Source organism: Mixophyes fleayi, chromosome 11 (genome assembly GCF_038048845.1).
Source record: "Mixophyes fleayi isolate aMixFle1 chromosome 11, aMixFle1.hap1, whole genome shotgun sequence".
In the NCBI taxonomy this organism is placed as follows: Eukaryota; Metazoa; Chordata; class Amphibia; order Anura; family Limnodynastidae; genus Mixophyes; species Mixophyes fleayi.
Window position 1 is genome coordinate 40,746,162 of NC_134412.1, and position 58,546 is coordinate 40,804,707.

Consider the following 58,546-nt stretch of genomic DNA (forward strand, 5'->3'; position numbering starts at 1 on the left):
TTTTTCAAACCCGCAGCTTAGTAAATCTAGCCCTCAGAGTCAAAAGCCCTCAGCCTATTGCTATGGCCAGCTCTCACCTCCCAATGGCAAAAGACAGGTCTTTAACTATACTAAGTTTTTCAGCAGGTCTGTATTACTCAACCATATTAGGGAGATGTATCTTTTAGTAAAAATCAGCTATCACTTCAAAAGTATATCAATATATTAATAATACTAAGATTTAAACTAGTTCCGGGATAAACTAAATACATTTAGAGCTTCCCAGCAGTCATCTCCTATTGTCTCAATGGCACTGCATATTGTGTCCTCATGCATTTTCATATTTGCATGTCACCATGTTTCCATTGGCTAATTAGTGCACCAATGCAAAATGTAAATAAAAGACACCATTCGTTCACACCGCAAAATTTTATTAAAAAAAATAAAAAAAAAAAACACTCATACTTACCAACTCTGTCCTTCCTTCTTCTGTACGTTTCAGTCTTGTAAGCTTTTAATCCAAATTGAGTTATTGGAAAAAAAAAAAAAAATACCCCCAAAAAATATTCCAAATATTTTTGCAAAAAAATGTTGTCTGGCAGCTTGATCCCCAAAATCCGTCCGGAACATGCATGGCAACAAAAAAACAAAAACCTTGCTATTGAATATAGAAGCAACCCGCCACATAATTAGATTCTAACAGCCGGTAGGTCTATTTATAACCAGTGGCTTGCACCTGACAGCATAGGAAAGTGTCACCGACATTAGTATTTCAACTGCATGGATAGCAGGCAGGTGGCAGAAAGGTAGGCCACTGGCTATTGCTCCTCAATAGGTAGACATGGACCAACTAAACATGTAACCTCTATAAGTCCACATTTTACATATATCTGTATAATAAAATTAAATAATCTTTATGCCCGTGGGGGTTTGGAGTGAGCATTCATATTTGTTCTTTTTGTTAAGACATCTTTAGACATCTATATTATAAGGGCATTTTGCCATGCTAATTTCGAGAGAGGAGGCCTGGTGTTTGAGAGGCTACATATTAAAAAGCATTAGAGATATGAAGTTGCAATTTGTCAGGTCAATGGAGAACTATCTGTGGGTGCTACATGCAGTGAAAAGAGTTACATTTTGTTATAATCTGAGTTGAAAATCATTTATCTTACTTCCTGTTTTGCAAAAAAACAGTTTTTATTATTTTGGGGGGAAAGCGTAACTCAAATGTAATATGGTGTTTTAAGACTAGGGAGCAAATGTATCAAGCTGCGAGTTTCCGGCGGCTTTGAAAAGTGGAGATGTTGCCTATAGCAACCAGATTCTTGTTTTCATCTATTTAGTACACTCTACAAAATGATATCTGGAACAGCCGCGAGACACCATGCGCAATATTGTTTTACTGAAGTAACGCTGATTTCTATTCGCACCCCATAGAGGTGCGAGCAAAAATTTGCGTTACTTTTTACCGTAACACTCTTAGGAACATTGCGCGGACAATTGAATCTTCCCCCATAGAGTCTGATTGGTTGCTACAGGCAACAACTCCACTTTTGACACCCGTTGGAAACTTGCAGCTTGATACATTTACCCCTAGTTGTTTGATTTGTTAGAAAGCTACGCTTTCTGTAGAGGACTTTTGAGGGGTGAGATTTTTGAGAAAGATAGTTTTTTCAACAATTTGTCAACAATATGTCCCATTTTAAAGATAGGGAACTTAGTAGCAATGTGCATATCAAAAACAGGTGTATGCTGGGTGAAGTCAGAGTGGCTTCACAGGAGAGTAAAAATATGACTGACTTCTCTCACTTAAGAGTTTTTCTTTTGACAACTGGAAGATTTAGCCATATTTGACAGCTACAGGATGGTTGATTAGTGTTTTGGGGCTGAGGGGGGGGTACAATACCATTATTAACCATGGCACTACTCACATTTTAATCAGTCTGAGAGGTGCCAGAGGCGTTTGTTATATTATCCATAATTCAATTCCCATCTTCCATCCAGACATCACTTAATTTATTCACTGCACTGAGCGGGGAGCAGGAAATTTAATAGTGCTGTCAACAGTATGTAATGTGCAGTAGCAGTGCATATAGTCCTAATTATGCTGTATTCACTGTCCACACAAGACTCACATAGATAAAAAAAAAAAAATCAGTTATCTGTAAATCTATTCTCTGATGTGTATAAAAGTTTTATGGCACATCTCTTTGTCTGACATTGCTCTACACTGATGACCCTAAATAAAACATTTAACTGCAACTCACGTTTGTGATATCCCTTTCCACTAAGTGAAGTGTTGGAGCGAGACTGCTTATTCTGATGGGTAAACTGTACTCAATGTGGCAGGCAAAACATGCAAACCAACAGCACAGATTTTTCTGCTCTCCTCCGAGGAAAAGCACTTTTAAATAATGAATAACGGGATCCAGTGGGCTCTACATGATGTAATTCCTTATATTCCTTTTACATTAAAGTCAAACAAAACTACGGATCCCCTAGACCCGATCAACCGCTATTCTTGCTGGATTTTCTGGCTGGTACCTGGAGATGCCCCTGCTGAAGTCCTCACCTGAAATATTAAAGGGCTTCTGGAAAGCAGAAAGTGGACTGGATCACATACTTCTTCAACGTTCTTCTTGCACAACCCATTCGTGGACAAGGAAAGGAGCCTATCCCAGCCCCTTGATGTTTAGTTGGGTGACCCTGGAACAATGTACTTACTCCAGGCCATAACCTGTGGCACCCACTCTGGGGATGTACAATGGGGGCAGATAGCGCTTTAGGCAGAGTGGTACTGTAGCCTTTCAATTCTCTCTTCCCGAGTGCGGAAGTCTTTGGAGTAAGTGGAAGGGTAGGAGTTGCCGATAAATGCATGAATGAAGCTGAGGAGAACATCACTCTCCATATATGAACTAGTTTATTTAACATAAACTGAGATATTGCTTTATCTCTATCTAGTAACATTCTTTTGGGCTTGATATGAAAAGGAAAAGGGGAAAAAAAAGTATATGTCTTCATTACACTCCCCTGGTAAATATCCATCTGAGATCTCTGTATCCGTATAAACGCTTATTTATTCATTATTATTTTTCATATACCTCTGGATTTTTTGATCAAAAATATATATACACTCCTGTTTTATTTATTTATATTTAATTTTTTGTTTGTTTTTATTTTAACTTTTATGTATTGTGTTTTAAATACATGCTCTATATCTATTTTTTATATCCCTTGAGTATCCATTTGTATAAATTGTGAGACATGTATTTATATGTGTCCATTTGATACTGCTTAGAACCTTTTGGTAAATATAATGCTTTATATGCCTCTATTTTTGGAATAATAAGCTGCATATTTCTTAATCAATTATTTTGACATGTAAAACACACATATACATTCTCCATGTATTTATGTTTTATAACACTGTGCAAGGTTAGATAATGATATGAACTGTTTGTGCACCGTGGAATTTAGCTGAAGGAATAAACAGGTGTAGACTATTTTAATTAGCTGACAGCTGACTATATAAGATTCTCCCTGGGGTCATTCTGAATCCTATCTCTGATGAAGTTACCTGATTGTAATGAAACACGTAAGAAGCTTTCTAATATTTTCCTGTGACCACCATTATTTTCTAATGAAGTGATTGGTCATGTTTTAGATTTATATTCATATGCTAATAAATTATATTTGTTGAAATTCCACAGTGTTTCACCAGTTCATTATGATACCATTGTAATATTTTTTTGTGCTCCAATATTGCCAAAGATATCGGTGAGGCTGTGTCAATGATAGTAGTAGTGGCTGCAGGAACAACAATTGGATCCTATAGTCTATCTGCTAGTGTACAGCATATAAGTCCAAATGGACAAAGGTAAGTGTGACTGGGATCTTGGTATAATTTGGTGGATGCAGTGCATGAGATATTAACTTATTGGTGGGGTTAGGATGGGCGTTAATTTAATAGCATTTAATTAATTTAATAACATTTATAATTGTGGGGGCTATTTAAAGGTGGGATAGGACTAATAATTTAGTGCTCTGGAGGCTATTATTTGAATTCAGGAGCAGCTAGAATGTTGGTGGGAGAAACGCTTTGCAGGGACCTGTCAGAGCAGAGAATTTGTGGGAAGGATTTCTGTGATTTGTCAAGAGCGGATGTTATGTTAGGTTCTGATAGGAGAGTGGGCACTGGACTGGAGGGAGGAATGCTCTGTACTTTGTTGAGGGACAGACGATCTGCCTGGATCTACTACAGTCAATGTTCGTCACCAAACTATTATTGGATGGTTGAGGCAAGTTGCTCTTGGAGGATGTTTTGGTGCCATTCTTAAGTCATGGCTGTGTTCTGAGGCAAAATTGTGAGTGAGCACACTTCCTTGGTTGAGCAACCCCACACATGAATGGTCTCAGGATGCTTTACTGTTGGCATGACACAGGACTGATGGTAGCGCTCACCTTTTCTTCTCCGGACAAGCTTTTAGCCAGATGCCCCAAACAACCCGACGGGATTTATTCAGAGAAAATGACTTTACCCCAGTCCTCAGCAGTCCAATCCCTGTACTTATTGCAGAATGTCAGTCCCTGATCTTTTACTTGGAGAGAAGTGGCTTCTTTGCTGGCCTTCTTGACACCAGGCCATCCTCCAAAAGTCTTCATCTCACTGTGCATGCAGATACACTCACCTGCCTGTTGCCATTCCTGACCAAGCTCTGCACTGGTGGTGCCCCAATCCTGCAGCTGAATCAACTTTAGGAGATGGTCCTGGCGCTTGCTGGACGTTCTTGGGTGCCTTGAAGCCTTCTTCACAACTATTGAACCGCTCTCCTTGAAGCTCTTGATGATCCGATAAATGGTCGATTTAGGTGCAATCTTACTAGCAGCAATATCCTTGCCAGTGAAACCCTTTTTGTGCAAAACAATGATGACTGCATGTTTTTCCTTGCAGATAAACATGGTTAACAGAGGAAGAACAATAATTTCAAGCACCACCTTTTAAAGCTTCCAGTCTGTTATTCTAACTCAATCAGCATGACAGTGATCTCCAGCCTTGTCCTCGTCAACACTCTCACTTGTAATAACGAGATAATCACTGACCTAATGTGAGCTGGTCCTTTTTTGGCAGGGCCGAAATGCAGTGGAAATGTTGTTTTTGGAATAAAGTTCATTGTTATGGCAAAGAGGGACTTTGAAATGAATTGCAATTCATATAGTCACTTTTCATAACATTCTGGGAAATATGCAAATTGCCATCATAAAAACTGAGGCAGCAGACTTTGTGAAAAATATTTGTCATTCTCAAAATTTTTGCGCATGACTGTAGAAGCCTGTACTATCAAGAGTTAATAATTTCAATGATTTGATGTCACAATTCATAATAGCCACAGTACACCACAAATTAGCATAAAGTGCACTACTACTTACTGCAATTATTATGGCTTGTGAAATACCAAATCATTCAAATGAACTCTGATAGAACAGTACAGTGAAATTAATGTTTTTAATTGAATATTTTAATAAATTAATAATTTTCCTAAACCACACTCTTTTCTTTAAGGAATAACAATGGTAGTGGGAGAAGCCACACTTCCTACTGGATGTAAGTGCTGCCACTAGCTAGAGTCTATATGGACGATAGGGGGAGTTCACACCCTCTAAAGGTCATTAGAATGTTATAATAGGTTCTAAGGCGCATGAAGATGTATAATGGCAGGTATGTTACAGATAAATAAACTTTAATGTGATAGTTATCACTGTGACATCATAAATAAAAATTCTGGCCAGAATATTATTATCCTTCATTTGTTAGGTGCCACAAGAGTTCTGCAGCGCCATACACGCAAAAAATGTAGACTTTACAGGGCGAAACATTACTGAACAATAAACAAAAAATACCAAAACTTCATAAACTCCAGGCAGGCTAATGCAGTGAAGGTGGAGTAGAAGAACAGGTATGGAGACAGAAGGGAAGAGGGCCCTGCTCAAACGAGCTTACATTCTAAGGGATCATCATACAGAGTTAGGACATGCATAAGCATATCAGTATGGGCACACAAATACACGCACGCTGCAACTACAACACTGCTTCATCACCAGCCGACAAACACAGATCAGACTGCACATGCGCAGCCTTGGAAATTAGACGTCTCTAGCGGGACCCACGAGCGAGCCGCACCCCCCGCATTCGGAGAGGGAAGGAGTGCCCAGACTATAGGAAAGGAATGTCACTATTCTACAACATCTTTTCAAAAACGTGAGTTATTGGGAATATTTCCCACAACAACATCTGGACAAGTTTGATTTTAACAGCCTATGTATGGAACTATACATTATTGAACCCTTCTCAATTATCTTCATATGCTTTGCATCATCCACTGGACAGACCTACTTTTGCATAGATATAAATTGCATATCAGCACTTCATTTTTATGTGACTATTTTTTCTTGAGCTGCTTTAATTCACTACTCGCAACCCACATCCTACAGTATTACCAGCATCATAACTCTGTATATTATGGCCAGAATTTTTATTTATGTCAGTGATACCTATCACATTAAAGTTTATCAGTAACATACCTGCCATTATACATATTCATGCGCCCTAGAACCTATTAGAACATATTCTGTCACTCTTTTCTTTGCTACACAGGTTTCAAATTCCTGTTTACGAGAGCTGCTATTTAAATTTGCATTGTCTAGTGTAGTGGATATTATCATCCAGATTTTTTTTTATTGTATATCTAAAGCCCCCTGACTTCTTAATCACTGCACCGTTAGGGGGAAATGTCACACCGGGAGTATCATGGGTAGGCTGTACAAAACCCTTTTTAAATGTGCCTACTCCTCTGGTAAGATAAAATTGGTCTTTTAGTATTCAAAGATCTTAAAGCTGGATACGCTATCACTAGTGGACAATCATTCTTAATGACAGGAGAGGCACTGATTTGTCAGTATGTTAAAATGATGGGAAATACACCCTTTTTGTATCCAATAGATCATGAAGCGCTTTCAAAAATGACTCCCTGAGACTTTTTAAAACCTCATTAATTTATTTATGAATACAGAATACCACTCTCTAGCAATAAAAGAATCACAAGCTTTGCAAAAGTTTCATATTACATCCTTCTCATCACTCACTATTCCCTTAGCATGGAAGAACTAAGATTGTGGGAGACGTTTAAAAAGAGAGTGTGGAAACTTGTGGCACATAGTATGTTAGGCTAGTTATGGTTTTCCGATGTGTTATCTACGATTTTACGAATGACTGAAGGTCTGAGCATGTTTACACACCGACAGTTTATATTCAGATCTGTGCTCTTCATCTGGTCCTCTAATTGTTTAGATAATGACAGCACAATAGTCACTCATTCATTCCCGTCACACTGATTGAAACTGCCTTGTTATAGCTACCCATATGTCCTTACAAATTGCGTTCGGTTCTGTGAGGAAATTTTCAGTCTACGAACAAACTATTCCATCTACAGCTCTCTCTACATTTTCAATGATGGCATTTGCTAAGAAGGCAATGACTCTGAAAACTCTATGGAAATTGTGAGTGCATACACACTACATGATCGGAAGGTGATTGGAACGAGATTATTCGACAGTATGACCAACCAAATGAAACAACAATCGGCACTTTGGAACGATTGTCATTCATCGCATGATTGTATGCACTATATGGTCAAGCGGTCGTTTACCAGGTGATTGGCCCGATAATCGGCTGACAAACCTTTTGTGTGTACCTAGTCTAATTCAACATCAGTGGGATATGTGTATAATCTGGTCTTCAATTTCCCTTCCTCATCCAAAAATTTTAAAACTGCTTTCACGGAATTAAGTGCAAATAGGCGTCTTTAAGTTAATCTGATTAACACAATTCTTCTGTCTTTGTCATGTACTTGACTGTACTTTTGACATGTATGTAAGACCATAAACAAAATAAAAAGCATTAAAGAGGAAAGTTAACAAGAGTTTACCAATTCATAAACATTCAGACTAATTTTAGGTAAATTTTAGTTTAAGTTGTTGGAGAAACTTCACAGTACATGTGTTACACAGATTCTGGTAGTCTTAAGCAATGTCTGCAGAAACCAAAATTAATAAAATGACAAAGTCAACATATTTTACTCAATGCTACTTTGAGTAGGCTATGTCTGTATGAACCAGCAGAGAATAAATTATATTTGTGAATATGCAATTAAATATGTACTCCAGCAATTGTAGTCATGCCCATGGAAATATAAACTGGATCTGACCCATTACAATCCAAGAGTTTGGAAGTGCGCACCCAAAACAAATTTTTGCCCAACATTTCACATTGATCACTGTGAACTGAAAACTGCAAGCCAATCAAACAGGCATCCTAACTGCAAATAACTGCAAGCAGAAACACACCCCTCAAAATGACACTAATGTTTAGAACCTAAACCTGAATCTAAAATTTGGCACTACCAGATATGAAATTAAAAATATTAATATTTACTCAGGTGTTAAAAGTATGTACAAAAAGTGACATGGCAGCAATGAAACCTTCGCATATATAGCAAATATTGAGTTTTGGTGCCAAATTGTCTTCCAGAACTAGGTCAAGAGTAGATTTAGACTACCTACATCCACTAAAAGTAAAAATTGATGCGTCATCTCACATTTGCTTCTATACAAATCAAATTTGTTAGTTACTCACCACTTCCTTACTCACTGTAATAATTCTTCATAGGGGTTTAGCACATTTTAAATAACCCCAACTATATATTTATGAGATATGCTCAGTAAACTGCATGTTAATATACCTCATATGTGTTCTCTGAGGAAGCAAATGTGTGTGTCATATATATGTATATAGATATAAATTTATTTATGAATTTGAGACACACACTTCAAAACAAAATAAAAAAATCAGCATTACATTTCTATTAAGTGTCTGCATCATAACAAGGAAAATAATAGAGAAAAAAAAAAAAGACTCCAACAACTTGTGGAAAACATTCTATATTTACATGCAGTTCAAAATATTGACTAGCTAATCATTTATATAAAGTTAACAGTAAATAAAAAATTCTGTGTGTCAAGAATTGACATGTCCGCTCTGATGATGCTGAGATGACAGACTGCAATCAATATGCTTCGGCTGAACAGGAAATTGCAGCAAGAGTCAAAAGTAGTCTACATTAATAGACTTGGTCCATTAGCTTCTGTCAAGACAGATGGAAGATGAGACTAAGTACAAATTCTTAAACCGCAAAATCTTATGTTTATTTAAACCTAAACTGGAAATTTCTCACAAAATGTTAAGAGGCCTCTCATTCAATTAAAACCCAGAGAGATGCATGGGACATAACAGTCTAGCTATGCACTTGAGGTTCAATATTGACACACTTAAACCAGATTTTGTTTCCAATCCTTTTGTTCAGGTCAGGTTTGTGCATATTTACTCCTCCAGTAGTTAAGTTTCAGGTTTTTCCCAGGGGAAAACCTCAAACACTGCCCCACACCCAAAAGTTATCCTGACTGAAAGGAGAGCCGCAGTACAATAGAGGAGAGAAACTAGACCATGCTTTATCTGCTCAACTCATGAGCATATCAATTACAATGAGCACAGCGGTTTCTCTCCAGCACCAGCTTCCTTTTCTACTCCTAGCACTTCCTACCAGCTTGTAGTGCTGACTGATGAAAGACATAGTGAAAAGATGCTGCAAGGATAAATTAATTAGCATACTAGGCACTTTATAATATTGTTTCTCTCCCAAGTGTATGCAGTGCAAGGTGGAGCATATGATTTTTCTGTGTTTTGTTTTTTCTAAATTAGGTATTTAACATTTGCACTCTATCTCATGCCATTTATAATTTTCAGTTTCTCTTCAGAGTGTGACTTCAAAAAGATATTGAAGAGTTTAAATAAAAAGTGGACAGTACAGGGATGGGTTATGAGCTCTCTCTATACTGGCAGTTAAAAAAAACTCCCGATTGTATAATGGTCAAAAGTGCTTACTCCTTTATAGACAGAATACCTGCTACATATAAAGTGAATGGGGTTAGAGAAAAAGCACACTGACCAGATAAAGGATCCCTAGGGAATCATGTCTTTACATATAGCAGGAGGATGCTGACCACATCACATTTGAAACGGATAGTGTCATTCAGGCAGTGTGTTATCACTCTAAACGTAAGCACCCGACATGGGAGTCAGTATATACCAACATGTTAAATTTTCACTTTGTAGTCTGAATATTTATACTAGATTTACCACCCCATTAAAAGATCTTACTACTGATCTACTATTGCTTATGAAATACAGTTCTAATGCACTACAAAAAAGTTGTACTAGTCCTTGAAACAAATGTACAAAATTATTCTTTACATTAAATTCAGAGGTGATTTGCACCTTACAAGTAAACCAACTTACAGATATATCTTCTTTGTGTTTGTTTGCAGGACAGATCATACTTTTGGTAGAAATTATTTAATATGCAGTTTTTGAAAATAAATGTATTCAAATTGAAATACAAACTTTTTTTTCATTATTTAGTTAAAAAAGTATTTGTCTAACCAAAAGATATGCATTTTGCTTTATAGAGTTCAGTGTTTATAGCATAACTGGAAAATGACAAGGCCGGTATAAGAAACACGAATAGACTAACTACGTTTAGCAACACAATCCCGCAAAGGTCTAAGAATATTGGAGGTTATTTTGAAAAACTTGGTAGTGGGTTTATTCATTGGATATTTGTTCCATTAAAAACACAAAAAAAACAGCCTCCACTTTAGTCTAAACCCAATAGTGAAGTTTGTTTTTATTTTCAACAGGGAAAGTAAAGCATTCCAGGATGTGTCATTATGTGTCAGGTGATTTCTGCTTACAGAGAGGATTGATTGGAGCATTAGGCTGAAAATGCCATACATTCCCATAGCGACACAATACTTCAAAAAAGAAACTGATTTTTCTCTGTCACACAAGAATGCTTTGACTGGCGGAAGTGGTAGGAGGGGGGTAGGAGGGAGGGGGAAAAGACACATTTCATGCAGTTTTTACAAAGCATAAGCAAATGTGCAAATTGAATATTGTTTCCCAGTTGAGTGTATTTAGTCATTGAGTGTTTCTGGATGTGAAAAGGGAACATTCAAAATCACCTGTCTCACTCAGGGCATGGACATGCGATAAGATCCTAGAAGAAGAAGAAAAGAAAAAACGGTGAGCACTTTGCTTCTAAAACATTTCCCCTTCAAATCTACTTTCCAGATTCTATACTTTACTTGCAAAGGCCTATACTTGTCAGGGAACAAGAAACAAACAAAACATCATCTATATAAGTAGACACCAAGCTATTAATTTTGGAATAGTTTGTAAAAATAAACTTGCTTGTTTCCTAAATTCATTTGCCCCTGAAATGAAAACTGCAATTTTATTGAAAAGTGCAATCTCTCACACCCACTCCCAGCCCAAAGCATGTGCAACTGAGGGACACACACAAAGTGTCAGTAACCTTTTCCAAATTATGTAAACATGTATACTGTAATAAATGAGACAGTAACACATGTTTTGCCTCCCATTGATCCCTCAATTCCCTCTGTCCTTTAATGCTGGTCTATTTTCCTCTAAAGCAGTTTGAGTTGAGGCAACACTAGATGTGAAGTCCCATCAACGGCCTTTTACCTAAAACCCTTGCTTGAGCAATTGTGGTCACTGTTAATATAGAGCAAGACATACCATCAAATAGCAAATAAACCAGCAACATACTAAGCAACCCAACGAAAATAATTCATGCAAGCTACAAATTACAGCAATGCAAGTGCTACATAGCCAATTTAAGATAAACACTATGTTGCACATGATCGATCTAAAAATTATGAAACAAAACTCCCACACTGTATATGTGTTGGTTATTTTTAGTTCACTGGGGCTGCTCTTTACCTGCGTACTAGGTACCATTATATACCACATCGAATGGTAGACAGCCTACACTGTGATGACCTATTTTCAACTTCCCGTGTTGAAAATAGGTTTGCGACAGAGATAATTACACACACACACATTAGGATCTGACCCATTACAACATAGGAGCTTTGGAGTGCGCACCCAAAACACATTTTTGCCCAACATTTCAGTGATCACTGTGACCTAAAAACTGCAAGCCAAACAGGCATCCTTACCTACAAATAACTACAAGCAGGAACACCCCCCTCAAATGACACTGATGTTTAGAACCTAAACCTGAATCTAATATTTGGCACTACCAGATATGAATTTAAAAATATTAATATTTACTGAGGGGTTAAAAGTATGTACAAAAAGTGACATGGCAGCAATGAAGCCTTCGCATATATAGCAAATATTGAGTTTTGGTGCCAAATTGTTTTCCAGAACTAGGTCAAGAGTAGATGTAGACTACCTACATCCACTAAAAGTAAAAATGTGTCATCTCACATTTGCTTGTATACAATCAAATTTGTTACTCACTATTTGCTTACTTACTGTAATAATTCATAGGGCTTTAGAACATTTTAAATAATAATCCCAACTATATCTTTATGAGATATGCTCAGTAAACTGCATGTTACTATACCTCATATGTTGTGTTTTCTGAGGAAACAGTTTTGTATAGATTTTCTTCATTCACCTTCAATTCAAGTGGCTCATGAACCTTTTTTATGGAACAAAAATAAAACTATATTACACATTAAAACAGTGTCTGCATTTAATAATTATTTTAATCACTTAATCTTTCCTACATTTAATATTAAATATACAAAAAACTCCAATGTAGAAAGTATCATTTGTTTAGATATTTCAAAAAAGGAATCAACATGATTAACGTGTCAGTCAAGAAATTCCATGCTGTGGTGCTGTAATAAAAGAACTTATCCAAGTACACAAGAAACCTGTATGAAGTGCAAGCACCTGTTTCACAAAGCTAGGTAAATGCCATTTTTATTTTACAATATATATGTGCGATATGAAAAAGTATTGTTTGTATCATCAGTAAGAGGAGTCCTAAAGTGAATCAAATAAGAAAGCAAGGGTGTTCGTAAATGCTTGCATTATATTTTGCCTGATCATTGCAGACTCCAAAAGACTATTAACAACATCCATTCAGGATGCTCATAATTGCCTTTTTAGGAATCCATTTAACAAATTATGCTGTGGTATACCAATTTGGGGAAAAAAAAATACAGAAGACTCTTTATACAATGGGTCAAGCTAAGTACGATTTATAATCGAGACCAGTTTAGCATTTGTGCAATATGTACTATTTTAATATTATGAAGTTATGTAACGTTAGTCAATATATTCAGTTTTAAAAAGTAGTACAAACATTATACGTAACGAAAATAGAGATTACATAAAGTATTTCCTTTAGTCATACTCTTAATGGAAACAGGATTGCGCTGTATTAAAAGTAAATTCTCCAAAGTATCCAAAAGTTAACAGTTTTCTGACCAGTGACAGAGCTTTAAATGTGTAGACAGTGCTTATCCTGCAGTAATTTGTAGAATGCACCAAAGCATGGTACTGGCAGAGTAAGAGAAACAAATTTATGTCCATTCTTAAAATAACTGGTAGTTATTTTCGCACTACACTTCAAAGTCTTGATTAAACCACACAATAAAGTGATGACTTGTTTAAATTTACCTGTGGCTGCGATGTAGGTAAAACAGCTTCCTCATAGTCACAAAATGATTCAATATCATTCTGAAAAAAGGGATCTGCAGCTGATGATTTCATTTTGCTGTCAAGTATAGAGCAAAGGCATTGATGCAAAGAAGGCATATAGCCAACTATTGCCTTGAGTTTTACATGATTCAGAGATACCAGTTCAAATAGGTTTCTTTCAGACTCCTCAGTCCTATTATCCTTTTTAACCCACATTTTTCTGCGTGGATGCCACGTGTCATAATAATATTGAAATATTTCTGCTGGACAAATAGCTCTGAGGTCATTCAAATATCGGTCATAGACCTTAAGTGAGCATGTCTGTGAAAGAATATGGAGGAAGGTTTTAATCTGTGCTGCAACTGTAGTATCCAGGTGAGAGACTCGGCAGTAGATTAAATTTAGAACTATAGGCATACAATATCTTAAATTAGCATGTAGAAAATGAGTTGCCAAGTTAATAGGTTGTTGTACTTCAGGATTGACAGTTACAAGTTTAACCTTGTTCCTTAATGTGGGGTTAATTTCAACAAGCATGCCTGTAAGAAACTCAAATATGCCATCAACACCTTTTCTGGATATACAATAAGCACATGGGGTCCAACCTTCTTCTTCTCCAGTTACTTTGCAAAAGGTGGTATACAAATCAAAACTTTGACTAAATTCTGAAAACACATCAACAAACAGATACTCGGGAAAATTTTGAGCCATGGTTCTCATAGCAGATGTCATTAGAAATATTTTCTTCACATGTAGTTTGCCTTCCACAAATACTAGTTTGACCTTTGCTTCAGGGTCAGAAAAGAAGAGAGATTGTAACTCAGCAAGGACTTGAGTACGATCTTCAAAAGCACCAGAGCGAAAACGAAGGAGTCTTTTTAGGTCACTTGGTTCCAGGAATTTCTTAGATATGTTGTTTGCAACTTGTACTGGTAATCCTACCACAGGTGTTGGCTTGTATTTCTTCTCTGGTGGTGCATCACTGGTATCTTCTAAGACATGGGTATGCTGCAAATTGATTTGGGTGATGATAAGCTTATCTTTCTGGGGACCCAATGTCAGCTCAATGAACGCTGAACAGCCCTTCCTAAATAGATTTTAAAAAAAAAAAAAGACCCTTTAAAAAACATTATAAATAATATTTATATATTTTGGTAAATATATTTCTGATAAAATTCACATTGGGAATACAGTATATGAATGCTTACAAATAATTAAGGCACTGTGTGATCAACATGCGTTAAGAGGCCTGAGAAAAAAGTTACAGGGTAATAAGTAAGATACATTGACATTTGTTAAAACACAGTGAGATCCCCAACTTTCAAAATGTACATTCTAAAGTTTGAAAGAGAAGCTGTTATTTGTAGAGAGTTCTGTGAAAATTGTGTGTGTGAATTAGATATACACACACACATATACATACACAGTCATGGCCAAAAGTTTTGAGAATTACGCAAATATTATTTTTCACAAAGTCTGCTGCCTCAGTTTTTATGCTGGCAATTTGCATATACTCCATAATGTCATGAAGAGCGATCAGATGAATTGCAATTAATTTCAAAGTCCCTCTTTGCCATGACAATAAACTTTATCCCAAAAACATAATTTCTACTGCATTTTAGCCCTGCCACAAAAGAACCAGCCGACATCAGATCAGTGATTCTCTCGTTAACACAGGTAAGAGTGTTGACAAGAAAAAGGCTGGAGATCACTCTGTCATGCTGACTGAGTTATAACAGACTGGCAGCTTTAAAAGGAGGGCGGTGCTTGAAATAATTGTTCTTCCTCTGTTAACCATGGTTACCTGCAAGGAACAATGTGCAGTCATCATTGCGTTGCATAAAAAGGGCTTCACAGGCAAGGATATTGCTGCTAGTAAGATTGCACCTAAATCAACCATTTATCGGATCATCAAGAACTTCAAGGAGAGAGGTTCAATAGTTCTGAAGAAAGCTTTAACATTTATTTATATAGCGCCAGCAAATTCCGTAGCGCTTTACAATTGGGAACAAACATTAATAAAACAATACATACAGACAGAGAGGTAAGAGAACCTCTCGCAAGCTTACAATCTATGGATTCGTTTAGAGCAATAAGGGCAAACTGTTATATTTTTAGACTTCATTTACAAAATGTACAATGCTTACAGGTTATTAAAAACAACTAAGAGGACATGACATATAACAAACAAAACAGTTTAAAATAAAGGAATTAAATTCAGAGTATAAAACTTACAGATAAGTGGTATATTCTGGCCAAGGGAAATGGACGTGAAGATGGTCAGCTTATCAATAATTATTGATTTCCCAAAAGACTGACAATTTCTTCTAACTGGTCTCAGCTTTATAAAGACCTTTACACCTTATCCCACCTCCAAGGGGGTTGTGGTCTGTGACACATTTTGCAATCACCATTTGCATGTTGCCTGATTTACTACCCAATTCTACTATGTGACCTAACTTTTCTGTGGAGTGTCACACAGACCTAATTTTATTTTTTATAGATCCCCTATGAATTTACCCATCTATTGACTCCAACAGGCATAGGGTATTAGTCAAGCTTACATTCATTTCCTCAAATTCTCTGTGGCAGAATCCTTAAATCAACATATGAGCTGCCCTCCATCATGCTATTGAGTAATATGTGGTTGATCACTACTGTTGATTTTAAGTGATATTTTTGAGAACGGAATTATTTTTGTCTATATAAAAATATAGCCAGTCATCACATGGTCTCCTTGTGCCATACACCATGCAGAGTGATTCCTAAGTGTCTATTCAGGTGTCATAACTCCATCCTAGGCCAGGATATAGCTCACCCCATGAGGTCTTTGAAGCTGACACTGCTATTTTCTAACACCAGGATGTGCAGAGCCACAGAATAAACACATAACAGACCCTCTGACATCACATTTTACACTTTAGTAGCTCGAGTTATCACTGGATTAATTTGATATACCATATTTACACTGCAGTTATGATTAGGCCTTATTCCCCACCATTTATGTTATAGATTATAAGTTAATAACTGTAATTCTTCGATGATCACTACAGACCACATGCCAGGGCAAATTGCAGGTCTTCAAAAAGAAGGATCAACACTTTAAATATTGACTCTTTGTATAAATTTAATGTAGTTGTCAATAAAAGTCTTTGCCCCTTTTGGCCATGACTGACATATACATATACACACACACACACGGTGGTCCATAAGTGTGGAAACAAGCTTTAAAAGCAGAAATGATTAAGGAAATTGTGGCAGGGTCCATTTAGATCTTTTAATGGACTCTGGAACCGTGAGCGTTAATACGTGTCGCTGGAGGTGTTAAAGCACCGACACTAAGCGCCACATGAACTGTTATACATAAAAAAATTATTTTAGCAAATAAAAATGTATTTTAAAGTGTGTACTTGCAGCACTGGGAAGGTAGTACCCAGCATCGTAGCATATAAAGGGTTAAAGCTCGGCACCATTGAGTGCAAGAGTGTGTTTTAAATGGAAATATACGTGTAGGTGCTGCAGCACTGGCAATTAACCAGCTTGCCGCGCCGAAAGGTTTAACTCTAGGCGCCGCGAGTGCACAAACGGGAAAAGTGTAAACTAACCGTGTAAAATATGTACATTATGTTTTTCAAAATTAAAGCGAATATTTAACGTAGAGGTGCTAGGCGACAATAGTGTAGCTATGTGCAGTGTGAAACTGTGTAAAGTATATTGCAACTACGCGCTGACAAACTATTATAAATCTAAATGTGTGTTTAAGGTGTATAAATAAATAAATGCACTTGCCTATCCCTGATGGTTCAGCAGGGGCAACCCTGGATCCCTCATCACCCCCACCCCCCAGACAGACAGCTTCAGTGGCTGCCGAAGAGACTTAGAGAGAAGCCTCCTAGATGCAATAAGATCCAGGATATGCACGTATGATCTGGGTTTGGTGGAAAACTTTTTAGGGTATGTGGCAAATATGGCGCCCATCTTGAAGTTGGCTATCTTTGATACCTAAATGAGAAGGTAGTCATGTGACAACCAACAGATGCAGAATTTCATAAGAAAAACAATGGTGTTCTTTGTTTTAATTTAATTTTATTCATTCTCGAGGTTTAACAAAGTTTATAGGATATGTTCGAAGTGCCGTCCACCATGTTGCAGTGTTAAGGCTATTCTGTTTTCCCATTCTGGATGAACCTTGACCAACATGTCTGGCTGAATCTGAGCACAAGCATTGACTATTCGTTGTTGCAGACGATTACAATCTTGTATCTTCACAGCATAAACACGTTCCTTCAGATATCCACACAGAGAGTAATCAAACAGCATAAAATCTGGGGATTTTGGTGGTCAATGGACTGGACCACTACGGCCAATCCACCTTTGGAAAACTGCACATCAAGATAATCCCTGACAAGGAATCCATAATGAGGTGGGGCACCATCTTGCTGGAAGAAATTAGGATATGACCCATCGCCTGATAGCAATGAGGGAAAACTCTCTTCATCTAACAACCATTTGTAAATTGCTGCTGTCAATGTTTCATCATTGAAGAATGGTCCCACGATACGGGTACCTCCCAAACCACACCAACTGTTTTGCAGAGGCTACAATCCTACAGGTATCCATCCAATGAGGGTTTGTCTCTGACCAGTACTTGTGGTTCTGTTTGTTTACCCCACCATTGACAAAGAAATTTGCCTCATCACTAAACACCACCTGGTGTGGAAAATGAGGGTTCCGTTGAAGTTGTCGTGTTACCCAGTCTGCAAACTCCACCTGACGGTCTGAGACATCCTCAGTCAGGTGTTGCAACAGCTGAATCTTGTAGGGACGCCACTTGTGTAGACAATATTCTCAAAATGGCTGTACAACTCCCCATTCACGAAACAGACGATAAGTGCTACGATGTGGGCTCTTTCAAAATGATGCCAGCACAGCAGTTGCTTCATCTGTAGGGTCATCCCTACTGCTAACGCACATGGTGCGTAAAAGTAGCAAACACTTTGCTGATTCCATAGCTGAAGAGTTCCGAACTTCCACTGGCATTAATGTAAGCACAAAAACTGTGCGGCAAGAGCTTAATGGAATGGATTTCCATGACCCAGCAGCTGCATGCAAGCCTCACATCACAAAGACCAATGCTAAGTGTTGGATAGAGTGGTGTAAAGCACACAGACACTGGACTGTGGAGCAGTGGAAATGTGTTCTGTGGAGTGGCGATTCACGCTTCTCTGTTCGGTTGTTAGATGGAGGCCTCATCTTACAACCTACAGTACTTAACAGGATCTGCTACCAACATCTTGGTGCCAAATACCACAGGACACCTTCAGAGGTCTTTAGGATTCCATGCGTCGATGGGTTAGTGCTGTTTTTGGCAGGTGGTTTTAATGTTTTCGCAGATATATAATTATATTATATTACAAAAATATAATCAGCCAATCATGTGACAGCAATGCAATGCATAAAATTATGCAGATATGGTCAGATATTAAATTGTTGTTCAGCCCACACACCAGAAAGAAATGTTACAACAGTGGTGTGTAGAAGAGCATTTCCGAATGCACAGCACATTGAACTGTGAAGTAGATGGACTGTATTCACCACAGCGGGTTCCTTCTTTGTCAACTGAGGCTACAATGGAGCCGACCCACAAATGGAAATATGCAGAAACACCCACATCACATACTCCATTGATGAAATGTTTTATTCACCTACTAGTGACGCATATACACTTACATTTTTCACATTACTGTTTTTTAAAACAGTACATACTATACATTTTTTCCCCCTTTATCCTGTATTTGCATTAAGGAACTTTGCTGCATTTTCTTTTCTAACTGAAGGCTTCTGTGAGCCTTTACAACTGCTCATACTACAAGGCCAACAAAAAAAATATTTTTTGTTAGGACTGGACTATTCTCTACTACACCATCTCCATGGGCGCGCACTCACAGGTGAGCGTGGCCACTGGTCCTCCTTCTCACATGCTGCACACAGGGTACCCACTTCAAATTGTGAGTGAGGCAATTTGGATTGACATCTGGAGAAGGAAAAATCTTCAGACTTGGCCCTGGACATACTCCTTCCTTCCCTGACATAGGAAAAAAATGAGTGAAGAAAAAGAAGACAGAACCAGTTGCACTATCCAAGGGGATGTGGACTGGAAAAGACAAAAGGCCAAACAATATAGGAAAATCCAGCTAAAAAAAACAAACAGCAACCCAAAACCTCACCACTACTGCCCTACAGCCGAGAGGGCAGATGGAGTGGAGAATGCTGCTGCTTTAGGCTGCTCCTAACATTGCTGCTGTGTTCCTACTGTTGGGCTTGCCTAACTGGGAAGCGGTGCTGAAGAGATCTCATCTGCCCACAGGGCCAAGCACCTAATGAAGGGCCCTCCTAAACACACTGTGCCTAGTGAGGGGCTAGTATGATGGTCAATCTCCACCTTCCCTTCCCCACACATACACTTTCACTGGGAATCATGCATCCGCTTCTCCTATGCAGGTCCGGCCACTGAAGGAAGACAGTGACTTGCAAACTGGCTTACCTGAATGTCTCCAGTACCTGACCGGGGCCAGATGGTGCAGTAGGCTCAGTGTTCCCAGCCAATACCTGTGGCAGCAGTGACCAGGCCTCCCTCAGAAGCACATCCTATGTTAGAAGGCTGTTAGCAGAAGTAGGAGCCGGCTGCAGCACCTCTTTGCAGGCACCCCAGCTAAGGAATGCCAGTTTCCAAGTGACAAATGGCAACATAAAATAAAATAAAAAAATTAATTCAGAGAGAGATTGCCATAGAAAACTCACCCAGCTCAGACAGTCACTGAAAAAGACTTTAGTCCTAGAGAGCAGGAGTGAGCTTGACTGAGCATTTGCCGGTAAATTTAAAAGTGCCCAGGCGCCTTTGATTGCACTCTATACCCCCATGATCCAGAATCCCCAATGAAGGGGGAAAAAAAGCAAAACAAAAAAACCCACACACCACATGCACATGAGGTAACAAATCCAGAATAGGTTTCATTGTCCAATATAATATAATGTCTGAACAGCCCAGAAAAGTTTAATCCCAGGGTTAGAATACTCCAATAGAGTAACACATTTATTCTCCGTCTTCTCCCAACACTAACACACTTCTCTCTCAGGACACGCCGTTTTAAATCCGCTTCCGGGACCCCGTGGGAACAGACAACCGCTCATCTGTGGACATTTTCGGTTTAGATTAGAATCCTTACTACCCTCACCTCCCCAGGTGACAAAGCCTAGACATTCCCCCCTACTGGGAAGTCTCTGCTAGGTCTGGAGATTTTAACACAAAAGACTGCATGGAAAAGAACAAAGTTCAGGATAATTACATATATTGACATGCTAATATAATTCACATCACATTAACCCCTTCCATGCTTTCAGTCAGTTTTTACCCAACATACCAATTGAATGTTTCAAACTTTCGCCATCTTGTCATTCATTACTCACCTGACTTCATCTAACAATACAATAAGTCAGACAAACGTTCCACAATAGGCACATTGAAACACATTGCCGGATGTTAGTGCAACATAAAAAGTCCGCTTTCTTCACATTAAATCATTACCAGTACCCAAATACCCTGGATAATTAGACTTGCTTGTTCCCCCCACAATATGGGGATAACCAAATACAAAATTGGCATCCCATATTCTTACACCTGAAAAAGTTCAAATAGCAAAAAATTGGAAACAAGAACCCATTTATCTTTGCTCTCAAAAATTCCATCTGGCACATAGCATGCTTGGAAACAATATACTACAAAACAATCTAATGATGCCATATGCCCCCCCCCCTGGTATTTTAGAGAAAGTCGTACTGGATGCAGCTTAGCAAGAAAACCTTCAACCCCTCGACTGGAAAATATCAGACTATGCTTGAAGCAGCTTCCAGGACCTCCTCATGATCGCAATCTAACAAGACCCTTCCTGATAGGTAAGCTACCTCATTTGATTGCATATTTACAATCATGCCATACCCTGCGATTACATACTTTTATTATAATTTATTGTTTGAATGTACTTTGAAATGTTGCTCAGTTCTGTTTTTGTATGCTTACTCCCACACCCCCTCTCCCTGGTTTTAGATCAGGCAAAAAAAAAAAAAAAAAAAGAAAACCTATAGTAACAGCAAGCAGTATTGTTTCGTTTTGCTTTTTTTTTGTTTGTATGAAAGCATAAATTCCTTCAATAAAAAGTTTACATAAAATATAGATGTAAGAAATAAATAAAAAAATAAAGAGATTGGCATACCAACTGCAAGAAAGCTGTGCCCAGCTGTACTTCAAGGACTCTATCATATTTGGAAGAGAAAGTGTTTCATCCACATCCTCTTCAGTGAGTGACGAAGACAAAGTAAGCAAATATCTTTCTTTAGTCCATCCTTGCAAGTAAATGCAAAAGTCGTCCCAACTGTGAAATTCTTTCCCAATTAACTGTATTTCTAATGAATCTTCACAATCCTGTGGGGGAAATTTAAAAACAAAAAAGAAAATAAAAGCATAAATAAGTCTTTAGCGATGACATGGTGTGTTAAAATAAAGTAGGTTTTCTTTAACAAGCTAAAGCCATACAAACAAATAAAATATTAAAACAGTTTATAATTACTTTCAGCTGTGTAACATTGAAAGATGACAGATATTCTCTCACAGAAGTTGAGAGCACATTTAAAAGTAATCCTACTTCACTTTGATGAGAATGTGCCCTTTGGATATGTTTATACAGATCACAAGACAAATGTCGTAAATAAAACAGTGAAAACGACAAAATGATGAAAAATAAAACACACATATTTAGTAGATTAAAGATTTAACAGAGCATTCCAGATAAGTTTGTGCCTTCCTTATTTATGGAATAAGCTAGTATGGAGGATAGTGTAAAAACGTGTCTTCTGTCCTCCATATTCATCTCGATACAAAGACATAGGGGTATATTTACTAAACCGCGGGTTTTAAAAAGTGGATATGTTGCCTATAGCAACCAGATTTTAGCCATCATTTATTTAGTACATTCTACAAAATGACAGCTAGACTCTCATTAGTTGCTATAGGCAACATCTCCACTTTTTCAAAAATGGTCAACTTCTTGCTTGGGGTGGAGCAGGGTGGATACACCAAGTACCCTTGTTTCATGTGTTTGCAGGGCAAATCACTGGAGTAAAGTAATGTGGCCTTCAAAGGAAACAATGACTGTGGGTGCAAAGATTCATTCTACCCCTGCTACACATCAAATTAGGTCTAATGAAGCAATTCGTAAATGCCTTAGAGAAAGATGGTAATTGTTTCATATACATATGTAGATCTTTCCCACAACTAAGTATGGAGAAAATCAAATCAGGGATATTCAATGGCCCACAAATCCGACAACTTGTTAATGACCCAAATTTCTTACCAAGTATGAATGATGTTGAAGCTTCTGCTTGGTGCAGTTTTGTTTCATTTATGAAAAATTTAATTTCTTGGGCAATAACAAAGCAGAAAATTATGAAGAACTAGTAAGAAATATGCTCACACAGTTCTAAAATTTGGGAATTAATATGAGCAATTCCTGCATAGCCACCTAGACAAATTCCGACACAATCTTGGCGATTTTAGTGAAGAACAAAGGGAGCAGTTTCAATAGGACATCAAGGTGATGTAAGAGCGATACCAAAGGTAGTTGGGACATACACATCATCAACATTTATTTACATAGCGCCAGCAAATTCATTAGTGCTTTACAATATGATGGCGGACTACTGTTGGAACCTCCAGTGTGACAGTACAAAAGAAAATCCTAAAAGTATATGAAAATTGACGATAAAAAATTTTGTAAAATTAATTTGTAAAGGAAATATTCAAACTTATTAGTGGTAATTACTGTAATAAATTTTGGGTGTGCTTCAGAAAAAAATAAAATGTGTTCATTTTGTGCAATTACATATGTATCATTTCCGATCATACCCATGTGATCCCTCTAAATCGTCGGTTTTCTACGAATTTGCGTGACCCCTCATATCTCAAAAACTGTAGCCAATCTGGGAAATCTGATTACATATTTGAAATCAGCACCAAATACTGGTCCAAAAACAACTTTAAATAAGTTGGGCAGCAAAAATGCTGTTGACCAGTGATATAGTTAAAATGATAGAAAACAAAATAGATGAAAGACAGAAAAATGTGTCTAATATGTTACAATTTAAGCAACAGACCTCCTCATAATAACATTTTTGATGTTGTACCTAAAATCGTTATCTTTTAAATGACCCCATTATTATCGCAATTCGTTACAATAGCCTCCTTCTATTCTGTGAGTTGGGCATAATTTGCCATCAATTCCAATGATTAGTAACATCCATCTTAATAAACCCCATAATAGTGCTGGATTAATAGTAACTTGTGTCTACTTTGAGCAGATCCCAAATTTCTTAACACATTAATAACCAAACAGGTAGAACATTACCCTTCACTCTAAGCCATTATTAGAACATTAAAACTTCGTATAGCAATCTAACCTGTTGTTATTAGCCCTAGTGAGATGTTACCATGAATATGCTTCAATGATATTCAGGGTTAATTTTATCAAATGTTATGTCCTTAATCATTTGATCTCCTACCAAGGTATCATTCATTCTAACAATAAACCCTGCAGCACTGACCCACAATCGATTCTACTATCCAGACAACAACCTACCATCAAGATAAATGACAGTTCAAACTGAATGTCTTCTCAATTGATGACCGGTTTCACTCCATGTAAAAGTCATATCTTTATTGCATTCAGCTATCTAGTCCGATGATGATGATGGAGGGGTTATTAAACAAGACCACAATTCCTCCAAGTGCATTTTTCTTCATTCTTAACAGTTCAAATACTGTGTCATAATTCATTATGTGGTCTAAAGACAGTATACAACTCCCTACTGATTTAATGCAATGTCAGAGAAACATCCTATAGTCTATAACATCCCCCTCTCCCTTCATCTATCCGACCCGTCATAGATCTCAGATGTATGCTCTGTCCTGTGTTATATCTACTAATTATAGGTGTAGGAATGTTGTTTGGGAAAAAAGAATCTTTCATCATGAAAATCCCTAACAGCAGTGTGACAGGATGGACCACCTATGCCACTTTGTTGCTGCTGGGAACCAGCTGGGCTTACTTTGCCACAGTTCCCTTTCGTTATCCCAAATGCACCCTCTTGCCACAGTAGGAGGGGCTTACAAATGCTGCCACAACTGGACTCCTTCAATGTTGGACCTTCACTCATCAAAATATCTAATTAGCATGGGGCTCCTCTTCACACAGTCCACAATACACATTTCCAAAGAAAGGTACAAACCCCAAACAAGCCACTTCCCCATATCACAACATAGAAAAGACTTCCATCCACAAAAGGCTTATTGTATCAGATATATACCTTAAGAAATAATGCATCTCCTCTAGAAAGGTTAAACAAGAAACAATTTTCTTCTCCTGGTCTCAGAAATTAAAGATTTCCCTTGCCAAAATATACACAATATCAAAAATAAGTGCATGTGCAATTATAAAAATAAGCGCCCTGCGCTATTTCCTTTAAATAAATATATACCAGAAGTTATTTATCAGTGATCCAGTTACAAGCAGTGTTAGTAAGGATGTCCACTGCTATTCATTATTTCTGTCAGCAGCATTAGTGATATAATCTAACAATTATCTGTATGGTAGACACACACCACACTCTCGCATTGGAATACTTCTAAATCTGGATGTGCCCTTTCCCGAAACTCAAGAGTCAATCTCTAAATACTATACTGAATTTCTTTAGGCAGCCTATTGTATTATTTATAGGATCTCTTCATGAGATCAATTAAGGCTATTCCACAAAAAAAACAACAAAAAAAAAAACTAGTTATTCAGACATATATGAGCGATCATTATTAATACTGGCAACAACACATATAGTGCTGTCCCAGAGTTAATTTCATGTTTAGAGTATAGCGCTTAACTTAGGTGTTATACACTGATTTGTCCTTATGACAGTCATTCATCGTTCTGTAGTTCATGATATCTGTAACATCATATATGATCATCTGAAACCAAGGCTGTTGATGACATGCAACTAAATATCATTTTATTAAGAGGCATATTTTTGAGCAGGTCCCTAGCAGCAGTGCTATAAAACACAGCAGCCCATCCCAACACGCGTTTCGCCTGTGCTTTGTCAAGGAATCAAAGATCTTTTCTTTCTTCTTTTTTGTAAAACTTTTAAATACACACCTACAACCCTTAATCCGGCGGTTCCCAAAGCGTGCGCCGCGGCTCCCAGGAGTGCCGCGGTGCTGTCACTGGGGTGCCGCGGGCCAGCCATTAAAAAAAAAACAAAAAAAAAAAAAACACAAACTTACCAATCCGCGCGGCGCCGGGACCCAGCAGACTCCTCTCCCGCAGCTGTCACGGACGTCGATACTCAGTGACAGCTGCGGGAGAGAGAAGTCTGCTGGGTCCCGGCGCCGCGCGGATTGGTAAGTTTGTGGGGTTTTTTTTATGGCTGGCGTGGGGCAGAGTGAGAGGATCGTAACAGAGAAGGGGGACAGCCTGACAGCGCTGCAGCAGAGGGGGACAGCGGGGCAGCAGAGAGCGACAGGGGGGCAGCAGAGGGGGGCAGCGTGACAGAGGGCAGCAGAGGGGGGCAGCGTGACAGAGGGCAGCAGAGGGGGGCAGCGTGACAGAGGGCAGCAGAGGGGGGCAGCGTGACAGAGGGCAGCAGAGGGGGGCAGCGTGACAGAGGGCAGCAGAGGGGGGCAGCGTGACAGCGGGCAGCAGAGGGGGGCAGCGTGACAGCGGGCAGCAGAGGGGGGCAGCGTGACAGCGGGCAGCAGAGGGGGGCAGCGTGACAGCGGGCAGCAGAGGGGGGCAGCGTGACAGAGGGCAGCAGAGTGCCTGGATGCAGAGGGGGCATTTTTGCATACAGCTAAATAAGTATTTCTGTCCTGACCTAAATACTTATTACAATTTTTTGACCCAACTACTTCTAAAACAGGACTGCTCAGTATTTATTTTGGAGGGGTACCTTGAAAAAATTTGGAGACTCTAAGGGTGCCACGAACTGCAAAAGTTTGGGAACCACTGCCTTAATCAATCTGCTGTCAGACTGGTAGAACAGAAATCTCCCCAAGGTGTAAAAGGATAGAAGACAGACAGCCTGAGACATAAATATCTGCCTTTTGCCACAATAAAATTAAAACATATGTGTGTGTATGTCTCATGATGACATCACTAACATAGCTGAATCTCTATTTTTGCACTAATGATCTATGTAGTAGTGATTAATAACAAAAGTAATACCTTTTTCAGTTCACCAATAGCAACAATCTCTTCACAAGCATTGTCATGACTCTGCTCGATCTTTACACCTGTAGCTTCTAAATCAGATGTATAAGTGTTATGGTCCGTCATGCAAGTATTGCTGGATTCTGATGGTTCTTGACCATGCCCTTGCTCTTCAACGAGTATGGCATGTAGACATTGGCTTAAAGACGATAATGATCCCAGTTGTGCTCTTAATTCTTGATGCTTCAATTTTACATAATTATAAATAGAGTTCTCCACATCGATTGTTCTCCTATCCTTTCCAGACCATAAATTCCAACAAGGATGAAATGTGTCCGAATAGTATTGAAAAATTTCCACTGGACATGCAGCTCTTAATTCATTAAGGTATTGTGTATACAAGTCAGATGTTGAAGCGTCAGCTAGGCTGACCAGCAGCTCTTTAATTTGCGATTGTTCCATCTGGCTCAAGAATGAAATTTTACAATGCATAAATTCAAACAAAAGTGGTAAGCAAAGCTTTATTGTGGCATTGGGAAACAGGACCTGCATATCCAAAGAATTCTGAATGTCTGGGCTCAGGGTCAAGTACTTCACTTGCTTGTCCAAATTAGGGTGAACTTGCAAGACAGAAAGCATAAGAAATCTTAAGGTTTCAGTGGAGTGTTTTCTTGCAAAACAATGTGCACAAACTTTCCAACTAAAAGTCTCATCTTGGCAAAGTATAGAGTACAAATCAAATTCTTGATTAAGACCTGGAAGGAAAGTGACAAACATGTGTTCTGGAAAATTGTGCAAAACATTCTGCATAGCAGTCATCATCAAAAATATATTTTTCACTGTAAACTTATCATCTATGTAAATAAGTTTCAATTTTACACCAGGGTCAGAATTATATAGAGATTCCAGTTCATCCAAAAATTGTGACTCTCTGCCAAATGGGAAGTGTAGACGAAGGAGCTTTGTCAAATCTGTTCTATCCATGAATTTGTCAGACACATCAGGTGACAGCTTGGCTGGAAATTCCACAAATGATGCTGGGTTTCTTGTAAAACGAGATGGAAGGTCAATTTCTGAATCATGACTGTGATTGAGGTCAGCCTTTGTGATTATGAGCCTGTCCATTTGTGGACCCAGTTGCAGCTGAATTGTAGCTGGACAACGCTTCCTGTTGAAAAATAAAAAAGCATTGAAAAAAATTGCCAGTATGCTACAAAAGTTATCATACGGCGTAAAAAAAAGCAAACCAAATAAAGAAAAAAAAAAAAAGAAAAAAAAAGAAATAACAAAAAAAAAAAAAAAAAAAAACAGCGACAGACATGACCCTTAACATTTGTATGAACTTGTAACATACCCGATAGCACAATTAAAAAGGGAATTTATTGCATCTGTGTGTTATTCGGGTAGTTAACCCTTTATATACCTGCTGCTGTCCATTAAATGGCTTTACTTATGAGAAGTCATCTTGTCATTTCAAAATGACTCCTTTGTGTTTCGCCAAAAACACCAAGATTAATTAGTAAGAATCAATTTAATAGACATGTATAAAATTCACATGCCCTGTCGATTCATCCCAAATGTTCCACTCACTGAGAATTATAATTCAATGAGGATTTGCCTGTGATTGCTAATTAGAAATTTAAAATGTACAGCAACATTTTAAACTATGTTTCAGTCTGAAGCCAAAAGATTTTTTTAACAGCAGGTGGAACTTATTTTGATAATATGTTTGACTTCAACTGGTAGCCAATTGACATTTTCTCCCTTGATTAAGTTTTGAACTGTGCCTACGATATCTGAACCAGCTTATAATAAATTACTTATGGCGATACTTGTCAAATATCTAACCATCCTAGAGCTTGCGGAGTATCATGTATCATCTGGCTGGAATAAAAGCAGAATAAAATAATATTCAGGTGGAGTATATCCTAAACTAAATACTCCTGAGCTAGTACACATCTTCTCTAAAAACCTAATGTACATTTCGCGAAGTGCTTCATCTTGGAGGCAACCAGTTCCTCTTCCGGGCAAGCTATTTAAACCATCTACGACTTTGTATATACAGAATCGGACTCATTCACAGGTGGGGGCGCCACCACCCTCTTGTACTTACACCAGGAAGACAGTGTAGTGGATGTCAACACCCTCTCTAATGAGAAGGAAACAGTAATAAAGTCATGTGCCGAAGTCGCTAGACCTCTGACCCAAGTCGGATTCTCCGAGGCCGATGCAACAGGACCCTGGCTTGGCACAACAGGCACCGAATTCATCAGACCCCTGAAGAGCCCAAAGGGCTCTGGGGAGGACCTCCCTATTTGGGAACAGGCTAGCTGAGCAATCTCACCCATAGAGATGAATATAGACCTAGTCCATGCAGACTCCGCCTTCTCAGACCCAGAAACTGCAGGCGCACAAGCTACCAGATCCTCAGATTGGCAGGATGCGCACAAAACATCCTTGCCTGGCTGTCCAGTAGGCAATTTAGCATTGCATCTGGCACAGGTAAACTTCTTCATAGAAGTTATCCCAGCATTAGCTCTCGAGAATCTCTCACTGACATGACAGATGGAAAAAAAAAAAAAAACACACAATACAGCCCTTGAGCCCAAACAATCTGAGGAACTCAGCACTTAGAAAACAAACCCCACAGACCAGGTACCATGAACAGAGATCGGAGAATGGGAGTCCTGTAGCTCCAAGATGACTGCTGTTCTGGTGTCTGCACACGTGGAGTGAGAGGGAAGGGAGGGGGACGAAACACCTCCCCCCAGGCACCAGAACTGGAATGATAGCCACCCCAAAGAACAGCCCCCTCCACCAATCAAGTGCCTAGCAGGGACATACGCTGCAGAATGAAACGCCCTCTCCACCCAGCACCCTAAGGAACCTAATGGCTGCCTCTGTTAGTAGGGGCAGCCATCCCCAGGTACCTCAAAGACTTCCTTAGCACTGTAAGGTTTTCCTCTCCAAGTGTCATTTCTGGAATCAATCTGCATTAAACGTACTATAACAAGTTCTAATTACTGATCAATGTGATCATTATAAAGGATCTAGAGGTATGTCTACCCATATAAAGCATTTATGTCAAACTTCAGGCTTGGGCAACATCCTAGAGTGATCTATTGTTGCCACTTATTTCCAGGTTTACTCCAAGTCAATAATGAAAGAGACATAAGTAAAAATCAAATGTTGAGACCATTTTTTCCTTCTAACAAAATAAATTACACTTGTTGTGTATTATATATAAAGAATAAAAATTCACAAGATTTACCTGTATTGATCACCAAAAGACAAACATTAAAAGTTACCTGGTATAACTGCTGCATCCAAGGTTTACCGTACTGTACTTCAGAGACTGCATCAGGTTGGGACTCATGTCTTCATTGGTGAGGGGCACAGAATTGCGAATTACAAAAATAACCTTTTGTTCTTCGCACCAAAAGTTCAGAAAGGACCAAAAATCATCCCAAGTATAGAACTCCATTTGCTCCAACTCATTTTTCTTATCTTCACATGCCTGCCAAATGCAAAGAACTGATTAAAATGCAATATAAAAAAAAAAAAAAGACATGTAGTGAGGTTTTCAGTTTTTTCAGAGTATGAAGGGTGGTCATATGTTTTTAAAGTAATTTGGAAATAAAGCGCCACTCCCATTTGTGTATAAAGTATTTTCTGACTAGTGCAATTACAGCACTAGTTACTAGATTAACGATAAAGACACCTCACACAAACACTAAGGGGCAGAGTCAATTCAGCGCAAGGTGCCAAAACAGCCTACGGACACTCACCGCCTTGGTGTTTTTACTCAAATCTCTGCTCATTTTCCTTTACATCCCACAGAAATTATACATTTGCACAAGGAAATGATGTCTGAAAATCTAAAATCCTCAAATTCTGCATACACATTTTTCCAAGACATCAAAGGCCCTTAAATGCCAAAACAGAAACAACCCCAAGCATACTCTATCCTAGAATGGACACTGTGATGTGATCATTGCTCCTGAATATAAGCATCCAATCCATTCAAGAAGCATATGTATGACATATTTCTAGTTGCTAGAAAGTCAGGATCAATTTGATTACAGCAGTGCAGACAACTCTCTCCAACCCATGCAGTCAGTGCTGTGGTATCCATTTACAGGCACAGCAAATTGGCTTTACCAAGCAAGAACTTTTAAACAGAATCCGATATAGGACAACGATAAGTCTACAAAATATGAATGTAGAAAATACAAGACCGGGATAATGATCTTTTAATCATACCTGAACAGAAGCACTTGAAGATGAATCAGAGACAGGTTGACAATACACATCAAGTAAAGCATCTGGGACGTTCTTTAATTCATAGGTTTCACGAAGAATGACACGCAGGCACTGATAGAGTGATGGTAAGATTCCCATTTTGGATGAAAGTGTGTAATGTAGAGATGCAACATAGGCATATATGGATTTGTCTGTTCTTAGCCTTTTACTGTCCTTTGTGAACCATACTTTTCTGCTTGGATGCCATGTATCAAAGTAGTACTGGAAAAAGTCTACAGGACATAAAGCTTTCAAGTCACTGAGGTGACGATTGTACACTTTCAGTGAGCGTGCATGAAACAGGGTTTGTAAGACAGTTTTAATTTGGGCCTGGGTAGCAGACTGTAGATGAGCAATTTTCTGTTCCAAAACTTTCACAATTAACAGCATGCAATGCCTAACTGAGGTGTTTGGTAAGAGCATACTTAAGTCTAGAGAATCAGCGATCTCTGGATGTATTACAATAGATTTAATTTGAGCTTTCATTTTCGGAATACTTTGTAGAACAGAAACTATAAGAAACCTTAATGTATCTTGCGTATTTGTTTTCGATATGCAACTAGCACAAATCTTCCAACCAGAGACATCTTCACAGGAAACACTGTACAAGTTTAGGCCAGGACCAATATTACTTAGGAGATCTACATAGAGATGCTCAGGGGATTTTTGTGCCAGTTCCTGCATAGATGAGGACATAATAAATATATTCTTCACCATTACACTGTCTTCTACAAATACCAGTTTTATTTTGGCATTTGGATCATAAACAAAAAAACTATCCAACTCCACCAACACCCGAGTGTGATCTTTGAGAAGATTTGAAGCAATTTTCAATAGTCTTGACAAATCGCTGCGATCCAAGAATTTTCTTGATATGTCGTTTGAGACTTGAGCAATTCCGGCAAGACTTAGAGATCTAACTTTCTTTGCCTCTGGTTTGAGAGCCATATTTGGTAATTCTCACAATTCCAAGCAATTTTTGTTTCTTTCCGTACGTTTTTTCTCCCTAGGTGAATAATTTACACATAAAATTTTACATATAGGTACATAGCCGTTTGAAACATTCACTTTTAGACAACTCAAATATATTTGTACAAGCAAAGTTTAGAAGTTAAATAACTTTCCACCGAAATTGAATATAAAACGTAAAAATATTTTTAACATGTTCTAGTTCAGAGTTCATACACTCTTACATTTCCTAGAAAATTACTTTCATGTTCTCACTGTTTGACTACTAGCCTATAGTTGAAAGGTTAATGCAGATTATGCGCCACGGTCATTATTTGCAGCAGTATTCCAACAGAGAAAGATGGGTGAAATAGAAATATAGTAAAAGCTTTCTTTAAAAATTATATGAATGCTGCCTTTTTTTTCAAAGAATGGCATTTTGAGTGAGAAAAAGAACATGATCTACTTTTGAATCTCTTGCACAGCACTTAAAACAATTATTGCACCATATAAAAAAATAAAGCTAATATTTCCTCAAACAAAATGTATTTTTTTGGTTTGCTTATTATAACTTCAGAAAGGTATTTTGTAGAAGCTCTTGTGAAGCCAGAAGCAGTTTCCTAACACTTGTTAAAATGCAATAATGGTGAAGGACTGCACAGCTCTGTGTGTAATGACATGACTGTGGCAACAAACTTCCATCATTAAATACAACTTTTCAAATATTACAGCAGCACTAAAAAATATCTGTGACATCACCAAGCTGTGCACAGTATGGCTGCAGTAACTGAGAGCAAGTAGTTTCAGACAAGTAAAACAAAATGGAGTAGCAGTAGCAGCTGGGTCTGATGTACTTATAATTTATATGTTTGATACTTAGGGTTACAATAGTTTTTTCCCCCTTTTTAAAAAAATTGCCTGCTTTACATTAAATATTTGCTGTCTAGAAACATGAAAAAATTAGAGGTTATCAGTAAGATGCTCTAATTATTTTACAACTTCTGAATAGCTACACGCTGTGAAGAGAGCAGCGATAAAGTGGAGTTTTACAGCAAGATTGGGGCCATGGCCTGCAGTCTGGCAGCATACATGCCATACTTATTGTACAATTTCACAATATAAATTAGAGATGGGCGGGCTCGGTTCCCTGAGATCCGAATCCATCCGAATTTCGCCTATCCGAGTACCGAGCCGAGCAGGCATGGTACTCTCCCGCCCATTCGGAATCAAGGCAAAACATCATCGTGACGTATTTGTATTTCTGAGCTCGGTTCTCCCGAGATTTGAAAAGCATAAATACCAGCCTTCACAGCAATCCATCGCCATTTGACAGAGGGAGAGAGCAGGGTTAGGTCAGAGGCTGTATTAGCGCAGGGACAGAGCAATAATTGTACACCTTATTCTTTCATTTCGAATCTATTCAATTCTATTATTAAATCAAATTCTATTAGCAATAGTTAGAGCAGCAAGACAGGAGGATAGAGGAGGCTTATTTTTCAATTTTTTTGCACTACAAGTGCTTTGGGGTCTCCCATATTCCCCAGTGTTTTAGACAATTCATCTGGCTGTCAAAAAAGTCATTTGTCAGCAGTATCTATCTAATACAATTTTTGGCACTACAAGTGGTTTGGGCTCATTAAAATGGTAGTGTAGCAGTCCACATATGAGCAGAATCAGCAACCGGGTTCTGTCACCAGTCCTGATGGTAGTGTTCCCAGTACGTCATCTGGTAAAGGCGATGTAAAAGTACATAATCTTTTTAAAATCAGGGAAAAAAACACACACCAAAAAAAATTTACCGTGTTGAAGCGAAAAAGAAGTGTAACTGAGGAAAAGGTAACTGCCAATAAAAAAAAAAAAGAAAATGTCAACATGCCATTCTACACACGCAGTGGCAAAGAAAGAATGAGGCCTTCGCCTTTCTCTATTAGTGGCAGATCAAATAATGTTACTGAGCCTTCTTCTTGTACAGTCACTCGTGACCAAGCAAGACCAAGTAATTTGGAGTCGAAAAGTGGTGCACAACTACTGTTGCGCGTCAAAGCCAAGTTGCAAGAAAACAGTAAGGCATTAGAGGATAATGTATGCTCAGAATCAGAAATGACACCAATCACTGTGGAGAGTCCATCCACCAGTGGTATGTCTAATCGTGAGCATTCTGATAATGTACCCATAAAGAAGGGCCCTTTCGGCATTTCTGCTGATGTGTGCCTTAACAGCCCGAGTGTAGCCGGTGATACACCAAGTGAGGATGACACTTTGGAATTAGAAGAGGATGAGGGGGAGTTTTGGGTAACCGACGAGGGCGCTGATGAGGATGCGGTTGATTGTGTAAGTCCTGCACCAGAGGCAGCAGTGTGGCACCAGTTCTGGCACCAATTTGCACTTTCCAAACACAAGCAGGGAAGACGCAGGTTGAGGACCACAACATTTTGACATCTGGGCTGGTTTGAAGGATTTGACAAAAAAATGTGTGACCTTGCCCATAACTCCAACCAATCCTACTATTAACATACAAAGAATGGTGGAGGGCCTAGCAGGGATAAAACTATTTTTCCTAATTTGCACTAATAAGGTTTGGGTGTAATATACACCCAAAGACGAGTGCTCAATTGCTAAGAGTCATTGATGAAGAGGAAGACAAGCAGGCTTGTCTATATTTGCAGGCAAATTCTACAGCATTATATAGTTAACACCCAAAGAGTAGAGCTCCATTGCTAATTGTATTTGCTGAAATAGAAATAATAGGGCTGACAGTCTTGGTCTAAATCTGCAGTTACATTTTATTGTACCATAGCTTACTCAGAAACAGGAGAGGTGGCAGGGTTATGCTAATCTTCCTCAAACAATACTAATTCATTCCACCATCATAGAAGTCTGCGTAGTATGATGTAATTGCCAAAAATGGCATTCCAAATGGAATTAGTAGTTCATTTTAGGGCAGAGCTGTTATGATTCTTTTACAGCAGAGCAAATATCAAAATGTTGTGCGTAATCATCTGCATCACCACTGGGTGTCTTGGGAAAGCAATTTTTTGTACAACAAGCAGTTGCCAGAGAAACTGAAGGAGAAGATGTCCAAACAAGATGTTGATAGCTCTTGGATCCTGGCGAAGCAAATTAAGTACGTAATCTGCAATTAAAATATAGTTAGCACATTTATTTTGTTTTATTTCACACGTTGAATTTCTGTAGCTACTTGTCAAAATGTATTATTAAGGCAATCACTTGACTCAAGCTAACCGTGTCTGCACTCTCTTCACAAGTGACTACTTTGCTGAAGTAAAGTATATTCCCCTCAAATGCTAGTCTTCTTGCAGCTGCTGCATTCTCCTACATGCTGTTGCAGAAAACAAATTGTCCCTAAATTTTTCCGGACACAAACAGCATCTCCTGCATGTCATTTTTTAAAAGTTCTGTAACATCAAGTTGATTATGTGTGCAAAACAGAAAATGTGATGGAATTCAACCCCGCTGTAATGCTTGAACAAAATTGGGGTCATAATCAGAAATGACATATCCTCAGGAGAGTCCAAGCAGGATTAGCCATTTTTCAATGACATCCCTTAATTTTTGGAACAGATTGTCAGCTGTATGCCTCTTAGTGAAGCTGCTGATACACAGAGTAGCCTACTTCTGAAAAATGTGACGTACTTAGGTACATGCTGCTGCTGTCCCTGCTGGTGAAGGCAAATGACTAAGCCAGTGGGTTGTCATAGTCATATAATCTTTAGTTTGCCCAGTTCCGCTTGCCCACATATCTGTGGTTAAGTGTACAGTGGGTAGAATGGCATTTTGTAGCCCAATTATTACATTTTTATGAACTTTCTGGTAGAGGTGAGGAATAGCTTTTCTAGTAAAATGGTGTAGTGATGGAATTTGGTAATAGGGACAGAAGACCTCAAGTAACATTCTAAAACTAGCTGCATTAATAATGGACATTGGACGCTGGTCTAATACTAGCATAGTCCTTATGGCGTCTGTGATCCGCTTTGCGACTGGGTGACAGATTTCATATTTGCTTCCTCTTGCAAAGGATTGTTTAACTGTAAATGACTGTCTCTGGGGATATTGATGATGAAGGTGTTGGGGGGGGGGGGTAGATTGCAGGTGCTGGAATGTAGATGAGAGAAGGGAGGCAGATGGTGCTGGACTGCTTGTTAAGTTTCTGATTTTCCCAACAGCTTTCCAAGAACTCGCTGAAAAATGACGTAACATGGATGAGAATCCCAGATGGTTAAGTTCCCTACCTCTACTGAGTGTGGCTTTAAAAACGCTACAAATGGCTAGACAACTGTTGTCAGGATTTGTGTAAAAATAATTCCACACTTAAGAGGTGGATTTTTGGTCTTATGCCCAGGCATGACAATGGCCTTTTTGTTATCACTGGCAAGAACTGCAGCAACTTTTCTTTGAAAGTATATGAAAATCATATTGTGACCTAGGAGGTGGCCAAAATTGAATGGAAATTATTGGAAATTAGTGAGGTTAATAATAATAATGTTTTGGTTTTTTTTTAACAAGTTGCAAAACATAACCAAACAAAAAAAAAAAACACACCAAAACACGCAAGGGCGGTTTGGCAAAACCAAAACAACGGGGGTCAGTGAGCATCTCTAATATAAATTCACTAGTCACTTGTGACGATCAAATGACAGTATTTGTTAATTTAAGTTAATCAGAACTTGAGTGATAGTAAACAGTGTGTGTAAATAACTAGTACAGAAAGTAAATTATTTGGAAGAAGCACCCCATTTGTCTCAAGAGGTCAGAGAAGGTGGTATTAAAGAATTTCTAGGTCCTTAGCGATAATGGTAATAATGATATGTGAAGGAGTTAAAAATCTTGGTATTTGCCTTAAAAATACATTCAGCGTAATCACCAGCTCCAGCCTTGATCTATCTCAAAGACCCCGGATGGAGGCATAGGACATGGGATAATGAATGATGGCATTGGGAGTACTAGGACATGGGATCACGAATGATGGCATTGGGAGTACTGGCGCCAATGAAAGTTGATAAGAACCCATAAAAGTGACATGAAGAGAACTAACTAGCTTTGTCAGAAGATTTATATTTACTGAGGAAAATATCAATCATGTGTTTCTGTTCTATAACCAGATCAAACGCTTTTTCATGTATAAATGTATCCCACTAATAAATGAGCACAGCTCAGTTCTATCTTGACATTTGCATGCCTGTGTCTTGATTACTGATCTCCTGGTTAACCAGCATCTTATCTCATTGATATCTGAAGGGACTTGATAAAGGAGAGGTAAAATTACCCTAACAAAAGTATCCTATGCCACTGAGTGTGTTCACATATCTCTGACAACAATTAACAAATGGCAATAAATCAATACTTGTGCAATAAATTTTAAAACAAAAATGTAAAAAAAACAAAAAAAAAAACAATGCTTAAACAATTGTATAAGCATATTTTTTTTTAAAAAAAAAGTATGCTTAAACAATTGTATAAGCATATTTTTTTTTAAAAAAAAAGTATTGCACAAGTATTGATTTACTGTCCATTGTTAATTGTTGTCAGAGATATGTGAACACACTCAGTGACACAGGATACTCTTTATTTCATGCATAAATTATGTTTTAAACTCAAATACACCATTTTGCAGAATGAACGAGTGTAGAGCTCACCTACGTTGGGTTATGTCAGATCTTATTGACTTATACCACTTCAGAGATGCCTTATGGAAGCAATAGAAAGTAGATGCTTCTATTAAAGATCCATGATTACAGGCACATACAGAATACATGGAGTAGGCAAAGACATGTAGCAAAAGACCAATATTATATACAATTTTCATCAAAGCATATTTAGTCCTGCAAAACTTTGGAAGGCCATTAATAATTTATCCAAAACCTGCTAGCACCAATACAAATAATACAGTGCTTTCTGTCAACAACACCATTTCTACTTCTTTATTGGGGCAGCATAACCTTGGCCCAATTTCTTACATTACTGGGCTCATTCCAGAACAAGAACTGCAAAACCAGTAAAAAGTAGCTATAAGTCTCCTAAAAAAAAATAGGAAATTAGAAATATAAGACAGCGTAAAAAGATAAAATGCTTAAAAAAAAAGTTATTTCATTGTTGTATAAACATTGCTTTATATGTTTGAGAGGTTTCAAAATGCATGTGGACTGTTAACATTCAACCCATACTTTTAAGCAGATTTTCATTCAACTAAATACAAGGAAAATGCACTTTTAAGCAAAAACAAAACATGATCAATGTTAAGGATTGCCTAATTGTACCTAACATTATTTCTCTAATGCACATTTAACATGCCTTATATATATAAAAAAAAAAGCAACATAACACTTAAATATAGCATTTAGCTACATCAATAAATAAGCATGACATTCTGTAAGGTGTACCGGTAGAAAGCGGCAAGGGCCAAAAAAGGAAGTATGGAACTTGGCCTCAAAATAGTAATATTATATGACAGACGAACATGTAAACGGCGAGAAAAGACTCAAAACTGGTAAACATTTAACACATAAGGGTTTTTCGGTAAACTCACAAGACCCAGTTGGTGGTAAAGAGGCCGCCCACTTCATAAATCAAAGGTTTAAAGTCACGAGGTTACATATCGCTATCTCTTCCCGGTGCATTTGCAACTTTCCTATTCATTAGCTTCTTCCGGTGAATGACGCTTAAATGCTGCGACACCTGAAATCTCTCACAGACCATACAGAAAAAATTGGTATCCGCCTAGCGGCGAAGCCAGACCAACGGAAAGAAAGAATATGCAGGCGTCATCAGGTGTCGACAAAGTTTTTGTTTGAAAGAGTAAAATAATGTAGGTAAGGTTACATTCTAAAGTGTCTTCATACTCTTGAACATAGGGCTACAGTTGCGGCCATTTTGTTGGAGATTATTCACTTTGCTGTAATATAAATTCTGCAGTACATTTCAACTACAAGAGGTAGATTCTTGTGTTCAGAGGTATTGGGGAAAGCTTACAGAAATTGGAATATTAAAAAAATTAATAATAATAAAGAACCTCCTACATGAACCCCTCTGATCCCAAATTTGACACAATTTACTATTGCAGTAACCAGTGCCGAATTAATTATATATATATATATATATATATATATATATATATATATATATATATATATATATATATATATATATCATACTTGCCAACTCTCCCAGAATGTCCGGGAGACTCCCGCATTTTGAGAGAGTCTCCCGGACTCCCGGGCGAGTGTGGAAAAATCCCGGATCTGCCCACTTGAATTAGGTCACAAACGCCGTGATTCCTGGTGAATCGCAGCGTTTGGCCCCGCCCCCACTGTCAAATGACGCATTTTGCGTCATGACATCATGGGGGCGGGTCCAAAATGACACGGATTTTGGAGGCCCGCCCCCCATGACGCCCACCTCCCCCGCAGGCTCCCGGATACCAACATTGTAAAGTTGGTAAGTATGATATATATATATATATAACATTGTAAAGTTGGTAAGTATGAGATATATATATATATATATATATATATATATATATATATATATATATATATATATAATATCAAATAGACAGGGGCGCTTCCATGGTGCATTAACCAAGTAAAATGTTTATTTCAAACAGTAAAATTTGCAGGTACCAGATGGTAAATATTTTCAGGCATAGATAACACAACAGCTCAGTTCTGATCTCCAGACACTGACAGCTCAATCTGAAGCAGTTCTAAGTCAAAGAGAATCCACAAACACCTCTACGCGTTTCATCCCTAAGGACTTCGTATATCGGCGGTTCCCAAAGTGTGCGCCGCGGCTCCAAGGGGTGCCACGGCGCTGTCACAGGGGTGCTGCTGGCCAGCCATAGAAATAACAAACAACACTAAAACTTACCAATCCGCGTGGCGCCGGGACCCAGCATCCACCTCTCTCACGCAGCGTGTCATCAGTGACAAGCTGCATGTGAGAGAGGTGGATGCTGGGTCCCGGCGCAGAGCGATTTGGTAAGTTTTAGGGGCATATTCAATTGTTTTTTTTCCCGCGCCGCGGAAAAACTATAACCGTTAAGCTGGATTTCAGCTCGCGGACCTAGAGATTTTCAGCGTTTCCACCGAGAATTGAATATGCCCCTTAGTGTTGTTTGTTATTTCTATGGCTGGCGCGCGGCAGAGGGGACAGAGAAGGGGGGACCAGCATGGCACAGGGGACAGAGGAGGGGGAACCAGCGTGACAGAGGGCAGAGGAGGGGGAACCAGCGTGATAGAGGGCAGAGGAGGGGGGACCAGCGTGGCAGAGGGCAGAGGAGGGGGGACCAGCATGACAGAGGAGGAGAGACCAGCGTGGCAGAGGGGACAGAGGAGGGGGGACCAGCGTGGCAGAGGGGACAGAGGAGGGGGGACCAGCATGACAGAGGGCAGAGGGCAGAGGAGGGGGGACCAGCGTGGCAGAGGAGAGGGGACCAGCGTGGCAGAGGGGACAGAGGAGAGGGGGCCAGCGTGACAGAGGAGGGGAGACCAGCGTGGCAGAGGAGGGGGGACCAGCGTGGCAGAGGGGACAGAGGAGGGGGGACCAGCGTGGCACAGAGGAGGGGTACCAACGTGGCAGAGGGGACAGAGGAGGGGGGACCAGCGTGGCAGAGGGCAGAGGAGGGGGGACCAGCGTGACAGGGCAGAGGAGGGGGGACCAGCGTGACAGAGAGCAGAGGAGGGGGGGCAGCCAGGGCCATCTTAACAGTATTATGGGCCCCCGGGCAAAGCAGTGCACCGGGGCCCATATATATATATATATATATATATATATATATATATATATATATATAGATGTATAGAGATAGATAGATGTACTTGCTCAGTGAACCTTGAAGGTTTTTTTTGCAGGTTTTTTCTTTTGCAGGATTATTTATTCTAATTAAGAGCCCTGCCTATGGGGCCCCCTTGCCCGTGGGGCCCCCGGGCACCTGCCCATCGTGCCCAATGGAAAAGATGGCCCTGGGGGCAGCGTGAGAGGGTACAGAGGAGGGGGACAGCGTAAGAGGAGGCAGAGGAGGGGGACAGCGTGAGAGGGGGCAGCGTGAGAGAGGGCAGAGGGACTAGATGCAGAGGGGGCAGAGTGTCTGGATGCAGAGGGGGCAGAGTGTCTGGGGGCAAAGGGGGCAGAGTGTCTGGATGCAGAGGGGGCAGAGTGTCTGGATGCAGAGGGGGCATTTTTGCATACAACTAAATAAGTATTTCTGTCCTGACCTATTACAATTTTTTGACACAACTACTGCTCAGTAATTATATTGGAGGGGTGCCTTGAAAAAATTATGGAGACTCTAAGGCTGCCGCGAACTGCAAAAGTTTAGGAACCACTGATATACATATATATATATATATATATATATATATATATATATATATATATATATATGAAACACAGTTAATTCCAGCACAAACACCACAGTAACAGCATACTTGACAACATTTCATTTTTTTTCCCCGGGAGCTGCTAGTAGGAGGCAGGCGTGTAGGGGGCGGGGCCCCGAAAAATCGCGTCATTTTAGCCCCGCCACCGTTACGTAATGACGCAAATCGCGTCATTCTACAGTGGGGGCAGGGCGAACCGTATTCTGCCCACTTCTGGGCAGATCAGGGAGATTGCCACACTCTCTCGGGAGTCCGGGAGACTCACGCAAAATGCGAGAGTCTCCCGGACGTTCCGGGAGAGTTGGCAAGTATGAGTGACAGTAGAAAAAAGAAACAAAGTAGTTGGACATGCCCAATTTTAACCTAAATAGGCTTGCTTCAGACAAGACAAAAAACAATCAGGGTGGCTTAGTGGCTAGCACTTCTGCCTCAGCACTGGGGTCATGAATTTGATTCCCGACCATGGCCTTATCTGTGTGGAGTTTGTATGTTCTCCCTGTGTTTGCGTGGGTTTCCTCTGGGTGCTCCGGTTTCCTACCATATTTCTAGAAACATAATTTAGACTGTAAGTTCCAATGGGGCAGGGACTGATGTGGGAGTTATCTGCACAGCGCAGCGGAATTAGTGGCGCTATGTAAATAACTGTTTTCAGGAATTTTACATGAAAATAAATGTATTTATTTTCATCTAAATAATGTTAGTACCTACTTTGTATTTAGTAACATATCCTGAGAATTATCGGCCTGATGCTGAGTTGTTCGCAAAATAAGGGTATGTTATGGTAAGAAAAAAAGTGCATGCAAAAGTAGTGTATTTTCACCCATAACTCGATATGTGTCTGGTTCAGCATCGGCAGAATATGCACCAGAGTTATACATATTACATAAGTGCAAAAGTAGCGTATTTACGCCCATAAGCAGTGCTCTCTGTCTCTGCATTACAAGAATATGTGCCATGTTAACAGCAGGTGTATTTACACTTATTAAAACAACTGTCGCTGTAACACTAACGCCTTAATATTTACACAGCCACACAGTTTAAGAAAAACTAATTATCTTCATTTGAACAAAGCCATAAATAATATTTGTAAGGAAACAACCAGATGTAATCAAAATATATTATTTAACTAGGGGGATTTTTTTTATTTTTTTTCATTTTGAAAACAAAATTAAAAGCTCCCATCCATTCATTTGAAATACTGCAGGATGTTGCTCAAGCACACCTGCAGGTTTTTCTCAGCAAATGCCCTCAACATACTGTATGTCCTCTGTCTTTACCTGTGAACTGGTTCTGGCAGTTCCTCCACAACAGAATTTGTGTATGATACAAAGAGAACATATTAGTGTCAGAATTAATTTTTATTTTTTTTCAATAATTAAACATTCCATAATTACACACTACATACATCATTTTGCCGATTGGGTTTGGTTGTTTGGTATGTTTTTTTTAGTTCTTTTTTACTTTGATTCTGACTCAATGCAGTTATCAATTATGTAGCAAAGCAACTATTTGGCAGAGGTCTTCTTTTTAGAGAACATGCCAACAAGCACACATATGTGAACTAGTAAAAAATGCTGTCAATCAATTTGTACATGTAATACAGAAGACTTAGTTACACACATTTGCAAATATTATTATTATTATTATTAATAATTATTTATAAGGCGCTACAAGGAATCCGCAGCGCCGTACAGAGACAAACAAAATCACAATACAATGGGAGACAGCACAGTACAGTAAACACAGCAACTCAGTACGCTTAATGCACAGCTAGAGAGGGCGGGGAGGATCCGAAAATGACGGGGCCCAAGAAGGGGGGCGTGGAAGACAGGGAGACCCCCAGGGGGGAGGAGGGAGCGAAAGTGGATGTGGGGTGGAGGACCTTTGAGGAGGAGGGTTAAGTAGCTGGAGAGCAGAGTTAGAAGTGGTGGAAACAGGAGGAGAGATGGCCCTGCTCAGAGGAGCGTACAATCTAAGGGGAGGGGTGGACAGACAGAGAGACGCAGGGGAGAGAGGGAGAGTAGGGGGACAGAGGCAGAAGATAAGGTAGCAAGTTAAGTGGGAGACAGAAAGGCTTTAAGAAAAAGGTGGGTTTTTAGGGCCCGTTTGAAGCTGGATAGATTAGGGGAAATTCTGATGGAGGGAGGGAGCTTGTTCCAGTGGAGGGGGGCAGCGCGGGCGAAGTCTTGGATACGCGCGTGGGAGGAGGTTATAAGGGGGGAAGAGAGGCGACGGTCAGAGGCAGAACGGAGAGGGCGGGATGGAGCATGAATAGAGAGGAGGGTGGAGATGTAGGGCGCAGTGGAGTTGGCGAGGGCCTTGTAGGTGAGTGTGAGGAGCTTAAAGAGGATTCTGAAGGGGAATGGGAGCCAGTGAAGGGTTAGGTAGAGGGGGGAGACAAAAGAGGAGCAGCGAGAGAGGAAAATAAGCCTAGCTGCAGCGTTAAGGACGGATCGAAGGGGATCGAGATGAGAGTGGGGGAGGCCAGTGAGGAGGAGGTTGCAGTAGTCCAGGCGGGAGATGATCAGAGAGTGGATAAGGCATTTGGTGGCATCTTGGGAGAGGAAGGGCCGGATGCGAGCGATGTTGCGCAGCTGGAAGCGGCAGGATTTAGCAAGAGAGAGGATGTGGGGGCCAAAGGAGAGAGAGGAGTCGAGGATGACACCAAGGCAGCGAAGTTGGGGGACAGGGGAGATAGAGGTGTTGTCGACAGTGATGGAGAGGTCAGAAGGGGATGGGGTATGAGAGGGAGGAAAAACTATGAGCTCAGTTTTGGCAAGGTTAAGTTTGAGGAATCGAGAGGACATCCAGGAGGAGATGGCAGAGAGGCAGGCGGACACCTTAGAGAGGAGGGAGGGAGAGAGATCAGGAGAGGAGAGGTATAGTTGAGTGTCGTCAGCGTAAAGGTGGTAGCTGAAGCCGAAGGAGCTGATGAGTTCACCCAGGGAGGAGGTGTATAGAGAGAAGAGTAAGGGTCCCAGAACAGAGCCCTGAGGGACCCCGACTGGAAGGGTGGATGGGGGGGAGAGAGACCCAGAGGTGGTGACAGAGAAGGAACGGTGAGTAAGGTAAGAGGTGAACCAGGACAGGACTGGGCCGGAGAGGCCGAAAGACAAATATATTATAAGCCACCCGTCATTCCACAGCGCTTCTACTGAAAAGGTCTTAACTCTAAACAATGAGAGGACTGGCCATCTGGCACTTCTGGCAAATGCCAGAAGGGCCGATGGTCAGATGGGCCGGCCCGACTCCTCCTGTCTTCTTGGTAGCTGGTTCCTCCCCAGGAACCAGCTACCTCTGCTGCGCGCTCCTGAGCACAGCACAGCATAACGGGGGAGGGATTGTTTGGTTTTTCTGAATGGGTAGGGGGGGTCGCGACCCCTGCAGGCTGGGAGCTGTCAAATGATCTTTTTAAATGTTAGTAACACTGTGCTATAAATTCTGAGTGCAGAGATCTTTCCAGGTGACTTTTATTAGTTATTATTGATTTATAGAGCGCTTACATATCCTGCAGCGCTCCGCAGAAGGAGAGGGGGTGGGAGAGCCAAAGGGGAAGGGGGTGCTGGGAGAGGGGATGAGGGAGCCAAAGGGGAAGGGGGTGCTGGGAGAGGGGGTGGGAGAGCCAAAGGGGAAGGGGGTGCTGGGAGAGGGGGTGAGAGAGCCAAAGGGGAAGGGGGTGCTGGTAGAGGGGGTGAGAGAGCCAAAGGGGAAGGGGGTGCTGGTAGAGGGGGTGAGAGAGCCAAAGGGAAAGGGGGTGCTGGGAGAGGGGGTGGGAGAGCCAAAGGGGAAGGGGGTGCTGGGAGAGGGGGTGAGAGAGCCAAAGGGGAAGGGGGTGCTGGGAGAGGAGGTGAGAGAGCCAAAGGGGATGGGGGTGCTGGGAGAGGGGGGTGAGAGAGCCAAAGGGGAAGGGGGTGCTGGGAGAGGGGTGAGGGAGCCAGGGGGGTAGACAATGCAGGAAGACGTGTGAGAGTGCTAGGGGGGTAGACGGAGCAGGAAGAAGTGTGAGAGTGCCAAGGGGGTAGACGGCGCAGGAAGAAGTGTGAGAGTGCCAGGGGGGTAGACGGCGCAGGAAGAAGTGTGTGAGTGCCAGGGGGGTAGACGGTGCAGGAAGAAGTGTGAGAGTGCAAGGGGGGTAGACGGTGCAGGAAGAAATGTGAGAGTGCCAGGGGGGTAGACGGTGCAGGAAGAAGTGTGAGAGAGCCTGGGGAGAAGGAGGTGCAGGGGGTTAAGTGAGAAGGACAAAGGAGAAGATGATGCAGTGGTATAGGTAAAAGAAAGTGTAAAGGGAGAGACATGTTAAGAATGGGAATGTCAGGGATGCAGCCATCATAAAACACAAGTAGTAATGAAGAATGGGAATGCACAGAGGGGACAAGTGTTAAAAAAAAAATAATAAAAATCAAGCCTTCACTTATATTTTCCATACCCCCACTTCTAAATTTCCGCTTCAACCACTGCCCTCTGTTCCTGCTCCCGACTGGCTATGTGAGCCGACAGCTGCAGACCCCTCATCGCCCAGCGCACCCAGTAGGGGAACAGAACACAGGATGCCATAATCAGGTAAGTTAATATATTTTCTCATGTGCAATGTGTTTTTAACCATCCTTTCTTGAACTGGGGGCACTGTGTATCCAATGACGTTTAAAACACTATGTGTTGCTCATTATTGCGCTATAATATTTCTTGCATATTTATCTGTACAGAGATTTTTAATTAAGAGGAAAAAACACTGCTTGTCATAAATTTTATCTGTGATTGTGTCAATATATCTATTTTTGTTTGCATTGTAAATGGTGTATTAAGCTGCGCCTGGGACTTACACTCTCAGTATCTGATATTCTGCACCAATTTTTATTTGTGAATGAGTTTTTGTCTGTGCACTACTAATGATTTGGGGGCACTACTATGGCATAATGTTATTTGGGGGCACTATTGTGGCATAATATGATTTGGAGGCACTATTGTGGCATAATATGAACTGGGGGCACTACTGTGTGGCATAATATAAACTTCTTCTGCCAAAGGCAAGTCTCTCATTGTTGAAGAAGTTGCTGTATCGGGGCCCAAAATTCCTCTTGTCGGCCCTGCCTGTGAGTCAAGGGGGTAGACGTCTCGAGGTAAATAATCTTAATGTTTCCTATCTAATCAAACTGATGGATCACATCCAATTATCTCTCACCCACCTCCAATATCCCCCTTAATTTATATACTGTGTTATTTAAAATGAATAGAAAAGACGCATATCCAGTTACTGTGGTAAAAAAAATATTTTTCTCTGACATTTTGATGTAGATGGAAATACTTTTAATGCGGCCGTGTGGGTTCAAATGATCATTCAATAGTTATGGTTTTTTTTAGATATTTGTTACAGTTTTATTTCATGTGGAATGATTCATGAAAATTCTGCCATTACTATTTAATTGAGGGAAAAGGGTACCTGTTACCTATATGTGTGTATGTATTCTGTTGTTGCTATTTTGTGGGAGATTTGAAAAAAGCAAAACATTGGTTTCCTACAGTGGCGCCTGAATACTTGGTGGTATTGCTGTAGTATGGGGTGGCGTGGCGGTGGCAATGTTGTAGTTTGTTTGGGGCTTAGTATTGTTAATAAGTAGGAGAGGGTATTGCTGTAATGTGGGGTTGATGCTGGTTGCTGTAATGTGTGCGGTGATGTCAGTTGCTGTAATGTGGGGGGTCATGCTGGATGCTGTAATGTGGGGGTGATGCCAGTTGTTGTAATGTGGGGGGAGATGCCGGTTGCTGTAATGTGGGGGTGATGCCGGTTGCTGTAATGTGGGGGTGTTTGATGTAGTATGAGTGTGTGTGGGGGGTTATTTATTGCTGTAATTTGTGTACTAATAATGTATTTTCATGGTATTTATTAAAGTAATTGGGGTGCTAACAATGTAATGTTGAGGGTCATTAGGAGAAATAAATACCCCCCCCACACACACACACTCATGCAACATCATATTGTACAGCACCAGCAACGCACACTGCACCAGCATCAGTGTGCAACAATATAGTGCATGGAGCCCACAACACGTGGGCCTGTGTGCTTTAAATGCCAGGGCTGATTTTTAGTCCCAGTCCGGCCCTGAGAGTCACTATATTGGGTCACCTAGTCATATGGTTTTATATTGAGAGCTAACTTACCAGGGGATATCCCAAGAGCCACCAAAATTTTACTATAATGACTTGCACCAGCCTGCTCTCTTGGTTGTTGCACATTGAAACATACACTTTTTATTTATTGGGGGAGTTGTAATAAATAACTGCACAGCTTTAAATCACACTTCATCATCATCATCAACATTTATTTATATAGCGCCAGCAGATTCAATTGGGAACAAACAGTAATAAAACAATACTGGGTAATACATACAGACAGAGAGGTAAGAGGGCCCTACTCGAAAGCTTACAATCTATTGGGACAATGTTTTGATACACAAGGGTAAGTGCTTCATTATATTGAATATTTGTCCAGCTAGAATGCAAAGGTTACAAAGTATTTAGTGGGCTGTATGCTTTGTCACATAACTATGTTGGTCAGAGCAGAGCCGGATTTACACCTTATGGGGCCCTAGGCAAGATATCGGTTTGGGCTCCCCCCTTCACACACACAGTGGCCCCTCACACACACGCAGGGCTGCCATCAGAAATTGTGGGGCCCAGTACAAACGAAAGAGTCTGGCCCCCCCCCCCTTCCCAATGTATAGTGCGGGGTATATTACATTGACTCCATATTAAGCCACACCCCCTGATCATATTATCATACACATAGTACCCCCAGATCATATTATGCTACACATAGTACCCCCAGATCATATTATCATAAACATAGTACCCCCAGATCATATTATACACATAGTACCCCCAGATCATATTATGCTACACATAGTACCCCCAGATCATATTATCATACACATAGTACCCCCAGATCATATTATCATACACATAGTACCCCAGATCATATTATGCTACACATAGTACCCCCAGATCATATTATCATAAACATAGTACCCCCAGATCATATCATACAAATAGTACCCCCAGATCATATTAAGCCACACATAGTACCCCAAGATCATATCAAGCCACACATAGTACCCCCAGATCATATCATGCCCCACATAGTACCCCCATATCATATTATGCTACACATAGTACCCCCAGATCATATTATCATACATATAGTACCCCCAGATCATATTATCATACACATAGTACCCCCAGATCATATCATCATAAACATAGTACCCCCAGATCATATTATCATACACATAGTACCCCCAGATCATATTATCATACGCATAGTACCCCCAGATCATATTATGCTACACATAGTACCCCCAGATCATATTATCATACACATAGTACCCCCCAGATCATATTATCATACACATTGTACCCCCAGATCATATTATGCTACACATAGTACCCCCAGATCATATCATACACATAGTACCCCCAGATCATATTAAGCCACACATAGTACCCCCAGATCATATCAAGCCACACATAGTACCCCCAGATCATATCATGCCCCACATAGTACCCCCAGATCATATCATGCCCCACATAGTACCCCCAGATCAAATCATGCCCCACATAGTACCCCCAGATCATATCATGCCCCACATAGTACCCCCAGTTGATATCACGCCACACATAGTACCCTCAATACATATTATTTTTGTTACATTTACATATATGCATAGTGTAGGAACCCCCTGCGTGCTCACCTTCAACTCAGCGCGCCAGCCGAGACAGGAACATCAGCTGTCAGCACAGGCAGTCCCAAGCCGGACATCACAGAAGAATACAGCCGCCGGCTCTATCACAACCCCGCCCCCAGTGACAAGAAACAGTTCTCAAAATGAAAGACCCGACTCGCGGCACCACCACCCCCCGCACGAGTCGCGGGGGGGTGCCGCGAGTTGGGGGAGGGGCCACAATTTTTATTTATTTTTAAATATTTTCACTTGTCTCCCCCCAGCTGGGCCCTCGGGAGCCACTAGGCCCTAGGCAGGTGCCTAGGTTGCCTAGCGGTAAATCCGTCCCTGAGTCAGAGGGTTGTTGTCTTGTGTTAGCTGAGTAGAGGGTGGAAATAGGGTAACCTAGGGAGATTAAGAGGGTGGTAGAGGAATATTATAAGCTTGTCTGAAGAGGTGGGTTTTCAGAGAATATTTAAAGGTTTGAAGACTAGAGGAAAGTCTTGTGGTGTGAGGGGGCGAATTCCATAAAATAGGTGCAGCCCGAAAAAGTCCTGTAACCAAGAATGGGAGAAAGTAATGACAGTGGAAGAGAGACTCAGATCTTGTGCAGAACAGAGGTGTCTAGTTGGGAGATATTTTGAGAAAAGTGAGGAGATGTATGTCGGTGCAATTTTGTTGATAGCCTTGTATGTTAGTAGAACAATTTTTTTATTGGATTCTTTGAGAAACAGGCAACCAATGTAGAGACTGATAGACTGACTCAGCAGACGAAAAACAATTTGCAAGGAAAATCAATCTAGCCGCTGCGTGCAAAATAGATTGTAGGGGCTCAAGTCTGATTTTGGGAAGACCAGTAAGGAGGGAATTACAATAGTAGATGTGAGAGATGATGAGTGCATGAATTAAAGTTTTTTCAGTGTCTTTTGTGAGATATGTACATATTCTGGAAATGTTTTTAAGATGTATGCAGCATGAATTAAATATAGAGTTATGTGGAGAACAAAGGATAGTTGTGAGTCAAGGATTACACCTAGGCAACTGGTTTGTGGGGTGTGATTTATGGTCATGTTGTTAACAGAACTAGAAATGTCAGACAGGAAGCTTCTATTCTTGGGTGGCAATATTATTAATTCTGTTTTTCAAAGATTGAGTTTGAGTTGGCGAGAGGACATCCAAGATGAAATGACACAACGACAGTCAGTAACGCGAGACAACACAGATGGTGAGAGATCAGGAGAGGATAGATAAATTTGTGTATCATTCACATAAAGATGATACTGAAATCCAAAGGCGCTTATTAGTTTTCCAAGAGAAGTGGTGTAGATAGAGAATAGCAGAGGACTGAGCCTTGTGGTATTCCAACTGATAAAGGAAGCAGAGTGGAGGTTGTGCCAGAGAAATTAACACTGAAAGAGCGATTAGATAGGTAGGATGAGAGCCAGAAAAGGACAGTGTCTTGAAGACCTAGGGACTGTACAGTCTGTATGAGGAGAGAGTGCTCAACAGTGTTGAATGCAGCAGAGAGATCCAGGAGAATTAGAAGAGAGTAATAACCTTTAGTTTTAGCTGTGATCAGATCATTGACAACCTTGGTCAGCACAGTCTTTGTGGAGTGTTAAGAGCGAAAGCCTGATTGAAGCCTGATCCAATTAGTTGTTTGCAGAAAGGAAACGTGAGGCGAGTATAGGCAATTCACTCAAGAAATTTAGAGGGACATGGGAGCTGAGAGATGGGGTGGTAATTTGAGAGAGAGTTTGGGTCAGAATTTTGTTTTTTTTAGAATAGGAGTAATCACTGCGAGCTTGAATAGTGATGGAAAGATACCAGTAGAGAGAGAGAGATTACAGATTTTAGTTAGAGGTGGAATGAGCACACTGGACAGGAACCTACCAATTTGTGAGGGTATGGGATCAAGAGGACAAGAGGTAGAGTAGGAAGATAAGAAGATAGTAGACAGTTCCTCTTTGTCACGGAATTTGAGAGATGGCTGCTAACCGGTATTAGCGCAACTGAGCAGGGAGTCTAACGTACCCCCGGTATTCACCAGTGACCCCCACAAGGGAGTTTGGGCTTAGCTGCAGGGGGTACGCAGGTCGCGGTTCTTCAAGACAGTTACTGGTGTAGCGACAGTAGCAGACAGGTGTAGTCAGGCAGTCCAGGTCAAAGCCAAATAAACGGTGCGGTACACAGGGAGATTCCAGAGAGAAGTCAGGTCTAGCTACATAGTCAAACCAGCCAGGCAGCGAGGCACCAAAACGAAACACAGGAGCAAGAAGCCGAGGCATAACCGAAGAACACTGGATCAGAAGTTCAGAAATGTTACGAATATGATGCCTTAGTCAGTATTAGCACAGGCTTACCTAGGGCGCGGAGTCTAACGGCCTTCCGGTCTTCACCAAGAACCACCGCAAGGTAGTGTGGACTTTGCTGCCGAAGAAACGCAGGTCGCGGCCCCCAGATTAGCCTACTGACGTAAGGGAGAAAGTTCTAAGTGATGGCAGGCAGACAAGCAATAAGACAAAGCGGTGCAAGTACAGACACTAACCGGTAGATGCACGGAGCCAATGGGTGCGTGGCAGGATATGGGTCCAGAGACAAGTCCGGGTCAGTACACAGGTGATATCAGATATACGGTGCTAGAGGGAGATCCAGAGAATAGTTGGTAACACAGCCGAGTCGGTACACAGGAGGTATCAGGTATACGGTGCCAGAGGGAGATCCAGAGAATAGTTGGTAACACAGCCGAGTCGGTACACAGGAGGTATCAGGTATACGGTGCCAGAGGGAGATCCAGAGAATAGTTGGTAACACAGCCGAGTCGGTACACAGGAGATAGTCCAGTTCGTGGTGCCAGGGATAAGCCAAAGAATAGTCAGGTCACAGCCAGGTAGGTACACAGGAGTAGGAGGAATAGAGGGATACACAGGGAGCAGGTTCACAGGAGTCAGGAACACAGGAACTGTAGCCAGGAACAGGAAACACATTGCTCTGACACAGGCAGCGTGTCAGAGCAGAGAAGATATAGGAGTTTGAATTCCCCGCCCAGGAGTCACATGATCGGCAGCAGGGAGAACCTGGAAGTGCGGCAGCGCCATCAGGAGAAGCGCTGCACGGATCAGATACCGCTGTCAGACCACGCTGACAACGCAGCGGAACGGGGATAAGGTAAATTCTTAACAAGAAAGCGCTGGAGCAGGAGTGAACCAATACTCTGGCCCCCAACATGTGCTCTATATACCATAAGGTGTATCCTGATTGGGTGATGGAGATTTGGTGGTCAGACATGCTGTCCGCTGACAGGTGAGCGGAGATAGCGTCCCGCTGCTAGGCAATCTGATTCTTCAAAAACTTTGACAACAGATGGGGGACATGTAGGTCTGTCTTATCCACCCACGACCTTTCTTCAGGGCCATAACTCTTCCAGTGGACGAGAAACTGAGTCTTACCACGAATGGATTGGGATTTCAAGATGCATTCAATCTCACATTCGTCGCCCCAAAGCCATCTTGAAGGGAGGAGGCGTGGCTGAAGGTTGGAGAATTCATTAAGAACCAATGGTTTTAATAAGGAAATATAAAATTAATTATGCACACGGAGTAAAGGAGGTAGATGCATTAATATTATGAGAAATGCGAAAGGGTCCAATATATCGGGGGCAAATTTCATTAAAGGTAGTTTGAGTCTGAAATTACGCATGAAATTAGTCTTTCATTCTAAGCTAGGATTCCCGAGGACATTTATCCCATCTTTAACCCTAGTTGTGTCTTGACCCTCACTCCTGTGCATAAATCTACTTGCCCTCCAGGCAGAACCTTCATATTACCACATCTACGTCTCAAGTTGTTATGCTGGGCCCATTTATCTAGCTTCTTGGGTCATGCTGGAGTCAAGAAGACTGGAGAACTCCTGACCCGGTACTATTGGTGGCCATCCCTCTTGAAAGATGTAAAATCATTTGTTTCTGCCTGCTCTAAATGTGCACATCATAAGGTTCCTCGACATAGACCCTTGGTCCTATTATTCCTATACCTGTTCCTGAAGCAGCTCATTTCACTCCCCTCAAAGGACTGCCTTCTTCCACATTGTTGGCAGAACTTTTCTTTAAAGAAATATTTCACCTCCATGGCTGTCCACTCCATATCGTGTCAGACCGTGGTTCATGGAGCTGTTTGTAATTCCCCCTTTTTCGTCATGTATTGATGTCATTCCAGACCACCTACCTTTTCTCAAACTCCTGTCTACTCCGTTCATGCAGTAGATTCTCTGCTACACAAGTTTTCTCTCATTTGGACACAAAACAAAAGTAGTCTGGAGAATTCTGCTGCTCGGACTAAAAGATTTTTCCATTAGAAAAGGTGTCCTGTTCCTCCACTTCTTCCAGGGTATAAGGTCTGGTTATCCACTAAAAATAGCCGTTTAAAATTTCATAGTATAAAAGTAGCATCCAAGTTTATCAGTCCCTACCAAATCTCCGAGATGATCAATCCAGCAGCTTTCAGATTAGAACTTCCATCCTCACTACAGATTCCCAATGTGTTTCATGTATCTCTGCTAAAACCGGTGGTACAAAATCAATTTTCAAGCATCACAGCTTCTCCGCCTCCGGCTACTTCTCAAGATCATACTGAGTATGAGATTAAACAACTATTGTACTCTTGTTGATCCAGAGGTCCACTGCAATTTCTGGTTGATTGGAGAGGCTGTGGGCCTGAGGAACGTTTCTGGGTTAAAGCTTCATACATTCATGCCCCACACTTACTAAAACAGTTTCGGAAAAGATTCCCAAACAAATTATCGTATGGTGTCCGGAGTCTACCCTTAGGGAGGGGGGTACTGTTACAATCCTGTCCAGGTTTGCTACTTTCCCTGTCTGCTCTGTTCTCCTGTGGATCACATGATTTGCCCTCAGGGTGGGCCATTCAAACCTGCTCTATTTAGCCTCAGCACTGACACCTGCTCACTGTTAGTGCAACTTGTTTGCTACCCTGATTCCATGGACCCTTGTGTATCTTGATTCTGTGTCTTCCTTGTGAAAGAATTCAATTTCTTTAACCAAGTGCTGGAGCACTTCTCCTGTTACTTCCTTGCTGCAAGTATCTTCATGTGCATATTACAAAACTCTGTTTACTCTCAAGTGTGCCTCTACTGTGATACACAGACTCTCATTACCTTCAACCCTGCTATATAAGAGCCTTTGTTATACCAAACAGGCTGATTTACTTACACTCCTAATTCCCGGACTCTGCGGTGTATAGACTTTACCTTGCATCTCTGTGTAGTGTCATCTACTAATTACTGAACCCTGTGGTATCCTGGACATTGGTTATTGCTACCTTCTCTGTGGTGCACAGAGTGCTGACTATTCTCATCTTTGCTGTGGTTATTGTAGCTGATATCATTTGTGCTGTGAACAAGACTGCTGTTGTGTATATCACCTTGCCACGTTGCGCAGTGGCTAATTGACACCTGCATTGTATCACTGCCTTTGCTACAGTCATGGCTATGCTCCGCCGTAGCTAATTACCAATCCTCCTGTGTGCTTAACCTTGCTGGATTTTCCATCTCTGCACTGTGACATATCATGTCTTCCTGCATTGCTGTATGTGGTGTTCTGCTCTGGATTCCTCTCTGCCTCAGTCCCAGTACTATGCCTTCTCGTATGTTCATGCTTGCATTGCTATATGTTCTCCCTGTGATTTGCAGCACTTGTCGCTGCTTCCATTAATCTAACCATTCTCGTTACTTCTGTATTATGTACGTTACTAATACTTCCACGTATTAGCTGTGACATCTATACATATTTATGCTTCGCTATTATATGTGATATCTGTATTATACATCCGCAGATTATACTTAATTCCTGTCATCTGTGCATATTTATATATTTGTTTATTATCTACTCATTGAAGTACTGAAGAAGCAATATCCGTGTCTTGCCTCCTTACTCTGAACCCTAGTTAAGACTCAGCACCAGGTTATGTTCTGGCCTGCTCAGACTAGACAGGCCTGTATCAAACCACATTCGTAACAATTATATACCCGAGGAAGGGGACCTGACGTTGATCAAAAAGGCACTTCTCCAATTTGCGAAATTGGTGATTGGTACGGAAGCGAGACAGAACTTCTTTGACACGATCTCACTCAGAGGTGATGTTCCGGGAGAAGACCAAGATATCATCAAGGTAGACAACTACAGATTGATACAAAAGATCTCTTAAGATTTCATTCACGAGTTCTTGAAAAACAGCAGGGCATTACAAAGCCCAAAGGGCATCACTAGGTACTCATAGTGCCCATCTCTCGTATTAAAGGCGGTTTCCATTCGTCACCTTGGCGAATGTGGATAAGGTTATAGGCCCCTCTAAGATCCAGTTTGGTGAAAATCTGTGCTCCACGGATCCGATCAAACAGTTCTGATAGGATGGGTAACGGGTAACGGTTTTTCACCGTATTAGCATTCAGCATTCAATACAGGGTCTAAGGGTACCGTCTTTCTTTTTGACAAAAAAGAATCCTTCACCCGCCGGTGAAGAAGACTAGCGGATAAAACCACGTTCAAGATTTTCAGAGACGTATTCAGACATGGCTTGTGTCTCAGGGAGAGACGGGGAAAAACTCTGTCCCTAGGGATGCATTTGTTGGGTACGAGGTCAATGGGGCAATCCCAGGGTCGATTAGGAGGCATGGACTCGACTGCAGCTTTGCTGAATACATCTACAAACTCGGCATAGGCTTCAGGAAGAGAGGGCTGCAGAGTAGAGGCTAGACAGGGGATCGAAGCCTTAGGAGGTTGTACAGCAGTCAAACAGTGTTGTTTGCAGGTGAACCCCCAAGAAATTACTTGGACACGAGACCAATCGAACTCCGGATTGTGAGCTTTAAGCCAGGGAAGGCCCAGAATAACAAGATTGACGGACTGAGGAAGAATCAGGAAACTTATCCACTCATTACCAGTCCCTTACCGCCAGCTGTAAGGGACTGGTAATGCGGTTGATGGAACCATTGCTGATACGATTACCATCAATCGCGGTCAGTGCCAGAGGCTGTGGCAATGGAAGGATGGAGAGACGAAGCTTGGAAGTCAACTCAACGGAAATGAAGTTCTCAGATCCAGAGTCCACAAAAGCTGTCAATTGCTGGGGGCCATCCGGAGAAAATAGCGTAATAGGCATCAGAAATTCAGAATCTCTCAAGGAGTAGGAAGTGAGGGACTTGGATCCTAGGACGAACCCCCTGTCATCGCCTAGGATGAGGCGTTTCTCGGCCTCTTGGAGCATGAGGAGAGAAAGTGGCCCCACAAAAAAGACAAAGACGATTCTTGATGCATCCGTCGCGCTCCTCCTGAGAAATGCGAGAGCGGTCAAATTGCATGGGTTCCTCCGGAGGAATTGCTGGAGCTTGGAACTGAGGCGCCAGGCAAGGGAAGGAACGCTGGGTCCTTTCCTTTCTTGAGTACGTTCCTTGTGGCGGATGTCCTCCTTAACACACAGAGAGACCAAGTCGTCAAGATTAGATGGGAGCTCACGGGAGGCCAGATCATCCATGATGCGGTCGTTTAACCCCTGCCAAATGGTGGCTACAAGGGCCTCGTTGTTCCAGCGGAGTTCTGAAGCTAAGGTGCGAAACTGCACGGCATACTGCCCAGCAGTGAGTGAAACTTGATGGAGAGCTAATAAGCCGGTGGAGGAAACACGGCCTGGCTCATCAAAAACCCTCCGAAAATTCTTACTGAAGGTAGAAGAATCTCGGGGTGTAGGATCATCCCGTTCCCAGAAAGGAGAAGTCCAGGCCAAGGCTTGACCAGGGAGGAGGGAAATTATATAAGCCACTTTGGTCCTCTTGAAGGCGAAAATTTCCGGGACAAGCTCTAACTGAATAGCGCACTGGATAAGGAACCCACTGCATTTCTTAGGATCACCGTCATATTTCTCCAGCGGTGGAATACGTAGGCCTTTGGAACTAGAGGTGCTAGCAATAGATGTTGTGGCTGCGGAGGAAACCGTTTCTGCTAAGACTGCTTTACTTGCTGGATGTGACCCCTGGAGGGTGTCTACATGAGAAACAACCCCTTGTAGACATTGCAAGAGTTGTCCCTGATTGGAGTCTTGCTGAACCACCCTCTGGACTAAGAGGAACAAAAGGTTTCGAGCTGAGGATTCATCCTGTTCACTCATATGGCCAGAGTATACTGTCACAGACTTTCAGAGATGCCCACTAACCGGTATTAGCACAACTGATCAGGGAGGTGGGTAGTCTAATGTACCCCCGGTATTCACCAGGGACCCCCGCAAGGCAGTCTGGGCTTAGCTGCAGAGGATACGCAGGTCGCGGTTCTCCAAGACAGTCACCGGTGTACCGACAGTAGTAGACAGGCATAGTCAGGCAGTCCAGGTCAAACCCAAATGAGCGGTGTGGTACACAGGGAAGTTCCAGTGAAAAGTCAGGTCAAGCCAAATAGTCAAACCAACCAGGCAGTGAGGTACCAAAACAAAACACAGGAGAATAGTAACAGGAAGCCTAGTCATAACCGAAGAACACTGGATCAGAAGTTGGAGCAGGAGTGAACCAATACTCTGGCACCCAATATGTGTCAGAGGGTGCTCTATATACCATATGGTGCATCCTGATTGCGTGATAAAGATTTGGCGGTCAGACACGCTGTCCGTTGACAGGTGAGCGGAGATAGCGTCCCGTTGCTAGTCAACGGGACGCGGCTGACAAGAAAGTGCAGGCGTCCGTCTCCTACACAAAGTGTCAGTGCGGAGACGGCGACTGGCACTCTTCATTTGTGGGATCAAATGAAGAGAGAGTATCAGAGGATGCTGGGAAGGAATTGAGCTGATTGCTAGTCGAGGGAGATGAAATTATCAATCTTGTCCTTGAAATAGGAAGCAAGATCCTGGGCACTGATGATAGTCAGAAGGTTTGGGGTGGGAGGATTGAGAAGAGATTTAAATGTGTTAAAAAGGCGTTTGGGGTTTATGTTATATATGTCATACTTGCATGTATGTTATACCTACTTTTGAAAAATAATTTCAGGGAGATTATGCAAGTAGCACAACACTGAAGGGGGCATGTCCTACTCTACCAAAGGGGCGTGGCTAGTGCGGTGGCTATCTCCATCCATAGACATATCTATTGCTGGGGAGATTATTTTTATTTTACAGTTATGGCAACACTGGCGATAATTAAACAGCAGAGCAGTGAAATTACTGCTGCATTGGTTGATAAATAATTCTCCCA

The 58,546-nt window shown here is 40.9% G+C and overlaps 1 protein-coding gene across 2 annotated transcripts; it reads right to left on the reverse strand.

Moving 5' to 3' along the window:
* Positions 1-8,957: 8,957 nt before the first annotated feature.
* Positions 8,958-38,872, reverse strand: LOC142107510 (uncharacterized). Of its 2 annotated transcripts, none has more exons than XM_075190973.1 (9): positions 38,738-38,872; positions 31,204-32,252; positions 30,249-30,457; positions 26,956-28,108; positions 21,904-22,112; positions 13,613-14,720; positions 12,546-12,623; positions 11,113-11,147; positions 8,958-9,176 (listed from the first exon to the last, which is right to left on the reverse strand). In XM_075190973.1, exons 2-8 carry the CDS (start codon positions 32,188-32,190, stop codon positions 11,118-11,120), a joined length of 3,774 nt encoding a protein of 1,257 aa, XP_075047074.1. In that variant the 5' UTR covers positions 32,191-32,252; positions 38,738-38,872; the 3' UTR covers positions 8,958-9,176; positions 11,113-11,117. The 2 variants fall into 2 exon arrangements, with proteins under 2 accessions (XP_075047074.1, XP_075047073.1); XM_075190972.1 differs by having other exon boundaries at positions 12,546-12,647.
* Positions 38,873-58,546: the final 19,674 nt, after the last annotated feature.

What these genes read in the sequence shown, in the direction of transcription:
- LOC142107510 (XM_075190972.1), bottom strand. Translation starts at nt 32,190, where the DNA reads ATGGCTCTCAAACCAGAGGCAAAGAAAGTTAGATCTCTAAGTCTTGCC. An exon ending in GGATGCAGCAGTTATACCAG is followed by an intron (nt 28,109 to 30,248) that starts GTAACTTTTAAT and finishes ATTTTTCAACAG; the next exon opens with GAAGCGTTGTCCAGCTACAA. An exon ending in GCACAGCTTTCTTGCAGTTG is followed by an intron (nt 14,721 to 21,903) that starts GTATGCCAATCT and finishes AAATCTATTTAG; the next exon opens with GAAGGGCTGTTCAGCGTTCA.